Below are 72,089 nucleotides of genomic sequence, written 5' to 3' on the forward strand. Positions count from 1 at the left end.
GAAAAGTCATTGTGAATCATTCTAATTCAAGGAATGAGTGTATGGTAACTGTATGTTGGTGATCTTAGGGAGGAAAGTACCTTCTTATAAAGTACGTTGGTATGAGTACTCTTGTACCAAATGTCCACTGAATCTGTTGGTGATGGTGACCAGGTTGGAAAGACTGCCAATGTGAAAATAAATACTCTATTAGAAAAGATGGCAGAGAGGCTAGAAATGAGTAAACATGCAATAAGCTAGAGGAAGAAGGCATTTCACATTGGAATTTTTGAAAGAATTGCACTGGCAGCCCAGTTGTTCAGGTTCCCAAACCATTTTGAAATATGGGAGTGCCTACTTTATAAAATGATCCATTTCATTGCTGAACATTGTTAATTCTTACAAAGATTTTCCTTATAGTAGTCAAAATATGTCTCTTGGTACTCTTTAGTACTAGCTCTGCTTGTTAGCATAGCTGAAAGCCAGCAAGTCTTTTACATAACAGGCATCAATATTTGAAGACAGTTCTCTGAAACTCTCTATCCTCTCACTGAACTCACTTACTGCTGGAACTCTCTACCAAAGAACATAGTGTCTGAATCTTTCTCTTCCTTGGGATTTATATTTCACTTTGTCTGTTTTCCAAAGTCTAGTGCTATCCCCAGACTGGCTAGAATATTGAACCTCTTTCAATATTCTTAGCTGAACATGAGATTGATATCTTTTTCCCAAGACATATATCTATAATAATGGAACTTCCTTGTGTTCATCTCAATTAAGTCCATCATCCAAAAATGTGTGTTTTGAAAGTAAGGATGGATGAATGTTTTAATTTACTATTGTTATGTAAGTCTGGAAACCTTTAGGTGAACTGGATTAATTTGGTGAAAATTAGAAGTTTACTTGCTACTCAGATTCTTAACTTACAAAGAATAATTTACATGCAATCCAGGTCTTCAGTATATTTCTTCAAAATAGATAAATGGGAGACTTATATTGAATACAGATTCCTCTGAAATTTCAAAAATGAGAATTTTAGTAAAAAGCTTTGGGAAAAGAATTGTTAAGAAGATTTTCACTAGTTAGTCTTAGGAGTAGAAAACAACAAGAATCTTTTTGAATCATTAAAATCTCTATGAGTAACAACATAAGGAAGTAGTATAAAAATGTCCAAAGATATTGAGCACAAAATTACAATTTGTCTTAAAATTTTATCAAGGTTATAATACCCCAAAGAATTAAGACTTTCTTGAGTTACTACAAATAATAGTGAAAGTGACCTATAAGACTTTGCTTATTTACTACATATTTCAAACATCCCATGATTGTGGACTATTAGGCTTTTATTTAGCTGTATTCAGGTCCTTCTTCTTCGACCTGCATGGAGTGGGAGATTCATCGAAAGTTCTTACACCTACCAATCAATTTCCCCAAGGTCTTTTTTGTGAGTTATATCAGTGGTTACTGTCATTCTTTAGGTGTTATAATTTGATTATGAATCCATTTAAACTCAAAAGTCACAGCTTTTTCCTTTGTACAGTGAGGAAACTCAATTAATCTGTGACACCAGTGAATATGTATTGCTTCCTTTATATTTATTCTTTTGAGTCAGGGCATCTTTCTCATTACAGAGATTTGGAATGACAATGCATTATAATAATCGAATTTGTACTGCTGTCACATTTTCAAGTGCTTAGGAGTTAGAATTCAAGCACAAATAGGGTTATACCAGAAAAGAATATTAGTGGTTAAAACCTGGCAAATGAAAATGAATAATTTTTCAAACTCAGATGAAGCATTAACGTTGCAAACAGCATTACAAGGATTTTTAGCATACATCAGTGATAAACCTGAAGGGACTAAGGCCATACACCATCCTGAACAAAGGTAACCCTCCCCATTCTCAAAGATTTTAGAGAATTGGAACTATGGCAGTCCATAGGGTCGCTAAGAGTTGGATGCAACTGAAGCAACTTAGTATGCACAAAACTATGAGCTGTTATATTCTGATATTCCTGCATTGAACATAAAACCCAAAGCAAAGTCATGGAGGCTTAAGGATCCTTTGGGATGCTAGAAAACAGATTTTTCCATTAGGCCAACTCTTAATAAAAGCCACAAACTAGGGTCCCCTGTTCAAACTAGTGGTCCCCTTGCTCACATGAGTGTGTCTTTTGATGAGTTGCATTGGGATTCCAAAAAATTAATTACTTGCAAACAATAAAACATTGTAATATTTCACTTATAAATATCAGGATTCTTTAAAAAAAAAAAAAAAAGCTCTCAAACCTTAGAATACTGATTTCACATACAACTATCTTTTGGAGCAAAGTAGGAGCTAAGATGAAGCATTCAGTTAGCCATCCAGTATTCTTTATTTCTTTGTCTTACTTCCCTTTCACTGTTAGGTAGGGTGAGAAGGGAAATAGCAGAGTCAGTTATAGACTACAATGACTGTATCTGCAATGGGAAGATACTGGTCCAAAGTTTAGGGACAACAGTTTTAGACAACACAACTTTTGCATACACTGAATTTGGAGCTATAGAAAACCTGTGTGTGTGACCTAGAGCAATATACTTCCAATATGATTCATCTTGCTGCAAATGTTTCTCCTTTATCTGTATCTCTCCAGTTCTACTTGGGAGAATAGAGTGAGCCAGCTTACAGAATCTCCTACAGAAGTAGGAGGAAGAATCCCAGTGACTTTGTAAAGCCAGCAGAGCACCCCAAGTGTGGCTGAAGGCTGTGGCCATAGCACAGGGATTTTGAATTATTGTGAAATGGGAGCTGAGATTGTAAAGGAGTGGCAACAGGGTAAGACAAATGGGAAATGATGTAGCAGGTGTATTGTAGCAAGCTCAAAGACCAAGACAGAAGAGAATGAAGGAATTATGAGTTGAGCTGTTCAAGAATTTGGCTGCAAAAGAAAAACATGCTTTGGTGGCAGTTCAGGAGATGCTTGGGTTAGGTTCCAGATGCCCATCTTAATGCTAAGGGAATCTGCCGGTTGAACAGCTGCACTAACAGACTGAAACTAGACCATTCTCTTGGGTAGGCAGGAGGAAAGGTAGACAGTACAGGGAATAAACTGTGTACCTCTCATTCACAGTTGCACTTTCAATCCAATATTGAATCAATACAAAAATCAATACGAAAAAGGTCGACATGTTAAAAGGCAATTATTACTTTTTTTGGAATGGTAAAAAAGTATTCTAAGTTGTTTGTTTTTTCAAAAGAGAATAAAAGAGCATATTTTATTTGGGGAATCATTTTACTTCTGAGATTTGCAAAGATGAAAATTACCTTATGGACATGTTTTACATTTAAGTGAAGTATTTTGCCTATTTGGTTGAATTATAGTAAAGGAGAAAAACAAAATGAAATCTGAAAATAATCTTTGCTATAGCTGATAATATCAGCTATTTAAATAATTATATATTATGAATTAAGCACAAGGCATGCATTATGTTATTTCTTTCCTGAAACAAATTTGCATGGTAGATGTAGTTCTGTTTTGCAGCTAAGCTTAGAGAAGGCATTCACCTATCTTGTGAGTGGTGAAGTTGTGTAATCAAAGATGGTCTGATAATACCACACTACATACATACAGAAGGAGGATGATAAGAAAGGTAGAGCTGGTACATTGGTTTGTTTCAAAAGTTACTTTTAATTTTCATGGTTTTGTTAATAATAACACTGCATAGGCATGTGCTTGAATATTTTGTAAGAAAAGTGAATACATATCTTCACAGGTAATTCCATGCTTTAGTTATTTGTTAAATAGTAAGTACAAATGTTCCTTTTGTAAAAATATCCTAATGAGTAGCCTATAGTGATGTTGTTTTAATAATTTTGAAATTAGAATCTATAAGAAATGAGACTTTTTCTAATCTTATATCATGTATTTTTTTTCTTGCCTAACTAAGCCATCTAAGACCTCCAATAAAATTATGCATAGAAGTAGTTGAAGTATGCATCTTTGCTTCATTTCTGATTTCAGAACTATTTTTTAGCATTTTATTATTGTGGTGACCCAAGGACCAAAGAGCAGATAGCACCAAGGAGGATCTTGGAATACAAAAACTGAAAAAACAGACCTTTATCATCCTTCTCTCCCCCATGTTGTAATTATTAATGAATTTCAGGTCCTCCTGAGTAGTATAACCTGTCTCCCCTCCCATCCAACACAAGGAGAAGTTATTTGCCTTACTCTTCCCTCATCCGGTATATGTGCCTCATCTAATCAGCAAATGACCCACAAGAAGTGGTACACCATTTCTTGTACCCTGGGTATAAAAGTGGACTAAGGACTCCTGTTCAACGTCAGTTCTCCCTGGAGCTCACCTGCTGTTCTAACAGCATCTCCCGTTCTTAGTTCAGTCGCTCAATTATGATTCTTTGAGACCCCATGGATTGCAGCACACCAGATTTCCGTGTCCATCACCAATTCCAGGAGTTTACTCAAACTCATCTCCATTGAGTCGGTGATGCCATCCAACCATCTCATCCTTTGTCATCCCCTTCTCCTCCTGCCTTCAATCTTTCCCAGCATCAGGGTCTTTTCAAATGAGTCAGTTCTTTGCATCAGGTGGCCAAAGTATTAGAGTTTCAGCTTCACCATCAGTCCTTTCAATGAATATTCAGGACTGGTTTCCTTTAGGATGGACTGGTTGGATCTCCTTGCAGTCCAAGGGACTCCCAAGAGTCTTCTCCAACACCACAGCTAAAAAGCACCAATTCTTCAGTGCTCAGCTTTCTTTATAGTCCAACTCTCACATTCATACATAACTACTGGAAAAACCATAGCCTTGACTAGACAGATCTTTGTTGGCTGTGCAGCCCTGGAGCAGCTGTGAGGAGATACCCCATGTCTCCCAATCTGCTGCTACTGCTAAGTCGCTTCAGTCATGCCCATCTCTGTGCAACCCCATAGACAGAAGCCCACCAGGCTCCTCTGTCCCTAGGATTCTCCCACTCTAATAAACTTTATTTCCCTCTCATTTTGTCTCATGTCTGGAAATTCTTTTCCAACCCGCACCTGGACCATGACAATTATTAAATGTGATGTTTCCATAGGTCTTTGTAGACACCTTTAATTAGAGTAATATTGTTCACCTTTCATAAAATAGTGCTATAGATATTTCATAAACTATTTGCTATGTTCCTCAAATACTTTTACTGAATTTAATTAATAGATTAGAAACTTTTATTGACACTAATCATAAAATTAGTTTATAGATTACTGTTTTACTCAGCTAATATATTACTAAACAACTTTCACTAATAAAACAAGCTAAGTTAATGATAATAAATTATATATTTTATATATTGATGCATTCAGTTGACTAAAATTTTGTTTAGGGGATTTACATCTATACCCATAAGCAATATGGTCCTGTGGTTTTCCTTTAGAAACTTTTTTGTTGAGTTTTAATATCAAAAGTATATAAGCCTGTATTAATGAGTGTCCTATAGAAAAGCTTCCCTGGTGGTTCAGAGGATAAAGTGTCTGCCTGCAATGCAGGAGACCTGGGTTCGATCCCTGGGTTGGGAAGATCCCCTGGAGAAGGAAATGGCAACCCACTCCAGTATTCTTGCCTGGAGAATCCTGTGAACAGAGGAGCCTGGCAGGCTACAGTCCATGGGGTTACAAAGAGTCAGACACGACTGAGCGACTTCACACACACACATATAGAGAAGCAGAACCAATAGAAGCTGTGTGTGTGTGTGTGTGTGTGTATATATATATATAGAGAGAGAGAGAGAGACAGAGAGAGAGAGTTGGCCTAAAAGTTATTCAGATTTTTCCATTAAAATGTTATGGAAAAAATATGTATGGTCTTCCATGATAACTTAGTGGTAAAGATTCTGTCTGCAATGCATGAGATGCAGTTTTGATTCTTGGTTTGGGAAGATCCTCTGGAGAAGAAAATGGAAACCTACTTCAGTATTCTTGCCTGGAAAATCCCGTGAACAGAGGAGCCTGAAGGGCTATAGTCCATGGGGTCACAAAAAAGTTGTGACTAAAGGACACTTTAGTGTGACTAAAGGACACACTTAGTGACTAAAGGACAACAACAACAAATATGTGTGTGTGTGTATATGTGTGTGTATATGTGTATAAAAAGAGAGATTTATTATAACAAATTGGTTCACATGATCATGGAGGCCAAGAATTGTCACAATTTGCCTCTACCAGTTGGAGACTTAAGAATGTCAGTGATGGTTTTCAAAGTCTAGAGAGCTGAAGAGCCTAATGTAGATACCAGTTCAAATCTGAGATCCTGGGAATCAGGACACTGAAGGCAGAAGATCATGTCCCAATTCACACAGTCAAGCAGAGCTTTAATTCAACTTTCTTGAACTGTTTTATTTTATTCAGACCCTCCGTGGATTGGCTGGTGCCCATTCATGTGGAAAGTGGCCCTTTGCTTTACTCAGTTCACCAATTCAAATGCTAATCTCATCCAGAAACATCCTCACAGATACACACAGATATAATGTTTAAACAGATAGCTATCTGACCATCCTGTGACTCAACCAAGTTGACACATAAAATTACCATCACAAAATTGGAAAACAAACAAACAAACAAAAATGAGTTAATTAATATTCTCTCCTTTTAAAAGAGTTTTGTGAAAGTAGAATCTTGGGGTGAATCATTTGCCAGGATGCACTGTTCTAATATTTGGTGAATATCACCAGTAGCACCTCTCTTTGCAGCGTATGTTTTACTAATTCAACTTATTCAATTATTATAAGACAATGGCTTGTCATTTAACAGCAGTTTTACTAGTTGTATATCTTAGTTGTAACTAGTTTGTTTTTCTAACTATACAAAAATATTGACACAAAGACACATAGTCCCTTATGACATGTTTAATGTTTGTAGCATCTGTATTCATGTCTCATTTTTAATTTATTCTATTTCAAGTCTTTTTTTTTCAAGTTTCTCTTGGTATGTAAGAAGATGGACCACTCATTAATATTTGTAAAGAATCACTATAATCTTTTCAATTCTCACTGTTGTACATTTGTTTTATATTTAATGTATCCAATTGAAAATCCAATTGTTCTTGGAGCATTTTTTTAAAAGATTTGTACTGCCTAATGAACTGCCTTAGAATCTTTGTTAAATATGTAGTGGAAAACTAACACTTTAACAATACTGAAGCTTCCAGTCCATGAAACCTCCACGTCTCCTTTTATTATGACTTTTTAAATGTTTTAAAAAATCAATGTTTTATAATTTTCAACATAGAGATGTCTCATGTTGATTATATTCAACATAGAGATCTCTCAATCTTTTGTTAGATTGTATTAGTATATTTCACTTAATGCAGTGTTATTTTAAATATCTTTTTAAATGTCTAGATTGTAATTGCTTATTGCTAGGATGCTTGTATAATTGATTTTTATTAGCTTTTATTTATTAAGCTTCTTACTTATAACAGATTTGGGGGGATTTTCTACTTAGACAGCCATCTCATGTCCTCTGCAAAAAAAATAAACAATGATGTTTATTCATTTCTAATGTCTACCCTTTATTTGTCTTTCTTACTTTGGTGTGCTAAAAGTCCTGGTGTGATGTTGAATAGGAGTAGTGAGAGAGGTCAGCCTTGTCTTATTCTTGATTTGAGGGAAAAAATTTCATTTTATTAATATTATATTTTATTCCTGTAGGGTTTTTACAGACATCTTGTATCAGATTAAACATCTTGTATTCCCTGACTTCTTTCCCAGGCCTCACATGTAGTCTTTTGTAGGGGAGACAGACGAGGATATAGGAGAAGCTTCTTATTTTCTTGCAAGACTGCTATTCCCCTCTCTCATGTATGAATCACAAGTGAACTTCTTAGGGATTTTTTTTTTTTAATCTCTCTCTGAGTGTTTTGTAAAGTTCAGGTAGACAAAGTCTGCAGAAGAGAATAGACTCCCCAACACCTTTGCTTGCCTAGGAGTTTTACTTTGTCCCCTCAACCTTCATGAACTATTTCAGTCTATTTATCCATATGGTTGTCTGGTTGCATCTACTCCAGGTGAGTGCATATATTCAAATCTTTCCTACCCCTGATGTCACTGTCACTTCTGCATTTTGGTTGGTTTGGTTACTTTATGACCTCAGCTGTCCAACAAGTTTTAATAAAGTCATGATTTTGAAGTTAGTCTGATTCTCTTTAAATTGTAAGCATGAAAACAACACTCCTTCCAGCTTTCTACATCCATGGACAGAAGCAAGATTACAACACAGATTTATAATCTAGTATTTTTGACTCTTCTCAGAAGGAAAGAACGTTCAGTTCCTGAGCCCAGTTTAGCCCATTGACCCTGTCAGTTTGTGTATGATCTCCTGGTGTGGTGCTGCATCTTCATAACAAGAAAATCTCTCCTTTTGCTAATTTTGATCACTTTGTTGCTGTTGTTGCTTAGTCACTAAGTCGTGTCCAACTCTTTGCAACCCCATGGAGGGTAGCCCAGCAGGCTCCTCTGTCCATGGGATTTCCCAGGTAAGAATACTGGAGTGGGTTGCCATTTCCTTCTCCAGGGGATCTTCCCAACCCAGGGATTGAACTTGTGTCTCCTTCATTGACAGGCAGATTCTTTACCACTGTGCTTCTCGGGAAGCACAAACTTAACATATCACTGTGATGGGTCCCCATAGAAAAAGGATGGGAATTGAGATTAGAGAGGTAATCCAGGAACGAAGAAAATGTCAACCTGCATTTATGGATATCATGTAATTAAAAAGCAAATTACATGAACTTATTTACAAAACAGAAGTAGAGGTGTGGATGTGGAAAACAAACTTATGGTTACCAGGGGCTTAGGCTTATGGTTACCAAGGGGTTAGGCAGGGGGGAGGGATCAATTGAGAGAGACTGACATATATACACTGCTGCTGCTGCCGCCTAGTCACTTCAGTCGTGTCCAACTCTGTGAGATGCTATGGATGGTAGCCTGCCAATTCTCCAGGCAAGAGTACTGCAGTGGGTTGCTATGCCCTCCTCTAGGGTATCTTCCCAACCCAGGGATTGAACCCAGGTCTCCTGCATTGCAGGCAGGTTCTCTACCACTGAGCCACTAGGGAAGCCCATACACACTACTGTATATAAAATAGGTAACTAATAGGAGCCTACTGTGTGGCACAAGAAATGCCCCTCAATGCTCTATAATGGCCTATTTAAGAAAATAATAAAAGTGGGTGTGTGTAAATGTATAACTGATTCACTTTCCTGTATGCCTGAAACCAACACAACATTGTAAATCAACTATACTCCAATACCATTTTTTAAAAAAGCAAATTGCAGTCATTTCTAAACCATTAAATCATCTTAAAGTATGATTCCTAGAACAGCAGCAGAAAGATCACTGAGAACTTGTTAGAGATGTACTTCAGACCTGCTGAATCAGGGACTATGATCATGGGACCAGGTATTCTGAAGTTTAACATGTCTTTCAGCTGATTCTGATGAGTACACAATAATTTGAGAATGACTGGTCTAAATGATACCCTACAATCCATAATATATTTGATTATTTAGCAAAATAACACAGCTCATGAGGAAAGCATATTTATCAAATTAAGAGCATGTTCTCAACAGCTTTGCAATCATGTAGAAACCTTAATCAGTTTGTGCTCATAGGCTCAAGAAACCCACACATAGATATCAACCAAATCTGAGCATAAGGAATGAAGTCAGTTCCATTTCATGGAGCTCTATTTTACCTCTCTGTGTAGAGTTTAGAACTTTTTTGGGTAAACAACAGCATCGTACTCTGTAGCACAGAGAACTACATTCATCATCCTATGATAAATCATAATGGAAAAGAATATGAAAAGCTATATATATATATTATATATAATATATATATGTATAACTAAGTCACTTTGTTATATAGCAGAAATTAACATAGCATGGTAAATCAACTATGTCAATAAAAATTTTAAAAAGAAGTAGTTTGAGCAAGCAAAACAAAAAAACACTTTCTCTTGCTCTGACATCTTAAACCTATCTGTCCTTTATTAACATAGGACGTTCCTTTGTGAGTTCCTGACTTCCTTCCTGTTCTGACCTGATATTCACTCCTGTCAACAAGGTCTGTAGGTTCTGGCCTTTGGATTCTGGCAGAACATCAAAACTGCTGATGCCCAATAGCTTAGCAAGGGAGTTTTCACAATTTGTAAAAAGCAGCAAGAATACTTCTTCAAATGAAAACTTGTAGGAATTTCTACCTATGAAACTAATATATGCAGAGCCTTTTCAAACATTGCAGTCTTTGAAACTGATGGATTTAGAGCCACTTTTAGAGAATGCAGCAGCAGAGTGGCCACAGAGGGGTACCACTGAGTCTTTTTTCTGTTCGTTGTGTTTCTCTCAGATGTGCCCTGCAGAAGTTTGTACTGTATGAAAGCTACTGATGACATGATCACTCTGAACTGGAAGAGCTTGGAAAACAGAAAATCAAAATACATGGATCAAGCCCATTCTTTTCAGTCATTAAGATGTATTTTCCTTTGAAACTCATCAGTTAAATGACATTTTAAACATTAGATTAAGTGTGTTTTAAAAGGGGTGCTTAATTTATTGGGTCACAATCAATGAATACATTACCATTTTGAAGAGATCCTCCAGGTGTTCTCTTTTCTACAGGGATGAAGGTAGGGAAGCTCTGGTTCACTTGTTTCATGAGAACTTTTGCAACCATGATATCTACACACTCACATCAGATGTTCTTCATGCATATGATCTCCATGTACTACAGGAAAGAGAACTACTGGTGAATTCCTGGGGTGCATCAACCTAAGGGAAATGAACAACAGTTTTAAATTTTCACTTGTATATTTTTCCAAAGTATCATTTGGAAAGATAATGATAGCAGAACAAGTCTTAAAAGCTAACAAAAAAACAATGAATATGGCTAGGAAAATATGATGACATTAATCATAATAAATCTATAGTCCTTTGTTTAAATATTCAGTGGGAAAAGTGCACACAGTCTTCTTTCAAGCATTTTGATGAAAGCTATTTTCTTTAGTGAAGCTAAAGAGTATTTATTATAGAGAAGCTTCCTTTTGCTTTCAGTCTCTAAAAGCACTGAGTAGAAAATATGCATTTAAAAGTCATAACAAAGGGTGAATTATCAAAACAACAGACTGGCTAGCTACTGAAATTTAACTGTACTTTCAGGTATTTTAAAATAAATTCTTAATCAGTTTCCTTTGATTCACAAAAGTACTCATGTCTATCTACCTCTCCTGCATTGTCTGGGGGAAAATAACAGAGAAAACCTTACTAACTGTCTTTCTTCCATTGATGTAAACAAAAGTGCATTTAATAGTTTTGCCTACCTAAATAATTATATCCATAGATCACATTCTGCTTAAAATTATCAAAAAATTAAATCACTAGATGAAACTTCCCTTAGTATTGTCTGAGTCACCACTGTCCAAACCATGGCTCAGATAGGTACTCAGAAATCTCTATTTTAGGAGAGAGTTTATATAATGCAAAACATTTATCATCTTACTTGACTCGTGTATAACAACAGAGGGATATATTTTCTAAATGCTTAAATAATAATGAAAGAGAGCTTCTTATAGCATCTCTGCCAGGCACATGACATCTTGGTCTTAGAGTAAGGAAACAGAAGTAAAATACAAAGAAAGATCAAAGACTTTGTAAGATTCGAAAAGAAATACTTTTCCAGGCCTCCACTCAGAACTGCATCATCTGCATTCACTGAAAAAATATTGCGTTGGCCAGAAGTTCTGTTCGGGTTTTTCTGTAACACCTTATGGAAAATGTAGGAATATGAACACACTTGGTAAGAACACTGAATCAAGAATTCTTATTGCCCTTTGGAAACTGATGAATTAACTTTTTCAATCTCAGAATGGGGTTTGTTTTCTCCAGAAAACTCTACATTTATGGCATTTTCCAAGTCATGCCAGTGTCTAACCTGATAGATACGCGAAGAAAGGCATCAAACAGTGACTTGTTGAAATTCAGGGAAGCCTTATGTCAGCAAGGAGAGTTAAATGCTAAAGTTTACTTCTCACCAGCTATTTTACACGTGGTGGTGTATATATGTCAATGCTACTTTCTCCTTTCGTCCCGTCCTCTCCTTACCTCACTGTATCCACAAGTCCATTCTCTGTATCTGTGTCTCCATTGCTTCCCTGCGGATAGATTCATCAATACCTTATGGCTGATTTGCAGTCCACAGCAGAAACCATCCCAACAATGTAAAGCAACTCTCTTCCAATTAAAAAATAAATTAAAAAAAGAAGCTACATATTATTCCATCTATGAAAAAAAGCATGCAATGAACATTTCAATGAAAATAAACTTATTTCTTCTCTTTCAGGAAAGAAGAGTGGGGTCAAAAGTGCTATGAATAGATACTTTTGTAATTAGCATTTCACTTAAAATTTGCTCCACACATTTTCTTGTGAACAGGACTGATGTGGTCAATCAAAATACAACAAAATATTTTTTTTGTCAGAAAATGAACATGAGACAAAAGCAAATATGGAAAGTCTGCACTGACTGTTTTTTTAGTATATCTTTCAACCCCTGATTTTACATGGAATCTTGATTTTATTTTCATACTCAATTTCTTCTCCCATCAACTTTACTCATTCCTTGTCATTTTTATTTCATTCATGTGAACAACTCCATCTATGTAGAGAATACGAGGAGTACACAAAACCTTGAGCAGTAAACCCAAGGCTGGATCAGCTAAATAAGTCCTGAGGCAACAGGGATACTTCTGATTGAAGACAAGAAACAGCAACATGACAGGAAAAAGATGCATAAATTGAGAGATCTTCAGTTCATGTGTGATTAGATTTACATTTATCACATAGTATTGCAAAAATCTATAAATTGATTTTCCACGGGGGGAAAAAAAACAGGTCCCACATACCTATGGACATCCATCATCTTATTTGTCTAATAACAATGAAAGTAAAAGTGAAAGTCACTCAGTTGTGTCTGACTCTTTGTGACCCCGTGGACTATACAGTCCGTGGAATTCTCCAGGCCAGAATACTGGAGTGGGTAGCCTATCCCTTCTCCAGGGGATTTTTCTGAGCCAGGAATCAAACCAACTGATCTATGAGGGTAGCCCAAACTATTATAACAATAGAGAACATTGATTGAATTCTTGCTGTATGCCATCTACCAAATGGGAACAGCTATCCAAATCATAAAGGTGGCAGAATGAGAAGTGAAAAGTTGAGTGTGTGGAGAAGAAAATCTATTTTAAGAACCAGGATCGTGATCAAGCCTAGGCAGGAAACCTTTCTGTAATTAACAAAAGATGCCAAGAGAGGACAGGTGGATTATTAAGATGATGCAGGCTTTTATGGGTGGTGTTACAAGACACTGACACATGGCACAAAAACTGTCAGTACTAGCATATGATTAAAAGTAAGAGGAAGGCTGAGAGGAGAATAAAAATCAGCAGTTATAAGAACTCTATAGGTATTTCCTTAAATACTGACTTTAAAAAATCAGGAAATAATATTATGCTTCTCATTCTACAGATGAGAACTTCAAGCTAACTATGTGATGGCCAGAACTGGAATTCAAATTTAGCTGGGCTTCTCTCCAAAGCTAGTGTTTGACTTTTCGAATGATCTGCCTCTGGATGCCAACCAGAGCAGAGATGCTGCTTCAGCCAGTCCTGGATAATGTCCTCAGCCCAGTCCTAGCACAGACGGACTGTGGTAAATATTCAAAACTACACTGTAGTTACACATGTCACATTCAAATGGCAGAAGACCATGTTTCTAGTTGCTACAGACCAGGTGGTTCAGTTGTAAAGAATCCGCCTGCAAATGCAGGAGACACAGGAGATGCAGGTTGGATCCCTGTGTCAGGAAGATCCCCTGAAGGAGGAACTGGCTATCCACTCCAGTGTTCTTGCCTGGAAAGTCCCGTGGATAGAGAAGCCTGGTGGGCTACAGTCATGGGATCACAGAGTTGGACATGACTGAGCACATGTGCATGCACTGACTGACTTGTTGGATTTACCCAGATCACACAACTGCAGGGAGGAAATTCTGGAACCAGGTTTTCTGAACTGATGCAAAGTTAATTAAAAGAGTTCATGCTAATAGTCATCAAAATGCAAACTCCTAATTGGAGATGACATTAATTAGGATTCAAGTTAGAGAGAAATCTACTGTGAATAGTATCATTCCAGGCTGCTCAGGCTACAAACCTTGCAATCATCCTTATCCATTCCTTTTCTCTAAAACCCTTTATCCAATCTCTGAGGAAATCATTTTGGCTTTATCTTCAAAATACATCCACTCTATAGGTTGCCTTTTTGCTTTATTGATGGTTTTTTTTTTTCTTTACAAAAGGTTTTTAGTTTGCTTAAGTCTCATTGGTCTATTTTTGCTTTTATTTCCCTTGTCTGAGGAGACAGATGCAAGCAAAAAAAAAAAAAAAAAATGCTGCTGAGACTGGTGCCTAAGAGCTTACTGCCTATTTTTCCCTTCTAAGACTTTGTGGTTTCTGGTCTTACATTTAAGTTTTAATTCATTTTTAATTTATTTTTATATCTGGTGTGAAAAAAATGTTCTAGTTTCATTATTTTATGTGTTGTAGTCCAGTTTTTACAACGCCACTTATTGAAGAGACTGTCTTTTCCCCATTGTATATTCTTGCCTCTTTGTTGTGGATTAATTGACCATATGTGTGTGAGTTTATTTCTCGTCTCTCTATTCTGTTCCATTGATCTATGTGATACTTTTGTGCCAGTAAATACCTTAAAAAATGAAAACATTAATTTGAAAAGATATGCACATCCCAATGTTTATAGCAGCATTATTTTAAATAGCCAAGATATGGAAGCATCTAAGGGCCTCATCGATAAATTAATGGCTAAAGATATAGTATATATATACCATATATATCTATATCTATATGGAATAATGCATGCTAAGTAGCTTCAGTCGTGTCCAACTCTCTGTGACCCCATGGATTGTAGCCCTCCAGCCTCCTCTGTCCATGGGATTCTCCAGTCAAGAATACTGGAGTAGTTTGCCATGCCCTTCTCCAGGGGATATTCCAAACCCAAGGATCAAACCCACATCTCCTGTGGCTCCTGCATTGTAGGTAGATTCTTTACCACTAAGCTACTAAGGGAAGCCCTCCAATGGAATATTATTCAGCCATAAAAAGAATGAAATCTTGGTATTTGTGACAACATGGATAGATCTGGAGAGTATTATTCTTAGTGAAATAAGTCAGACAGAGAGAGACAAATACTGTGTATCTTCACTTATATATGGATTCTAAAAAACAAAACAAGTGAAATACAAACAGACTCATAGACACACAGAACAAACTAGTGGTTTCCAGAAGAGAGGGTGTGGGGAAAGAGACCAAATAAGTAAAGGGGGTTAAAAGGTACAAACTACCAGTTATAAAGTAGATAAGTCACAAGAATATCATGCACAGCACAAGTATACTCAATATTTTATAATAATTTCATATGGTGAAATATGTGCATGTGTGTGTGTATTAGTTGCTTAGTCGTGTCCAACTCTTTGTAACCCCATAGCCAGTAGCCCGGCAGGCCCCTCCTTCCATGGAATTTTTCAGGCAAGACTACTGGAGCAGGTTGCAATTTCCTTCTCCAAAATATATGTGTATATATACATATATGTATACATATATATCTCCAAATCTGACCATTTCTCACCATCTTCACAGCTCCCATTTTAAGCCGCATTACCTCTTACCTGGATGAATGCAGTAACCTGTTAACTGATCACCCAGCTTCCATTTTGCATGCTACTTTCTATTCTTCACACAATGTCCAATTGATCCTTCTAAATCTTAGTTGTTCCTCAGTTCAAAACTATTGGCATTTCATCTCACTCAGAATAAGTCAAACCCTTATAATGGCTCATAGGGTCTGACATGATCTCCACTCTCACCTCCTTTACTCTCCATTCTCATTTCTAATTATTCTCTTTTTTGCTCCCTCTGTTCCAGCCACACTGGTCTTTGCCATTCCTAATACCTGAGCCATTCTCCACTTTAGGGATTTGGGAAGAGGTGTTTCTTTTGCCTGAAATGGTTACCTCCTTTACCTTATTCTTAATTTTGTTTTACTTAATACTTTTTCTTAATATTCTTTACCTTATTCTTAATATTCAAATGTCACCTTTTGCAGTAAGATCTACCATAATTACCCTATATACAGTTGCAACATCCCTTCGTTACAAAGTTACTTGCGTGTTTTTGAATTATTATCTTGAGTCTCTGTGATAATGTTTTTCATAGTGATCCAAGATAAATCATATACTTCAGGAATTTTAAAGAGGGATTTTAACCAGATCAACTTAACTGTACTTCTTGACTATGCTTTTTGGCACTAACAGGTAAACATCCTCTTTGAAAAATGACACCCAGTGTAGAACTCTTCTTTATACTGCCATTGGGAAGCCAGTGATCCCATTTCTTATGGAATCCCATCATTCACCAAATTTATTTTTTTTCCAGAGCATTCTTGTGAATAAATGCAAAATAAGATTCTCATAACTGAATATATTAATTCATCAGTATAATAGCAGTATGATAACTTAGCTTTCAAAATAGCCTCTCAGAAACAGAGAAAAATATATTTTAATTCTTAGAAATTCTATAGGTGCTAAAAAACATTATTGCTTTATGATTTTCTTCAATCATCTTGATTGAGAGAAGATATATATGTGTGTAGTAAAGAGGCCAAAATATTTTATGATAATGGAAATGAAATAAACTCATTTTGGTTGTTTATAGGAGTTCTGTAAACTTGTAAGGCAATGCTAGGGTAAAAAGATAAAGTATTTACAAAAATTAAGAAGATCAAGTAGCTTTTATTTGACTGAACTATATTTGCATTTTGTATAACAAGAGATGAGTCTTTATTGATGGGTGCTTTCTCAACAGACCTCAGCACTGTAAGACGGTTTCACTGATTTTAGTTTTGTGATTATGTGAATAGCTCTTTAAATATTGGTTTCCTTCTTCATTGACTTAAATTTAGATTTCCCTAGATTTGAAGCTAAAAGGGAAAAAAAAAAAACCTTGTGCACTAAATATGTTTATCCAGTCCTTGAAGCTTCAGCAATGCTTTTATAGTAAAGTGTAGCACAGCAGACTACACACAACCAGAAAAGTATTTTGTTGAATGATCCATAAGTGGTCACTTCTATCTTAGAGAAATCAGAATGATCAACTATACACTCATGAATGCACTAGTACATTTCAGTCAAGTCAGTGAACTTGGTATTGATCTCTCTCAGCCTCCCATCCCTCATCACAGCCTTTGTCTCCAAACAGGGGGCTTGGCTGAGGGTCCCAGGGATAAGGCCCTTCCCACGCATCCCATCTCCCTTAGAAATCCACCCAGATGGCCCCATCAGGGCTTTTCTCTGGATACATCTTTCTCTTTTAACCTAGTTCTTATCCTTAGTTTCACCCCAATGACTTGATTTCAGATAGTCCTGTACTTGAGTGCCTTCACCTAAAACAGACTGCAGTTACTCCTTACATGAAACCTTCTGACTAAAAAATACTCCCATCTACTGTCAATAATTTTTTTGGCAACTCAGGGTCTCTTCCAGGTGGCACTAGTGCTAAAGAACCAACCTGCCAATACAGGAGACTTCAGAGGTGTGGGTCCCATCCTGGGTCTGGAAGATCCCCTGAAGAAGGGCATGGCAACCCACTCCAGTATTCTTGCCTGGAGAATCCCACGGACAGATGAGCTAGATGGGCTAGATATCATAGGATCTCAAATAGTCAGACACGATTGAAGTGACTTATCACTCATGCACCAGAAGGAATTTTTCAGAGGCTCAGGGTCTCAGCTTTCCTCAACTGGAAGGTGAGATTACCTGGATCTCTTAGACCACTCTTTTTAAGATTCCCCAAATGTGGGCGTCAGAGCAAAGGAAAAAGGATTTCTTGTCAGAATTGTCTCACCTTATTTGTGACATTAACTGATTCTATTTCACTTTAGAATTTTAGAATCAGTCTCTTTAGTGGTGATTTGGCAGAAATTTTCAATTCTTACTCATCAGTGATCCTTAACTTACTCTTGCTATTTTTATTTTATTTTATTTTTTTTTCTCTTGCTATTTTTAAGTCACAGACTCTCTGAACATTGTTGTTGTTGTTGTTGTTTAGTGGCTAAATCATGCCCAACTCTTTGCAGCCCCATGAACTGTAGCCCATCAGGCTCCTCTGTTCGTGGGATTTCCCAGGCAAGACTACCATCGTGGGTTACCATTTCCTTCTCCAGCAGATCTTCCCCACCCATGGATCAAACCCATGTCTCCAGCACTGGCAGACAGATTCTTCACTGCTGAGGCATCAGGGAAGCTGAGCATTGTTTAACAAAGTATTTTTCAACTAGTATCAATAGACTTTTATTCAATGTTATATTAGTATAGTTTCCACAGATAAATATGCTTGAGAAATGTTGGATTTAACCAAATTAATACATTTACTTCAGATTATACAGTTTTGTTTGTTTTGCTAATGTTTCAAAAATTTACGCACGATGATGTTTATAGAGCAATTGCCAAAGTTATTTGAACTAATAAGTATTTTTCAATTCATATAAGAAATAAGTTGAAAATACTCTTAGAAGATTTACTCATGCAAATATCCATCCTCATGTTGTTTTCAAGTTTATTTTTCTGGAAATCCCTTCTAAAATGATCTGATTAAAAAAAAAAAAACAAAATCAGAGTTTTGTGCAAAGTTACTTCACAAAGCCAGCAATGGTATGGTAATTGATAGCTCATCAGTAAAGAATTCTCCTACCAGTGCAGGAGATGCAAGTTTGATCTCTGGGTCGAGAAGATATCCAGGAGGAGGAAATGCAATTCACTCCAGTATTCTTGCCTGGGAAATCCCATGGACAAAGGAGACTGGTGGGCTATAGTTCATGGGGTCTTAAAGAGATGGACATGACAGAGACTAAACAACAGCAATACAACAGAATATTACTCAACCATAGAATATGATGATATTCTGTCATTTGAAGCAAGGTGGGTGGACCTAAAATTTGTATGCTTAGTAAACTATGTCAGACAGTGAATGCCAATACTGTATAATATCACTTATATGTGGACTCTAAAAAGAAAGAAAACAAAAGGAAAATATATATAGCAGAAAAGGAACAGATTCACAGAGAGGGAAAAAAAGAAGTAGTCGTTACTAGTTGAGGGGTGGAGGGATATATAAATAAGGATACAAAATAGGGATATATAAATAAGAGATACAAACTATTAAGTATAAAATGTATAAGCAGCAAGGGTATATTATACAGCATGAGAAATTATAGCTAGTTTTATGTAACAACTTTTAATGGAGTATAATCTGCAAAAATACTGAATAATTGGGCTATACACCTGAAATTGATAAAATATCATAAATCAACTATATTTCAATAAAAAACTTTTGAAAGAATATATGTGCATATAAAGTTAAGCACAAAATACTGCTGTAACTCCATCATTTATAACCCATCTTTATTTTTTAGATTCAAGTACAAAATCCTCAAAAAATTTTTTAATAACTTAACTTTTTGAGTTCATAAAAAACCCCAAAATCATTTTGCTTAACACTGTATTCACAAAGAACTTCTGTAGTTTTGCTTCCCCTATCAACAAAGCAGCTGAAGATCTAGATTTTTTTGTAACATTGATGCATGTTAGAATAGTGACACATTTGTATATTTTCCTAAAGTAGAATCACAGACAATTATATCAAAGTGTTAACAGTGAGTGTGTGAAACATTTTGTCTAATGAGAATAAGGGAAGAATCAGGAATACAGAGAAGTGAGACATGTGAAGAGAGAGTGTGTTCCATTGCTCAGATTTCCATGAAGAAGAAACAAATGACTTAATTAAAGATTCAATTCTGTACACTGTATTCTACTGCGGCCTCCAAAGTCCACCTGAAGCTTGAATGCTAACACAGGATTCTCATGAAAATGCTTGCATCTGGTAGACAGTAGAGTTAGAAAGAACCATGGCTACTTATTTAACAAGTTATTATTTGATAATTTTAGTAGTTGCAAATGAATAATACTTCTCAAATCTCAAAGAATCAGAAAAGTACTAGTGAGAATAGAATCCAATCTAACTTCCTATGCACTATCCTTTTTTAGCAACTACTAAAGACTGAAATTTTTATCTCCGTTTATATTTCTAAATTAAATATCGCATGCAAACACATACAAGATGGATTGATGGTACACTCTGAGAACTAGAGAAAGCTATGATATTGATGACTATTAGCTTATCTTCTTCTTCAGTTCAGTTCAGTTTAGTTGCTCATTCCTGTCCGACTCCTTGTGCGCCCATGAACTGCAGCACGCCAGGCCTCCCTGTCCATCACCAACTCCTGGAGTTTACCCAAACTCATGTCCATTGAGTCAGTGATGCCATCCAGTCATCTTATCCTCTGTTGTCCCCTTCTCCTCTTGCCCTCAATCTTTCCCAGCATCAGGGTCTTTTCCAAGGAGTCAGCTCTTCCCATTAGGTGGCCAAAGTATTGGAGTTTCAGCTTCAACATCAGTCCTTCCAATGAACACCCAGGATTGATCTCCTTTAAGATGGACTTGTTGGACCTCTTTGCAGTCCAAGGGACTCTCAAGAGTCTTCTCCAACACCACAGTTCAAAAGCATCAATTATTCTGGGCTCAGCTTTCTTTATAGTCCAACTCTCACATCCATACAGGACTACTGGAAAAACCGTAGCTTTGATGAGACAGAACTTTGTTGACCATCCCCAAGAAAAAGAAATGCAAAAAAGGAAAATGGCTGTCTGAGGAGGCTTATAAATAGCTGTGATAAGAAGAGAAGCTAAAAGCAAAGGAGAGAAGGAAAGATATACCCATTTGAATGCAGAGTTTCAAAGAATCACAAGGAGAGATAATAAAGCCTTCCTCAGCCATCAATGCAAAGAAATAGAGGAAAACAATAGAATGGAAAAAACTAGAGATCTCGTCAAGACAATTAGAGATACCAAGGGAAAATTTTATACAAAGAAGGGCTCAATAAAGGACAGAAATGGTATGAACCTAACAGAAGCAGAAGATATAAAGAAGAGGTGGCAGGAATACAAAGAAGAAGTGTACAAAAAAGATCTTCATGACCCAGATAATCACGATGGTGTGATCACTCACTTAGACCCAGACATCCTGAAATGTGAAGTCAAGTGGGCCTTAAGGAAGCATCACTACGAACAAAGGTAGTGGAAGTGATGGAATTCCATTTGAGCTATTTCAAATCCTGAAAGATGATGCTATGAAAGTGCTGCACTCAATATGACAACAAATTTGGAAAACTCAGCAGTGGCCACAAGACTGGAAAAGGTCAGTTTTCATTCCAATCCCAAAGAAAGGCAATGCCAAAGAATGCTCAAACTACCACACAATTGCACTCATCTCACGCACTAGTGAAGTAATGCTCAAAATTCTCCAAGCCAGGCTTCAGCAATATGTGAACCGTGAACTTCCTGATGTTCAAGCTGGTTTTAGAAAAGGCAGAGGAAGCAGAGATCAAATTACCAACATCTGTTGGATAATCAAAAAAGCAAGAGATTTCCAGAAAAACATCCATTTCTGCTTTATTGACTATGCCAAATCCTTTGACTGTGTGGATCACAATAAGCTGTGGAAAATTCTGAAAGAGATGGGAATACCAGACCACCTGACCTGCCTCTTGAGAAACCTGTATGCAGGTCAGGAAGCAACAGTTAGAACTGGACATGGAACAGACTGGTTCCAAATAGGAAAAGGAGTATGTCAAGGCTGTATATTGTCACCCTGCTTATTTAACTTCTATGCAGAGTACATCATGAGAAATGCTAGGCTGGAAGAATCACAAGCTGGAATCAAGATTGCAGGGAGAAATATCAATAACCTCAGATATGCAGATGACACCACCCTTATGGAAAAAGTGAAGAAGAACTAAAGGGCCTCTTGATGAAAATAAAAGAGGAGAGTGAAAACATTGGCTTAAAGCTCACCATTCAGAAAACAAAGATCATGGCATCCGTTCACATCACTTCATGGCAAATAGTTGGGGAAAGAGTGGAAACAGTGGCTGACTTTATATTTAGGGGCTTCAAAATCACTGCAGATGGTGATTGCAGCCATGAAATTAAAAGACACTTACTCCTTGGAAGGAAAGTTATGACCAACTGAGACAGCATATTAAAAAGTAGAGATATTACTTTGTCATCAAAGGTCTGTCTAGTCAAGTTATGGTTGGTTATTTAATTATTTCACTTTAAAGTCTACAGTGACAATTGCCAGTCCAGGTTCGATACACGATACTGGATGCTTGGGGCTAGTGCACTGGGACGACCCAGAGGGATGGTATGGGGAGGGAGGAGAGAGGAGGGTTCAGGATGGGGAACACATGTATACCTGTGGCGGATTCATTTTGATATTTGGCAAAACTAATACAATTATGTAAAGTTTAAAAATAAAATTAAAAAAAAAAAAAAGAGTCTTCAACACCATAAAGTCTACGGTGACAATTTACAGTGAGCTAGGAAACACAAAGTGTTATCAAAGTGTCTTTAAACATAGTCAATGGATAGAACATTGACATAGTCAAACAATCTGGGTTTAAGTCTCAGAAATGTCCTTTTTGATTAAGATTCTGTGTTGTCATTTAAAATTATATACAGATGTGCCAAATATTCAGTTTGTTTGAATATACCCACTTTATCCCATTTTATCCTACTCTACCCTACTGTATGATCCAGATATATGAATGCCATTAATTAGGCTTCTAGTCACAAAAATGCTATTTGATTCTGGCTAATTAAAACCATAAACATGAATATGGAAGTTAGAAAAACTAAGTTTGAGAAAACACAAGGACTTGGGACTTCCCTTTTGGTCCAGTGGTTAAGAACAGATCTTGAAATGCAGAGGATGCAGGTTCAATTCCGGGTCAGGGAACTAAGAGTCCACATGCCTTGGAGCAACTAAGCCCAGGTGCAACACTAACTTGCTCTCTCCAGAGCTTGCACCACAACTAAAGAGTCGATGTACTGCAGCAAATCATCCCACGAGATGTAACAAAGAACCCACGTGCTGCAAATTAGACCCAATGCGTGCAAATAAATAGATAAATAGATATATAAATAAATAAATATTAAAAGAAAAGATCAAGATCCTTGCTTACAGGTTTGGATTGGAAATGACTACATTTTGATAGCTTACAGTGCATGGTATTAGATTTGTGATCTCCAAAGAAGAGAATTTAGCCCCAGAGATGAGGCTTCAGTCACTCAGAGCTTCCCTGTGGCAAAGGCTTTATTGAAGTGGAAAGGGATAGAGAAAGCTTCTGACAGACATCAGAAAGGGGCAGAGTGTGCCCCCATGTGCTACTTTTATCAAGGCCTTGTATACTTTTTCAATTGGTTACTATCAATAGAAAGGTCTTACCAGATCCACTCTCACAACATACATCTTAACATAACAGGATTAGTCAGAAAGTTCTTATTAAGAAGGAGAAACATGTCCTTGAGCAAGATACATTATTGTTATATAATCATTAGCACAGAGCTTAAGAAAAAACATACCCTTGGACAAAATAAGTTGTTTTGTTGTGTCATCATTAACTCTGGGCTTAAGGAAAATTAGTCTTAAAGACTGTTGTCATAACAACTCAGAGTTTAAGAAAAAACATCTTATATGACTAAGACAAAGCAATGTAGAAAAAAAATGTTTGTTCTTTTTTCCTCCTTGAGGGCCGTGGACTTCTTATCAACCTACCCAAGAATTAGTTCTCTCAATTTCTCTGCAAAGTCTGGAAGCCAAGCTTTGATTGCTCACATATTTTTAAAATTAATTTACTTTTCAATTTATTTATTTTTCATCAAAGGATAATTGCTTTACAATATTGTTTTGGTTTCTGCCATACATCACATGAATCAGGCAGAGGTATACATAGGTTCGCTCCCTCTTGAACCTCCCTCCCAACTCCCACACCATCCCACCCCTCTAGGTTGTATAAACAGTAAATGCTGGAGAGGGTGTGGTGAAAAGGGAACCCTCTTGCATTGTTGGCAGGAATGTAAATTGACACAGCCACTATGGAGGGAAGTATGGAGATTCCTTTAAAAAACTAGAAATAAAACTACCGTATGACCCAACAATCCCACTACTGGGTATTTACCCTGAGAAAACCAAAATTGAAAAAGACATAATGGACCCCAACGTTCATTGTAGTACTATTTACAATAGCAAGGAAATGGAAGCAACCTAGATGTCCATCAGCAGATGAATGGATAAGAAACTGATTCATATATACAATGGACTATTACTCAGCCATAAAAAGAAACACATTTGAGCCAATTCTAATGAGGCAGATGAACCTAAAGCCTATTATACAGACTGAAGTAAGTTAGAAAGAGAAAAACAAGTACTGTATATTAATGCATATATATGGAATCTAGAGAAATGGTACAGATGAACCTGTTTGCAGGGCAGCAATGGAAATGCAGGCATACAGACTTGTGCACACAGTGGGGAATGAGAGAATGGGACGAATGGAGAGAGTAGCATGGAAACATATACACTACCATATGTAAAATTGATAGCCAGGGAGAATTTGCTGTATGACTCAGGGAGCTCAAACCAGTGCTCACATATTTGAGAAGCACATGAGTAACTTCCTTGCCAGGAGTAGAAAAAGGAAGTGTTAATGCAGAGCATAAAGTGCCATAATGTTTATTCAGATTATCATATGTAGTGTTATGGTATAATGTACACATGAAGGGCATGGCATTGGTAGAGCAATTTTCTGTGGCACATGTTCACTATGGTGATAGCAGCGACTAGAACAGATTGTGACAATGGATGGCTACTTCTGATGACCCTAAAAAGAATACAGGTGGAAAAGAATAAGCTGATCACCAGAATATCCGTGTTCCCAGAACCAGGTGGGAAAATAAAACTTTATGTAAGCTTTGAAGTAGTCCTTTGGGTCCTATAACCTATGGATAAATATGACTGAGGACCAAGCCCAAGATCTAATTTTAAGTGTATAATTTTAGCACCTACTATAACAATGGCAAGGCCAACACTCTTATGGTAATATAATGACACTAATGAGGAAGAAATTAAAGCCTAAAGTGAGAAAGCATCATATGAATATACCTAGAAAAGTTTGAGAATGTTGAAATCCAAAATTATTCTTTACTGTGAAAGCATCTCTTCTCTGCTTTCCCTACTCATGAGAGCCAGGATTCATTTGGTTTAATGCTTTTCAAAAATTTCTCAGTTGTTCCACAAAAGGATATTATTCTTTTACAGTACTTTATTTCTTCTAGGCCTATAATGAGAGGTAAGAGAGTTCATCATAGACCAGATGGAGAAGTACAAGGCTTGGACCAGAAACAGTTAGCTTATGAATTGTAAGACTTATAGATACTGACTTTCCTTTATTGCTCTCAACACTTCTGGTAATGTAACTGGTGAAGGGTTGATTCTGAATTCATGCTGGATCTAGCTTTGTGACTTTAACCTTGCTGCTTTTGTTATTGTAGGCATGCGTAATGGCCTGTCTCAGGGAGATAACCTGAGCCCAACCACCTGTGAAGACTATAAGTGAAACCAACACACACACCTCTGCCTGAGGCTTGCCATTCTGGGAGATATTTGTAAGGACTGAATAATCTTTTTATTTTGTTTCCTCACCTCTCCCCCATATCTGGTCCATAAAAGAACCTGGCATCCAGGCCCCCGACAAGATGGTTAGTTTGAAGCATTAGCCTGCCATCTTCTGGGTCAGCAGGCTCCCTGAATAAAATCCCTTCTTAGTCTCAAGCCTTTGTCTCCCAAATTCATTTTCCTATTATGTTGCAAGCAGAGCAAGCTTGGACCCAGTAATAGCTATACTACCATTCACTGACTTACAAAATCCCTTTGCTAGTTCCATAGGGGGAAAAAAATATGCCAATAAAACATTGCTTTTGACTAGAGAACTCATTTTATCACAAAAAGCATTCATATAGGGATCACACCCATGAAATAAAAATTTACATGTGTACCATTATCTGAAAGCAGCACCAGATAGAGTGGTGAAGTGACCCAGTGAATGTTCATTAAAGATCCAGCTGGAAGATCACACTGTGTGTAATTAGGGTACTCTGCTTATAGACCATGATATATGTCTTATATTAGCAGGGAGTATGTGGTACTGCCTTCCCCATAGACAGTAGTAGATCCCACTTAAGTGGTTTTTTTTTTTTTTTTTTTTTTTACTTACTATTTCTTTCACTTGGAGTTTAGTTGGTATGAAGGGCCTAATGTATAAAGAAGGAATTATTTCTACCGGGGAACATAGACATTGTTTCATTAGTTTGGATGTTAACACAGCCTGTTGGCAGCTTGTGGTCTTCATGTCATTGTACCAAAAGGTGGAGAAAGAGATTAATGGTCATGAGAATTTATTTGAATTTCTAAGAAAAAATAGGATGCTTTTATACAGTGGGTACAAAGGAACTGTGTCTGGAACAGAGATTCCTCTTAGTACTATCTTGCCCTATTGTCTTTTTCAGTGGAAAACTACAATGACCAAAAAAGTCGAGAGAGGAAAGACTTAGAACATATAGAAATAAAATATTGGGTTATTACAACTTGTCCAATGATGGTATAAGCAAGCAAAGTGTAAAGAGGACATGAAATGGTTACAGAAGAATTAAGCATTGCTTGTTAAAGAAGGCCTTTTGACCAATAGCAAATGTGGCATCTACAGTGGTTTTATATATATATATATGGAGAAGGCAATGGCACCCCACTCCAGTACTCTTGCCTGGAAAATCCCATGGATGGAGAAGCCTGGTAGGCTGCAGTCCATGGGGTCACTAAGAGTCGGACATGGCTGAGTGACTTCACTTTCACTTTTCACTTTCATGCATTGGAGAAGGAAATGGCAACCTACTCCAGTGTTCTTGCCTGGAGAATCCCAGGGACGGGGGAGCCTGGTGGACTGCCATCTCTGGGGTCGCACAGAGTCAGACACGACTGAAGCAACTCAGCAGCAGCAGCAGCATATATACATAAAACCAACAAAAGAAACAGACTTTGTTCTGCTCCTCCATAGCCTCTCCCACCCTCTGTGCCATACTCTGTGCTCTGAAATGCATACCTTTTCAGATGGAGTTGTAGATTATTTTGTTCTCTGGTTTCTGGTTGGATGGGCTGGTTTATGAGGCTGGTTTAAAAGATCATAGAGCTGGTGAATGAAGGATGCTTGCTGCTGCCAAGTCGCTTCAGTCGTGTCCGACTCTGCGACCCCATGGACTGCAGCCTACCAGGCTTCTCTGTCCATGGGATTCTCCAGGCAAGAACACTGGAGTGGGTTGCCATTTCCTTCTCCAGAAGGATGCTTATATCTCCAGTTTTTTTCATGATAACTGATAGGGCCCACATGGGGGCTCATTGTTAAGATGGCTCACTGCGTTGACTTCACAAACAAAGGATAAACTCACAGGGACCCTCGAGACTGACCTAATTGCCCAGACAACTTCTGTGTTCTCACTGGCGCCTACCTTCTCAAAGCTATGAGACCACCAGATTCCAGATCTCCAGCTACATGATCACAGGACTCAACTATAGGCTAAAAATTAACCATCCCTTCAGAGAAAGTTTCATTGATGGGGTATAAGAAAGACCACATCAGAAAGGGAGGGCACGAGTTCTTCTTAAGGGCCAGGCATTCTTTCATTTCCCTCTAACAAATTTCCCTTTTGCCTGACTGCCCAGTTCGCTCTCTTTTTCTCTGCACTTGTCCTACATTCTGGTGCCAAAACGCGGGAGGGAAGATCCACTGCAACTGGGTGGGCTCCTCTCCTGAACCCACCTCTGGTGGTCCCCTCCTTTGAATCTTGCCAAGAAACTGAGATGAGCTCCGGACGGCACTCTCTACTTGTCTTGCTGGACTGACATCCACACACCAGCCCACATTTCATCCATCGGTTACAAGGGTGAGTGAAATCCCATTCTCTCGGATCCCCTCTCTCTCACCTCATTTCCAAGTCTTAGTGATAGGGAGGAGGATCCCCGCAGCCCTCACGCCTTCAGCCTTGTGCGCCCTCTGACTTTGAAATAGAGGACACCCATTTCAAAGCAGACTGTTACTACTTTCTGAGAAAGTCCTGAGAACGGGGATGCTTTTTCCCTCAGACCTTTCTCCTCTCTTTCGTGCCTCTCTAACCTCCCTATTCAGCAGCAATGGGAAATTCTCAATCTCAACCCTCAAAATCTACTCCTCTAGGATACCTTCTCCAAAATCTAAAACCCTTGGGCTTCCAAGGGGAGATAAGACCGAAGAGACTTATTTACTGTTCTAACACTGTCTGGCTGCAATACAGACTTGATAACAGGCCCCAAAGGCCAGAAAACAGAACTCCCAACTATGATACTCTGCAGGACCTCAATAATTTTTGCTGCCGCAATGGCAAATGGTTAGAAATCCCTTATGTTCAGGCTTCCTTTGCTCTTTGCTCTTGAACCTCCCTCTGTAAATTCTGTTCTACTTCTCAAATACTCTTAGCCCACTCTGGCCACATCTTCCTGCTACAATGTCTCCCCTTCCTTGTTCAGACTTTTCTTCTTCCTTTGACCCTTCTGACCACAGCCTACCCACTATCTTTCCCAATCCCATTGCAGCTGCTCCAGATCCAGTTCCACAACCTCCACCTTACGCCCCCTTCTCCCTCCCTCCCTCCTTCTCAAGCCAGGCCACAGCTGCAGCTCCCAACCCACCTCTCCACCCTGTGCTGGAGGTAAGCTTTGAGACCTCAGCCCTACCCTCTACCCCAATGATCCTAAGGCTTTACTCAGACCTCCCTAGATCCCCTCTGTACCCTGTCCGGAACAACTTCCTAAAACAAGAAACTTCACTGCAGGACCCTGCTCCTTTCTCCACTCCACTCTTCCCTTTAGGGGAAGTAGTTGGAGCAGAAGGCATTGTTCAGTTCATGTTCCATTCTCCCTCACCCATCTATCTCAAATTGAAAAGCATCTGGCTCCTTCTCCTCAGACCCTGATAATTATCTAAAAGAATTCAAGTATCTTACCCAGTCTTACGACTTAACCTGGCATGATGTTTATATCATACTTTCCTCCACTTTTCTCCTTGAAGAGAAGGAATGAGTATGGCGAGCCTCTCAGGCACATGCTGATGAAATGCACAGGACTGATGACACTAAGCCCATAGGGTTCACAGCTATCCCCCAAGTAGATCCCAACTGGGATTATCAGACACGGAGATCTGGACAAGCAGCCCATAATCATGTGGTTGCTTGCTTCATTGTGGGTCTGCAAAAGGCAGGGCATAAAGCTATCAACTTGATAAGCTCCAGGAAATAACTCAAAGACTAGATGAAAACCCAGCACAATTTCTAGCCAGCTGAACGGAATCCCTACAAAAATATACAAAATTAGACCCCACTTCAGCAGAGGGCACCATTGTCCTTTGGTTCAGTTTGGTCGCTCAGTCGTGTCCAACTTTTTGCAACCCCATGGACTGCAGAATGCCAGGCTTCCCTGTCCATCCCCAACTCCTGAAGATTGCTCAAACTCATGTCCATTGAGTCAGTGATGCCATTCAACTATCTCAACCTCTGTTGTCCCCTTCTCCTCCTGCCTTCAATCTTTCCCAGCATCAGTGTCTTTTCAAGTGAGTCAGTTCTTCACATCAGGTGGCCAGAGTATTGGAGTTTCAGCTTCAACATCAGTCCTTCCAATGAATATTCAGGATTGATCTCCTTTAGGATGGACTGGTTGGATCTCCTTGCAGTCCAAGGGACTCTCAAGAGTCTTCTCCAACACCACAGTTCAAAATCATTAATTCTTCAGCACTCAGCTTTCTTTGCAGTCCAACTCTCACATCCATACATGACTACTGGAAAAACCATACCTTTGACTAGATGGAACTTTGCTGGCAAAGTAATGTCTCTGCTTTTTAAGATGCTGTCTAGATTGGTCATAACTTTTCTTCCAAGGAACAAGCGTCTTTTAATTTCGTGGCTGAAGTCATCATCTACAAAGATCTTGGAGCCCCAAAAGATAAATTCTGTCACTGTTTCCACTGTTTCCCCATCTATTTGCCATGAAGTGATGGGACCAGATGCCATGATATTAGTTTTCTGAATGGTGTGTTTTAAGCCAACTTTTTCACTCTCCTCTTTCACTTTTGTCAAGAGCTCTTTAGTTCCTCTTCTCTTTCTGCCATAAGGGTGGTATCATCTGCGTATCTGAGGTTATTGATATTTCTCCCAGCAATCTTGATTCCAGCTTGTGTTTCATCCAGCCTGGCATTTCACATGATATACTCTGCATATAAGTTAAATAAGCAGGGTGACAATATACAACCTTGATGTAGTCCTTTCCTGATTTGGAATCAGCCTGTTGTTCCATGTCCAATTCTAACTGTTGCTTCTTGACCTGCATACAGATTTCTCAAGAGGCAGGTCAGGTGGTCTGGTATTCCTATCTCTTGAAGAATTTTCCACAACTTGTTGTGATCCACACAGTCTAAGGCTTTGGTGTAGTCAATAAAGCAGAAGTAGATACACACAGTCAAAGGCTTTGGTAGTCAGTAGTAGTCAATAAAGCAGAAGTAAATATTTTTTGGAACTCTCTCACTTTTTTGATTATCCAATGGATGTTGGCAACTTGATCTCTGGTTCCTATGTCTTTTCTAAATCCAGCTTGAACATCTGGAAGTTCATGGTTCATGTAATGTTGAAGCCTGGCTTGGAGAATTTCAAGCATTTGTTTGCTAGCTTGTGAGGCGAGTGCAATTGTGCAGTATTTTGAACATTCTTTGGAACTGCCTTTCTTTGAGATTGGGAGTTAACACCCATTTTATCTCCCAATCATCCCCAGGTATCCAAAAGGAACTAAAAAAGGCAGAAGAAGGCCCTCAAACCCCTCAATGAGACCTTTAAGTTTAGCCTTTAAGATTTTCAGTAACCAGGAAAACCAGGCAAAGCTAGAGAAGGCCCTACGAGATTAGGCCTAATACCACATTTTACCCACTGCCCTACATGGCTCCAAACCTCCATCAACAAAGATAGGAAGCCACCTGGGCCCTGCTTCAAATGCAGCAAAGAAGGCCACTGGACCCACTCATGCCTATAGCCAAGGCCTCCTCCAGGTCCATGTCCCAGCTGTGGCATAAATGGATATTGGACCCCTCTGCTGCTGCTGCTAAGTCACTTCCGTCGTGTCCGACTCTGTGCGACCCCATAGACAGCAGCCCACCAGGCTCCCCTGTCCCTGGGATTCTCCAGGCAAAAACACTGGAGTGGGTTGCCATTTCCTTCTCCAATGTGTGAAAGTGAAGAGTGAACGTGAAGTCGCTCAGTCGTGTCTGACCCTCAGTGACCCCATGGACTGCAGCCTTCCAGGCTCCTCCGTCCATGGGATTTTCCAGGCAAGAGTACTGGAGTAGGGTGCCATCACCCTCTAGGGATCTGGAAATCCCTTCCTGGTCCTGAGCAGGAGTCCTCCGACCCAGCTCTGCTCAGCCTCCTCGGACTCATCACTGAAGACTGAAGATGCCCAGGGCCTCAGGTCCTAACTCTCATCACCTCTGTGGAGCCCAGGGTAACTCACAGTGGCAGGAAAGCCTATCCACTTTCTCATTGACACAGGGGCCACTTACTTTGCTATGTCTGCCTACTCCAGAAAAACCAAGGTCTCTCAGGTCTCTGTTATGGGGGTTGATGCTTTAATATCTGCTGCTAAGCTACTAAGTCGCTTCAGTCATGTCTGACTCTGAGAGACCCCATAGACGGCAGCCCACGAGGCTCCCCCATCCCTGGGATTCTCCAGGCAAGAACACTGGAGTGGGTTGCCATTTCCTTCTCCAGTGCATGAAAGTGAAAAGTGAAAGTGAAGTTGCTCAGTCGTCTCCGACTCTTAGCGGCCCCATGGACTACAGCCCAACAGGCCGTCCGTCCATGGGATTTTCCAGGCAAGAATACTGGAGTGGGATGCCATTGCCTTCTCCGCTTTAATATCTATTCCATGAATAACCAAGCCTCTACCTTACACACTTCCAGATACCCCATTTCCCCATTCTTTTCTCAAAATCTCAAAATGCCCCACTCCTATTCTTGGGAGAGACCTCTCAAAATTCAGTCTCTGTTACTATCCCAAGCCCACCTTCTGATCTAGCCTGGCTACTGTTCCTTAACCCCACCTCCTCTTCCCCCACCCTGTTGCCCTCCTCATCCATAAATCCCATAGTTTTCAATACAGACAACCCATTTGTTGCCTCTCACCATACTCTAATTCATATCTGATTCAAAGACCCCTCTAAATTCCCCAGTCAACCAAAATACCCCCTCTCCCAAATACATCAACAAGGGTTAAAGCCTATGTCACTAAACTCCTACATCAGGGCCTCTTGCACCCAACTCACTCTCCCTATAACACCCCTATCCAGCCTGTCAAAAAACCAAATGGTTCCTATCACCTGGTACAGGACCTAAGACTTACCAACATGGCTATTATCCAATAATTCCAAATTCCTATATTCTTTTCTCTCTCATTCCCTCTTTCACTACCCACTTCACTGTTCTAGACCTCAAGGATGCCTTCTTTACTATCCCTTTACACCCAGACTCTCAAGATCTCTTTGCCTTTACCTGGACTGATCCAGACAATCATTGCTGCCAACAGCTGACACGGATAGTTCTTGCACAAGGCTTTCATGATAGCCCTCATTTCTGTGGCCAAGTTCTAGCATTAGAACTAACCTCGACCTTACTCTGAGTACGGTCCTCCAACATGTGGATTATCTCCTCCTTTGTAAACCTGCACTTACACATTCTCAACAACACACTATATAACTCCTCAATTTTCTAGCTGATTGAGGCTATCGAGTATCTCCCACCAAGGTTCAGCTCTATCTTCCTAGAATCACCCTCTCAGAGTCCTTTTAGCATCAACAAATTTCTATTGTATTATCAGTGATAGAAAGTCCCTTATATCCACCGTACCACTCCCTGTATCAAAAACAGAGATCCTGTCCTTGCAGTTAGCTGAATATCTACGCCTCTGGATTCCTAATTTCACCCTCTTGGCATAACCCCTATATCAAGCCACCAGAGGAGGTCTTTCAGAACCCCTAGAGCTAAAATCAAATATCCATTCAGCCTTTAACACCCTTAAGCAAGCAATTCTCTCAGCCCCAGCTCTAATACTTCCTGACCTTTCTTGCCTCTTTTTTTTTTTTTCATAAATATATTAAATCAAACTTGGTTCACAGTTAAATATTTATTAAGCAAACCACCTTTCGATTAATTACATGATATCTGTGCATTGGAAATAAACTACTATTCACGTGTGACATAATTAAGTTCCTACTCACTGAATTATTCCACCTGGACTATGTTTTATTTACAGGTTGTTCAGGTTGAATTATATTGATGCCAAGATGATTTTTAGGTCAGCATAAGGTACCAATACAGATCTCACATTCAGGCAGCAATGACAACAGATCATCGATAAGTGCAGTTCTTAGTTGAGCTTACGCAAGCATAGCTGTGTGCTCTCATCAGTTACTGTTAGACACCATACAGCAGGTCTTGAAACTGAAGCTGAGCATGTGATGGGACCAGAGCCAGGAGGTGTACAGAGAGCTGTCTGCTGTCACCTCTGCAAAGGAGAAGTGGGCGAGGACCAGAGTCCCAGTGCACAGCATGTATTCTTTCAGGTTCTTCACAAAACCGGGTCTCCACATGAGGAACACCTGGAGGCTTTTAGAAGTACTGACACCTCAGTGCCACCCCAGACCAGTTGAATCATAATATCTAGGGGTGAGTCTGACTGTTGAGTGGAGGCTTGGCACCGGGTACCACCTAAAGCAGGAAGACAACATCGTGTGCTTCTCTGAAATCAATACAAGTCGTGTTCAGAGTTGTTGCGGGGTTGGTGTGGGTGGAAGCCATGCAAGCTTCTGTCCCCTGTGAGCCAGGGGATCAAAACGTGAACGAGTCAGCTAATGAATTCATGGATTCATTTGTAGCAGTTCTAACGAGGGGGCAGAACTTGGGCTTAACACTGGTCTGCGCTTTTGACACTTACTGTTGGCAAGGCTTGTCCAGGAGTTGGTCATTCCTTTTCTTGCCTCTTTATACTCTATACTCCTGAGACACAAAATTGCCCTAGGAGTTTTGGGACACATCAGGGCCCCTCCTTCACCCCTGTTGCTTATCTATCAAAGCAATTAGACACCACAGTTTGGGGATGGCCAGCTTGCCTATGTACTCTGGCAGAAGCTGCACCCCTCACTCAGGAAAGCAAAAAACTTACTTTTGGAGTAAGTAAGTAAGTTTTTGTTCACTGTCATTCATCCACCATGTGACTTTAAGGACTTGCTTTCTCACAAATCCATGACCCTTCTATCTTCTTCACGCATCCAACTAATTCACGTTACCCTTCTTGAATCTCCCGAGTTCTCCTTTAAATGCTGTTCTATTCTCAGCACTGCCACCCTTATCCCTAATTCTTCTGAGTCCCCCATCCATACTTGCAAAGAGGCATTAGAAGACCTGATGCCCCATTTCTCCCACATTTCCTTAACTCCTTTAAGTAACCCTGACTTTATCTGGTATATTGTTGGCAGCCCTCTATGACATCAGAAGGAAAAAAAGTAGCTGGATATGTAATTGTCTCTGACACTGAAATTATTGAATCCCAGGCAGAACTTATTGCACTAACTAGAGCCCTTATCCTCACAGCTAACAAGAGAGCAAACATATACACTGATTCTAAATATACTTTCCACATCATACACTCACATGCTGCCATCTGGAAGGAACAAGGGTCCCTATCTACTAAAGGCTCTCCCGTAACTAAAGCCCCGCTTATACTCCAACTTTTAAAAGCAGCTAACATGCCAACTGAAGTAGGCATCATTCATTGCTGAGGTCACCAGGTGTTCTCAGGCCCCATTTCACGGGGCAACAACACTGCAGACAGAGAAGCAAAACAAGCCTCACTCCGATCATCGGCTCAACAACTTTTAGTAACCCCCAACATAAAGCTCCTTTACCTCCCCAAAGAAAAAACACAATTATTACAAGAGGGAGCATAATCTCCACAAGGAGATTAGTTACAAAAACAGGGCCGCTATGTCCTTCCCCAATCTCAGGCCACACAGATGCTTACAGACATTCATCAGGCCCTACATGTAGGCACTAAACCTCTTTATCATCTCTTAAGACCTTTTATCACCCATCCTAACCTTCTTTCACTCCTACAACAAATCCCTCACTTGCATTATCTGGTCCTCAGTCTCACCACAGGGAGCCCTACAGCCTATTCCCATCATTCCCAACACATCAGACTCGAGGACATATCCTAGGAGAGGACTGGCAAATTGATTTCACTCACATGCCTCCAACACTGAGGCTTTTCCTACGAGATCAGAAACTGCCTCAGAGGTAACACAGTTTCTCATACAAAAAATCATTCCTTGGCTTTGGCCTCCCACTCCCTCTCCAATCTGATAATGGGCCAGCTTTTATCTCCCAAATCACTCAACAAGAAGTCCAATCCCTTGGCATAATCTGAAAACTTCATATATATATATATATATATATATATATATATATACACACACACACACACACACACACACACATGTAGATCCCAATCCTCAAGAAAAGTAGAAAAGGCAAATTCTAGTCTCAAAACACACCTAACCACACTCTCTCTAGAACTACAAAGGCCATGGACCAAACTCCTTCCCCTGGCTTTGGCTCACATTAGTGCTACTCCACTGGTCCCGTCTTTCCTTAGTCCTTTTGAGCTCATATATGGATGCCCTTTACTCTTAGGTAAGTTCTTTACTGCGAGCCCCTTGCTGGGAGATTATCTTCCCCCGCTTAACCTTATTAGACACCTCATAAGAGAACATGCAGATTGCTCTCTCCCAAAGCCTTATCAAACAAATTCAGCTGACTGAACACTCATACAGGGGATTGAGTCCTGCTTAAGAACTTACACAATAAGGATCTCCAGCCTCTATGGACTGGTCCATCTGAGGTCATTCTAACCACACCAACAGCTGCTAAACTAGCAGGTCATTCCTCTTGGTTTCATATATCTAGATTAAAGAGGGCCCCAGGAGACTCTCCATCTCTGCCAAGAAACACTTTCCGGTCAGATGCTCTTCGCTACACCAGCACTGTTCTGGGACCAGCTGGATCGAATTCCTGAAGAAACAGAACAGTCGAAAATCAAAATAGATGTATTGTTTTCTAATTGGACTGGGATTTCCCCTACTTACCCTATTCACAATAGGACTTTACTCTGTGTCTCCCTCTGAGTGGACTATCATTCAAAAGTTTTCCCTCTGTCTTACCTACTTCTCCATAGTTCTTATTTTTGGGAGCATGGCCCTCATCTTACTGCGATCAGCCTAGATGAGTTCATTATCCACTTTCCTTCACATAGTAACATAAGCCCTTACCTATCCTGGAAACACCACTGCTACTCATCTCCCTTCACTCCTTGACTTTATTACCGATCTTTAACTCCAGGGAGATTTCATAGAGTTCACACCAACCCAGATTTATTTCTACACCTGGATTCTTGTTTTTAATCATTTTCTACCCTTAGACATGAGACTTCACATCATGATTTTACTCTTACTTTCTCTTCTTTTACAGTTTAAACTTCACATTAATACCTTGCCTATAACTCGCCCTGTCCCAAACCTTGCCTACCTATTCAGAACTCTAAATCTGACGCATTGTTTACACAATACCTCAAACCCAACCCTGGCCAGTGATTGTTGGATTTGTTTATCTATCTCCTCACCCAGAGGATCAGCACTCCCCATTTCCACAGATCAACAGATTCACATAAACACTTCTGTTTATCACACATATAGAGGAGAATCTCTCTTTTCATCATACATACATTGCTTATATTCAGTTGATCAAATTCACAATCCTGATGAGATACTGACCTCCCTCCTTATTGATCTCACTTCTAATCATAAAGGACCACCACCACCTCTGACATTTGTCAACAACAGGCCTCTTTTGGTTTTTCCAGACAAAACTCTATAAACAATTCTTACTCCCAACTAAGAGCTATACCACCAACCTCTGTAATCACACTTCACATCTCTGCTTCCCTTCAGGAGGATCCATCTATCTGTCTCTGATCCATCTATCAAGTCTCTAGAACTGTGGGACATTCTTTTACTTTCTTATATGCAGATACTCCCTTCAGCATATGGTATAAATACTCCTCCTGTAGGGGCTACACTGGCGGGTTCACTGTCAGTTTCAGAGACTACTAACAAGTTCCCAGAAAGACTTCTATTTGCTATCAGTTTTACTTCTATTTGCTATCAGTTTCAGCTGTTGTCTTACTCCTGGGATATTTTTCTTATGTGGAACACCACCTATTTATGTCTTCCCACTAACTGGACAGGAACATGCACCCTGGTATATCTGGCCCCAGATATTTCTATTGCTCCCAATAATCAGACCCTCCTTATTCCACTAACTCATAACCAACCCGGATGGGCAATTCAATTCATTCCTCTATTAATCAGTTTAGGAATAGCAGCTGGGATTGGGACAAGGATGGCAGGACTCACAACCTCTTTAAATTACTATCAAAGCCTTTCTAAAGATCTCACTGAGAGCCTAGGAGAAATAGCTACCAGCCTTATCATTATCCCAAACCAGCTAGATTCCTTGGTAGCCATTGTCCTCCAAAACAGAAGAGGATTAGACCTCCTCACAGCAGAAAAAGTAGGCCTATGCCTATTTTTGGAGGAAGAAATGGCAACCCATTCCAATACTCTTGCCTGGAAAATCCCATGGATGGAGGAGCCTGGAGGGCTACAGTCCATGGAGTCGCAAAGAGTCAGACATAACTGAGTGACTTCACTTTAACTTGCTGCTTCTATGCCAATAAATCAGGCATTGTAAAGGAAGTAGCAAGAAATCTGACAAATAGGGCTTCAAGAATATGTCAACACCTCAATGACCTCAGTAATTCATGGGAAAACTGGTTAAGCAATTGAATTTGGATGCCCTGGGTCCTACATTTTCTAGGCCTTCTCCTTCTACTTACCCTTATTCTAACTTTTGGCTCACATTTAAATTTCTTCAGGACCACTTACAAGTGTTCAACAACCAAACTATCCATGAGCTACTTCCAACTCGCTCAAATTATCAAAAACTTTGACCCCATACAAATCCCCTTGACCCACATTCCTGTCTTTTTATATCTTACCCCCACGACGCCCCGTCCCATAGGAAGCAGTTATGAAAGACTGACCTTTGGCCGTTATCCTAAATCAAAAGTCTAGGATCATAGGGCCCACACGGGGGCTCATTGCTAAGATGGCTCATTATGTTGACCTCACAAACAAAGAATAAAATCACAGGGACCCTCAAGATTGACAAAATTGCCCAGACAACATTCTGTGTTCTCACTGGTGCCTACCTACTCAAGGCTATGAGACCACCAGATTCCAGACCTCCAGCTACATGACCACAGGACTGAACTAGGGGCTAAAAATTAACCATCCCTTCAGAGAAGTTTTCATTGGTGGGATGTAAGAAAGACCACATCAGAAACAGAGGACACTGGTTCTCCTTAAGGGACAGTCACCCCCTCATTTCCTTCTAATAAATTTCCCTTTTGCCTGACTGCCCAGCTCACTCTCTTTTTCTCTGTACTCGCCTTACAATAACCTTGTAGTTGGTCACAACATCACTTGTCTACCAAAGATCATAACTCCTGTCCCACAGCCCTATCCACAGCTACAGTCTCTCTCTCTCTGAATACTTGTAACTACTCCCCTTTCTTAACCACTCAAAGAGTAGGGCAATAATAACTTCCTACCAGTCCCACAGTAATTACCCTCTTTGGTTGATTTGCTGAAACCCTGCCAGCTTCCTTCATAAATTGTATTTTCTTTCAACTTTTCCCAACTATGTGCACTTATAATCACACTTGAATCTATTGTGTTTGTCGAGACCAGCTTGACAAGCAGTGTTTCCAAAAGCGTGATACAGCAAGAGAATGAGAAACGAGACGCAAGAATTCAGAGAAAAGTGAGGATCAAGGGACTAACACCGTTCCAAGATGGAGGTGCTGAAACTGAATCCCAGCCAGCTTTATTATACCTTCAGCCATGAATGAAAGAATATGCGGGGAGTTAAACTATAACTCGGGCTTCCCTGGTGGCTCAGATGGTAAAGCATCTGTCTACAGTGTGGGAGACCCAGGTTCGATCTCTGGGTTGGGAAGATCCCCTGGAGAAGGAAATGGCAACCCACTCCAGTACTCTTGCCTGGAAAATTCCATAGACTGAGGAGCCTGGTAGGCTACAGTCCATGGGATTGCAAAGAGTCGGACACGACTGAGCGACTTCACTTTCACTTTCAAACTATAACTCATGTGGCCTTCAGGGCCAAAGAACAAAATGATCATTAACCATTGAGTAATTAGGAAACAGTAATCAATAACAAATCAGTAACTAAGACTAATATTCTTACCTATGGATTTTCTACCGGACACGTAAAACATGTGACTCTGAGATGCCAGTTGAGAAACAGTCTGGGGTCGGTTTTCCAATCCCAAAATCAAGATTATGAACTGTTCCCTCTGGACTTGTTCCAAGAGTCTCATGCCTTATAGCATCCAGTTTATCAATAATTATAAATTTCCTTTGCAGCCCTTACTGGGGCCTACTTTTCTTTTATTCTTCCTGTCTCCTACAATGTTTTCTATTGGGAGAGTTAATTCTTTTATTTTTACTAGTAAAATTTATTTTCATAAAGAAGAAATTGCCTTCAACTAATATTCCTAATACTAAAAATTTCCATGCAGTCCTTTTATGCCAATATAGTTAATTAAACCAATTTCAGTTAGGTCAGAGTGAGCTAATTATCAGAGTTGGTAGGTAAAATTAAGCTCTTTTAGCAAAGACAGTTCACAACTTTCAGTGAACAGTTGCCTTCAACAAACATTCATACAAATGTGGATTTCTATAATGAAAAAATTCTAGTTTAAATTTACAAGTCAGTAAGCCTTGAAACTAGTAAAATATATCATTTATAGTAAAGAATAACTTTTCACTGTGCTTTTCAAACAGGCTTGGAAACTCATCTTTATGATAGTAAACATGAAGTACAACTTGAATTGAAATTTTATTATATTAAGTATATAAATATCTATTTCTTTCAAGAAAAAGGAAATGGCTAGATAAGAGCTTGTCTTCTCAGCGTTTCTAAGCATAGATCTTCTCATTTTTTTCTTTCATTTCTCATTATTGGCTGAGACCTATAATTTATGTTTCATTTTATTGCCAAAACATAAAGAAAATGGGGCTTATAATTTTCTGTTCCAATATAAACATGACCAAATTACTTATTCATTTGCATTCAGTATTTCTATCTTCAAAAAGAGATTAATAAAATCTATCTCACAGATTTAGATCAGATCAGTCACTCAGTCATGTCTGACTCTTTGCAACCCCATGAATCACAGCACGCCAGGCCTCCCTGTCCATCACCAACTCACATCCATACATGACCACAGGAAAAGCCATAGCCTTGACTAGACGAACCATTTTTGGCAAAGTAATGTATCTGCTTTTGAATATGCTATCTAGGTTGGTCATAACTTTCCTTCCAAGGAGTAAGCGTCTTTTAATTTCATGGCTGCAGTCACCATCTGCAGTGATTTAAGAAAAGGATAATTGTTTTTTTACATATAATAGTACTTAGAAAAATACGCACATAATGGATTAACAATAGAAAAAGTGTATATTTGAAGTAAAGTAACCAAAATTGAAATCAAACTGCCTCTGCACATTAATCTCTTTTATATTGAACAAGTTACTTCATGTCCTTCAGCTCATTACTCATTTGCAAAAATAGGATTCAGTTCAGTTCAGTTCAGTTCAGTCGCTCAGTCGTGTCCAACTCTTTGCGACCCCATGAATCACAGCACGCCAGGCCTCCCTGTCCGTCACCAACTCCCAGAGTGTACTCAAACTCATGTCCATTGAGTCACTGATACCATGCAACCATCTTATCCTCTGTCATCCCCTTCTCCTCCTGCCCCCAATCCCTCCCAGCATCAGAATCTTTTCCAATGAGTCAACTCTTCCCATGAGGTGGCCAAAGTACTGGAGTTTCAGCTTTAGCATCAGTCTTTCCAATGAATACCCAGGACTGATCTCCTTTAGGATGGATTGGTTGGACCTCCTTACAGTCCAAGGGACTCTCAAAAGTTTTCTCCAACATCACAGTTTAAAAGCATCAACTCTTTGGCACTCAGCTTTCTTCACAGTCCAAATCTCACATCCATTCATGACCACTGGAAAAACCATAGCCTTGACTAGATGGACTTTTGTTGGTAAAGTAACGTCTCTGCTTTTTAATATGTTATCTAGGTTGGTCATAACTTTCCTTCCAAGGAGTAAGCGTCTTTTAATTTCATGGCTGCAGTCACCATCTGCAGTGATTTTGGAGCCCATAAAAATAAAGTCTGACACTGTTTCCCCATCTATTTGCCATGAAGTGATGGGACCAGATGCCATGATCTTAGTTTTCTGAATGTAAAATAGGATTAATAATCCCTTATTCATAGAGTTAAATAATACAGCAGTTAAATGAGATTATTAATAAAAGTATTTAGTGTAGTTCTTTGTACATGGAGGATGTTTTAGTCATGAGTCTGCCCTCCCTGATAGCTCATTTCTCTATGTCAACTGAAAATATACATTCTGCATAAAAGTTGAGAGTTAGGTTTATTTGGTAGGAATAATGAGGATTTCAAAGCTATGGTTTTTCCAGTAGTCACATATGGATGTGAGAGTTGAACCATAATGAAAGCTGAGTGCCAAAGAATTGATGCTTTTGAACTGTTGGTGTTGAAGACTCTTGCAAGTCCCTAAGACTGCAAGGAGATCAAACCAGTCAATCCTAAAGGAAATCAGGCCTGAATATTCTTTGGAAGGACTGATGCTGAAGCTGAAGCTCCAATACTTTGACCACCTGATATGAATAGCCAAATCACTGGAAAAGACCCGGATGCTGGAAAAGATTGAAGGCAGGAGGAGAAGGGGACAACAAAGGATGAGATGGTTGGATGGCATCAGTGACTTGATGGACATGAGTTTGAGGAAGCTCCAGGAGTTGGTGATGGGCAGAGAAACCTGGCCTGTTGCAGTCCATGGAATCAAACAGTTGGACGCGACTGAACTGATGAGGACTTCAAGCCTGAGAGACAGTATCCCAGGTTACCCTGAGAGAACTGTTTCCAAGGAGACGGGGTGATGGGAAGGGAGAAGAGGAATTAGGTTATATAGAAGTTTGTAGCAAGGGGCAGGTAATATGAATATTAGAAGATTACTGTTAATTAAGGTTTTTTACATTTAATGGATTTGGCACTCTTCTGTGTATGGGAAGATGCAAGCGACCAGGTTTACTTAAATTATTTCTTTTATATGCATCTCAGCTATCCAAATCCTGCTTTTTGGTTGGTGGATGTGGTGGATGGCTCTCTTGTACTTTCTCCCATTCTTCCAAGTTCCTCACTGCTTGCCAGCAAGGAAGTGGCTCATGGGCAGCCTAATGGCTGATATTGTTTCGACTGCAATCAGAAATTTACATTTGCAAGTCTGGAATCCATGATGCCTGTGACATGGCTTGTTTAATATTATAGCAGGAAATATTTTATTTCACAGAAATATTTCATTTTACATCTATGCTATTCTATTGTGGCATCAAAGAAAAGTTGCACTGGGCAAAGTTAAACAAAATGAAGACTTACCTAAGACAATTGCATGGAGAAGGAAATGGCAACCCACTCCAGTGTTCTTGCCTGGAGAATCCCAGGGACAGGGGAGCCTGGTGGGCTGCCGTCTATGGGGTCACACAGAGTTGGACACGACTGAAGTGACTTAGCAGCAGCAAGACTATTGCAACAGGGCAGAGAGACTGCACTCAATTCCACATAAACAAAAAGCTCTTTAAGCCCTGGAATAAGCTAGAGGAAAAGTACTGGAGGACTTTGGAGTGGAGATTGATCAACTGGGACCACACTGAATTATTCTGGAGCTCAAACTTTGTTATCTGTGATTATCCCATCTGGGTTTGCTAATTGGTGCCATTGAAGGCTGCTTCTGCCCTTCTACAAATTGGGAAGAAGACATGCTATCTTCCTTGATGATTGTATTTCAAAGGGATGGCTTCCAGGTTCTTGAGAAAATCATCTTGGGTTGTAAAACTGGTGAGTGGGTTGGGGGAAGGTTTATCTGCATTTCAAAGAGGCAGAGAATGAATTTGCAATTACAGGTTTTCTGAAGTAACTGCCCTAAGAAAAGGGAGTCCAGGGAAAGAGAGTCAGGATAAGCCCTTCTGAAGCTTGAGCCTCTGAGGGGAGCACTGAGACCATCCTGGTCAATTGTTCCTAATTTGCACACTTGGAGAAATTTTTTCTGAAGTTCAATTTATATTGATTGAAAACAGTGTTATTTTTAGGTACATGTTTTTGAAAGGGTTCAGAGACAAAACTAGACCTGAGCAGGGCTTTATGAATGAGGTTTCACCAGAGAGAAATGTTAGGTAGTTAGAATAGGAAAAAGGAGTCCAGAATGGCGGTGGCTAAAAGACAAGGAAGGGAAAAGCCAACAAAAATAGAACAAAGGAAGGTCTGAGGACCTCAGGTAAAACAAACAGCACTCTTGGCTAGCCCAATTTACACAGGACAGGCCCGGGGGAGGAGAAAAAATCATATAAAAAGAGGAGCCAGAATTGGGCTGGGGGCCTCTTTTCCCTTCATGTCTTTTTGGGTTGGCATGCCCTCATGCCTTGAGGATGTATTTTCCTTTACTTCCTAAATAAAACTAAACTGTAACACTGGTCCATCTGAAGGCTGTAACACTGATCCATTGCTTCAAACTTTTGTTGTGACAAGACAGAACCGAGGAAATTACAAATTCCTTCAACAGAAGTAAAGGCATTTATGGCAGAGATCAGTTCAGTTCAGTTCAGTCACTCAGTTATGTCCAACTCTTTGCGATCCCACGGACTGCAGCACACCAGATCTCTGTCCATCACCAACTCCCAGAGTTCACCCAAACTCGTGTCCATTGAGTCGGTGATGTCATCCAACCATCTCATCCTCTGTCATCCCCTTCTCCTCTTGCCTTCAATCTTTCCCAGCATCAGCATCTTTTCAAATGAGTCAGAGATAACATAGCATAAAAAGTCAGAGGCCTAAAGCCCCTGGGAATGTGGATGAAGGAAGGTGGGATTTGTTTCACTTATTTCCTCATCTCTAAATGTGTCCAATGCATCCACAGAAGAGGCTTGTAAAGATATCAGAACACAGGCCCTAGAATGTAAGAGATGGACTAGAAATTTGTGTTTTCCTTTCTGCTAGTTTCTCCTTTTTCCTTTCTGTTTGGTTGTGAAGCTTCTTCTTCTGTTTTTAATCTGTTTCCTTCCTTGACTTCTACTTTATTTGCTCTATCTTTGCTATAGGACAGAACTAATTTTGTCACCCTATTTGTGATAATTAGTATCAATGTGTTTGTATTTCTACCCTACAGTTGAAGTCTTTTACTTTTCTCTGTTAATCCTAGTGGAATATTGCCTCAAACTGTAAGAAAAGGAAAACAAACAAACAAACAAAAAACCACCACCATCAAAACCCAGTTCAGACTCAGTTGCCAAAACGTTGCAGACCCTTGGTTCTTAAATCAGGGCCTGGAAGGCATCTCTATTCTCCTAACTAGGTTTGACATGGATATCCTCCCATCAGGCTTTTCCATTGCCCCTCGGGGCCTTGGGCTAAGTATGTGTTACTGTAATGAAATGACTTTCCATCACCTACACCTATTCCCCAATACTTACTCATTGTCCTTGCTTCCTCTTTGTATTTAGAGAGGTTATCGCCCCCTATTTTCCTTTATTTAATTGTTCTAGACCTCTTTATTTTCTTCCTTGAAACTCTTGCTTTTTCCTTTCTGTCCTCTTGACAAATCCAAGTTCCTTTGCTATACTTCAGACTTCTTTCTCATTCTTTTTTTAGACAGCGAAATGCTAGGCCTGTTAGGTAGTTAGAATAGGAAAAAGGAGTCCAGAATGGCAACAAAGGAAAGTCCAAGGACGGGAGTGAGGGCCTCAGGTAAAGCAAACAGCATTCTTGGCTAGCCCAGTTTACATAGCGCAGACCCAGGGGGAGGAGAAAATACATATAAAAAGAGCAGCCAAAATTGGGCTAGGGGGCCTCTCTTCCCTTGGCTTCTTTTGGGTCGGCATGCCCTCATGCCTCAAGAATGTATTTTCCTTTACTTTCTAAATAAAACTGAGCTGTAACCCATAGCTGTAACACTGGTCCATCTGAGAGCTGTAACACTGGTCTGTCTGAGGGCTATAACACTGGTCCATCTATCGCTTCAAATTTTTGTTGCGATGAGACAGAACCGAGGAAATTACAAACTCCCCAGACATCTATGGTGCCGTAAAAGACTCACACCTAAGGAAGTCCACCCATGGAAATTAAAGGAGACCTATTTTTTCTTTTTTCTTTTCCTTCTGTCATCACTGTCTTTCAGATGGGAAATAGCCAATCCACTTCCTGAAGACAACATTGAGATGCATCCTTGACAACTAGAAGCTATTTGGTCCTCTAACTCTAAGGAGAAGTCACTTAAAATTCTTTTGTGCCACTGAGTGGCCACAGTATCCTCTGGGGGACACGGAACACTGGCCTGAGGATGGGAGTTTGACTTACAATACCATCCTGCAGCTGGACTTATTCTGGAAAAGACAAGGGAAATAGACAGAGATCCCCTATGTCCAAATTTTCTTCCGACTAAGAGATATGAAGGAACTCTGTCTTAAGTATGGGATTGTTGTACGCCTTAAAAGTGAGCCTACTAAGCAAATGGTGTTAGGCACAGACAACCAGAAGAAGAGAGGCCCCCAGTCTAATTTTGGCTCCTCTTTTTATATGTTTTTTCCTCCCCCTGGGCCTGCCCTGTGTAAATTGGGCTAGCCAGGAGTGCTGTTTGTTTTACCTGAGGTCCTCACTTCAGCCCATGGACCTTCCTTTGTTCTATTTTTACATGCTTTTCCCTTCCTTATTTTTTAGCCACCACCATTCTGGACTCCTTTTTCCTATTTTAACTACCTAACAGACCTTAACCTATCAAAACAAAGATAGAAACAAAGTAAGAAAGCTCTCAAGAGGCTTTCAAAAGATTTTTTTTTCTCATATGTTCCTTCAAACAGGACATTTCTCTTCACAAAACTCTCATACTGCCTGTAAATGCACAGAAATTTTTCTCAGATTCTGGGCCTTCACTCTTTAATCTTGTCTTTAGCATATTCAGATAATCAGAGTTTCTCTGACATTACTGTTTATATTTCACTAATCAGTTTTGCCCTGGCCTACTCTTCTTCTCTCCTACTCCACTTTTTAGGGTTTCTTGATGGCCCATTCCCCAGTTCTGTTCATAATTATTTCCATTCTATTTATGAAGTCAGTCTCACTGTCTCTCATAGATTCAGTCACCAAAATCCCAAAATCATTTGGGATGGGAAGAACTCTAGAAATCTTTTTATGAAGATAAATAAATGAGTCAACATATGGAAAGAACAAATATGATTGTCAGTTTCACTCAACAAATTTTACAAAAGGGGAAAGGATATATATATATATATATATATATATATATAATGGTTTTTCCCTTTCTGAGGTGAAAATTCCTTAAGGGCAGAAATGGTTGTTCTTTTGATGTATCATATTCAACATGACACCAAGGAAGGACAGAGTGGGTGTTACACAGTAAATGCTATTTTAACAGGCATTGTGAACACTTTTGAATTATAACTTTTAAAATATAGAAACTTTTCATTTTAAGCATCCAGCCTATTATAAAATTGTGCTGCCTACATGTTTATGTATAAGGTAACTTTTCCCCATCCAAGTGAAGGTTAGCAAAGACCTGTCTCATTCACAAGTGCAAATCATCATGAGTCGTGACATCAGTTATGCTTTTATTCCTAGTTATCATAACCTGACAATAGAATATAAAATTATATTTATAATGACATACTAATGATTAACCTGGTGGAAAACAGGTTAAAATTGAATTTTAAGTTCCTCCCTATTTTGTTGTTGCTGTTTAGTTGCTAAGTTGTGTTTGAGTTTTTGCAGCCCCATGGAGTCTAACCCGACAGGCTCCTCTGTCCATGGGATTGCCCAGCCAAGAATACTGGAGTGGGTATCATTTTCTCCTCCAGGGGATCTACCTAATGTGCGTCTTCTGCATTGGAAGTCGAATTCTTTACCACTGAGCCACCAGGGAAGCTCATACCTTATTACAGACATATTGAACTGCCTTTTTGCAAGGCAGAAACTTCCTAAATATTATTTAATGTATTTTCAGAATGTTTCCAAGGCACTGAAATATACTAAATGCTTATCCGCTGAGTTACTTAGGGTCAGGAGAGATCTCCTTTACAACTCTCCCTGGTGCAGCCCACTCCATTCTTAGTTGATCTCAATTTTATCCCAAGTTACAAAAATTAAAGGGAAGTGTTTAACTGTTTTTTTCTTCAGGTGTATTTAGTCTCTGCTACAAAGGTTTGTCTAGTCAAGGCTATGGTTTTTCCTGTGGTCATGTATAGATGTGAGAGTTGGACTGTGAAGAAGGCTGAGTGCTGAAGAATTGATGCTTTTGAACTGTGGTGTTGGAGAAGACTCTTGAAAGTCCCTTGGACTGCAAGGAGGTCCAACCAGTCCATTCTGAAGATCAGCCCTGGGATTTCTTTGGAGGCAATGATGCTGAAGCTGAAACTCCAGTACTTTGGCCACCTCATGCGAAGAGCTGACTCATTGGAAAAGACTCTGACGCTGGGAGGCATTGGGGGCAGGAGGAGAAGGGGATGACAGAGGATGAGATGGCTGGATGGCATCACTGACTCGATGGACGTGAGTCTGAGTGAACTCCGGGAGTTGGTGATGGACAGGGAGGCCTGGCATGCTGCGATTCATGGGGTCGCAAAGAGTTGGACACGACTGAGTGACTGAACTGAACTGAAGTGACACTAAGCTTCTTACGGTGAAAAGCAAAAAGGAACTCAAAAGCCTCTTGATGAAAGTGAAGGAGGAGATTGAAAAATTTCGCTTAAAAGTCAACATTCAAGAAACTAAGAGCATGACATCTGGTCCCATCACTTCATGGCAAATAGATGGGGAAACAATCGAAAAAGTGACAGACTTTATTTTCTTATACTCCAAACTCACTTCAGATGGTGACTGCAGCCATGAAACTAAAAGTTTCCTCCTTGGAAGAAAACCTATGACAAACCTAGACAGCATATTAGAGAACAAAGACATTACTTTGCCAACAAAGGTCTGTCTATTCAAGGCTATGGTTTTTCCAGTAGTCATATATGGATGCGAGAGTTGGACCATAAAGAAGGCTGAGTGCTGAAAGATTGATGCTTTTGAACTGTGGTGTTGGAGAAGACTCAAGAGTCCCTTGAACTGCAAGGAGATAAAACCAGTTAATCCTAAAGGAAATCAATGCTGAATATTCATTGGAGGGACTGATGCTGAATCTGAAGCTCCAGTACTTTGGTCATGTGATGCAAAGAGCTGACTCATTAGAAAAAAAAAAAAAAAACATCGTGTTGGGAAGGATTGAAGGCAGGAGGAGGAGGGGATGACAGAGCATGAAATGGTTGGATGGCACCACAGAGTCAATGGACATGAGTTTTAGCAAGCTCTGGGCGATAGTGAAGGACAGCGAATCCTGGCATGCAGCTGTCCATGGGGTCGCAAAGAGCCAGACATGACTGAGTGAATGAACTGCAACAACACTAAGCTTCTAGAAAATGAGTATATTTCCCTCATTACTAAGTCTCCCTGTTAGCCTAAATTGTATGTTCAACACAGTATTGTGGAATTCAACCAAAAATGAGTTTATTGTCACACAGCAGTGTCTCAAATCAATTTTAGATTATCATTCATTCTAAGTCAACATAGAAAAGTCAATAATCATAAGATATTCAGAACTAGTACAATTTTAGTTATGAAAATAGATCACAGAGAAATGAAGCCAAGTCTTTGGGGGTAATCATTATGAATGTAGTTTCTAGAGCAGACAGAGATCCTTCATATCATAAAGTCAAGTCGCTCAGTCGTGTCCGACTCTTTGCAACCCCATGGACTGTAGCCTACCAGACTCTTCTGTCCATGGGATTTTCCAGGCAATAGTACTGAAATGGATTGCCATTTCCTTCTCCAGGGGGTCTTCCTGACCCAGGGATCGAAGTCGGGTCTCCCACATTGTAGAGAGATGCTTAACCATCTGAGCCACCAATTACTTAATCATCACACATCAACTGTGTGACCTGGGGGTAAAACAAACAAATTATCTTCTCACTTGAAAAATGTGAACAACAATAATGCATGCTGCATTGGGTTTTAAGAGTTAAGTGAACAACAACAAAAAAAGAGTTAAGTGAGTGATATATGAAAAGCATTAAGTATACGATTGTGGGGCTTCCCAGGTGGCACTAGTGGTAAAGAACCTGCTTGCCAGTGCAGGAGATGTAAAAGATGCAGGTTTTATCCCTGAGCCAGGAAGACCCCTAGAGGAGGGCGTGACAACCCACTCCAGTATTCTTGCCTGGAGAATCCCATGGACGAAGGAGCCTGGCAGGCTACATTCAATAGAATCACAGAGTTAGACATGATTGACATGACTTAGCTTGCATGCATGCATACAGCTGAAATAAACAGTAAGTAGTGAAAAGTGAAAGTTGTCAGATTGGTGTGATACAGAATTTTTAGCTAGGTGAAATATTAGAAACTGAGAAACTGAGTTAGCATGGTAAATCTGGGGAATAGCTGTAGAAAGAGTAGCAGTGCAATCAAAAATACTACCATAGAACAAATGGGCTAAATAAGTAAACTCGATAGGGTATATATTTTAACTTTACATAGTAAGAGCTAGGGATATATACTAAATAGTAATAAATATTAAGGTATAAATTTGGAGAAGATTAGTTAGACAATGTACTACTTGATGCACCTAAGAAAGCAATAGGATATGTTAGGATGTTCCCGCAGTAAGCCCAGAGCAAACAATGAAACTCATGAAGTTTTGAAACTGCAAAAATGAGGAAGCAATTTCATATTCAAAAACATTACTAATGAACATCCGGGATAGTTTAATAAACTTTTGCAAAGTTAGTCTGCTCAAGCACCAGATTGTATAGAGTCAGACACGACTGAAGTGACTTTACATGCATGCACATATACACACACACTCAAATACAGATACCATGAACTTTAGGGATGTAGCCTTCATGACTGAAGATGAAGATCTATTTAGGTAAAACATACTAGAGAACTGTCAATTAAGAGAATGTTGATAACTCAAGGGTATTTCCAGTAGTGTGGTGCAGATCTTTGTCTTAGGACATATGATATTTAATATTTCTATCTAGTTAGGTATTAAAACACAAGGAAGGTTTACAATGTTTGTGGAGTTACAAACATATAAACAAGAAAATATATTTGTTGAAGTATCAAAATTAATTCAATAGGCTAAAGCATAAGCTTAAATGTATCTCTATCAATCTATCAACTATCTATAATAGTAGTAATACACATGAAAATTTCCATTTAGTTTCTAGAAATTTATTGCATTAGTCCAATGTGGGAACACTGCATGTGAAGGAGACCTAGGAAACGTTTTAGTCATGCGTGATTTGTAACTAACAGAAGGCTACTGAAGTTACTTAAGGAAAATATCAATAATTATACGTACTTGATGAAACCTTAGTTATTTCATGGAAACCAAAGACATGGTTAAAACTAGCAACCAGAAAGTTATTAGAAACCCAAATAGTCATCCTTCTCCATCTCTCATCTTTTCATCTTTCCATTGTCTCATTCATTCTTTTTTTTCTTCTTTTTTTTTTTTTTTTGATTTTTCACTCTGATTCTTCATGTGCATAATAAGTCACTTCAGTCTGACTCTTTGCAGCTCTATGGACCATAGCCCACCAGGCACCTCTGTCCATGGGGTTGATTCTCCAGGCAAGAATACTGGGGTAGGTTGCCATGTCCTTCTCCAGAGGATCTTCTGAATCCAGGGACTGAACCCGTGTCTCTTATGTCTCCTTCATTGACAGGCGGGTTCTTTACCACTAATGCCACATACCAGGAATACCCAGTTCAGTTCAGTCAATGTCAAGTCTAACTCTTTGTGACCCCATGAACTGCAGCATGCCAGGCCTCCCTGTTCATCACCAACTCCTGGAGTTTACTCAAACTCATGTCCATTGAGATGCCACCCAACGAGGAACACTGGCCTTCTGAATTTTACAGTTTGCATTTAATTCATTTTCTTCATCTAAGCAAACTGACTACAAATCTCTTAGTCCCTATACCAAACTCCAGGTAGAAGAATAATAATAATTGTACCAGCCAGAAGCAAGTGTCTGCACTGGTCCAATTAACAGTAGCCAGGGCAGCAGGCAAGATGATAGAGTAGAATCATGACTGTTCGAGTATGCTGTTCTTACAGAAAAGGGATTATTGAAAACTGGACAAATGTACCATTGTTTTCTAAATCAGGGAACCAGTTGATTATATAGTCAACATGAGACAACAAATGCAGTGAAATGTTGCCCCAGTGAAAGGGCAAGAGCAGAGATTCTTTGTGGGATTTCTCCACTGATAAAACTACACCTGTGGGCTTGACTTACTTTAGGAAAGCTTAGACAAACAAGCACATGCATTGACTCAAGGATTAAAAATTACTCGACATTTTTCTTTTTTTCAATTAATTAATTTATTTATTTTAATTGGAGTTTTAAACTATTGTGCTGGTTTTCACCATACATCAACATGAATCAGCCATGGATGTACAGGTGTCCCCCCCCATCCTGAACCCGCCTCCCACCTCCCTCCCAACCCCATCCCTCTGGGCTGTTCCAGAGCACCAGTTTTGAGTGCCTTGCTTCATGTATCGAACTTGCCCTGGTCATCTATTTTATATATGGTAATATACATGGTTCAATGTTATTCTCTCATAGTATCCCACCCTTGCCTTCTCCCACATAGTCCAAAAGTCTGCTCTTTACATCTGTGTCTCTTTTGCTGTCTTGCATACAGAGTTGTTGTTACCATCTTTCTAAATTCCATATATATGTGTTAATATACTGTATTGGTGTTTCTCTTTCTGACTTATTAAACTCTGTATAATAGGCTCCAGTTTCATCCACCTCATTAGTACTGACTCAAATGCATTCTGTTTTATAGCTGGGTAATATTCCATTGTGCATATGTACAACAACTTTCTTATCCATTCATCTGCCAATGGATATCTATGTAGCTTCCATGTTTTTATGTCCTAGCTATTGTAAACAGTGCTGCAATGAACATTAGGGTACACGTGTCTCTTTCAATTCTGGTTTCCTTGGTATGTACGGCCAGCAGTGGGATTGCTGGGCCTTATGGCAGTTCTATTTCCAGTTTTTTAAGAAACCTCGACACTGTTCTCCCTCTTGGCTATACTAGTTTGATTTCCCACCAACAGTGTGGGAGGGTTCCCTTTTCTCCAAACCTTTTCCAGCATTTATTGTTTGTAGACTTTTTGACAGCAGCCGTTCTGACTGGTGTGAGATGATACCTCATTGTGGTTTTGCTTTGCATTTCTCTAATAATGAGTGATGTTGAGCATCTTTTCACGTGTTTGTTAACCATCTATATGTCTTCTTTGGAGAAATGTCTGTTTAGTTCTTTGACCCATTTTTTGATTGGGTTGTTTATTTTTCTGGTATTGAGCTGCAAGTCCCGCTTGTATATTTTGGAAATTAATTCTTGGTCATTTCTTTCATTTGTTATTCCTTTCTTCCATTCTGAAGGCTACCTTTTCACGTTGCTTATAGTTTTTTCATTGTGCAAAAGTTTTTAAGTTTAATTAGGTCCCATATGTTTATTTTTGCTTTTATTACCATTACTCTGGAAGGTGGGTCATAGAGGATCTTGCTGTGATTTATGTCAGAGAGCATTCTGCCTATGTTTTCCTCTAAGAGTTTTATAGTTTCTGGTCTTGCATTTAGATCTTTAATCTATTTTGAGTTTATATTTGTGTTAGAAAGTGTTCTAGCTTCATTCTTTTACAACTGGCTGACCAGTTTTCCCAGCACCACTTGTTAAAGAGATTGTCTTTTCTCCATTGTACATTTTTGTATCCTTTGTCAAAGATAAGGTGTCCATAGGTGCATGGATTTATCTCTGGACTTTCTATTATTTATCTATATTTCTGTCTTTGTGCCAGGACCATACTTCCCTGATGACTGGTTTTGTAGTATAGTCTGAAGTCAGGCAGGTTGATTTCTCCAGTTCCATTCTTTTTTCTCAAGATTGCTTTGGCTAGTCAAGGTTTTTTGTGTGTCCATACAAATTGTGAAATTATTTGTTCTAGTTCTGTGAAAAATACCATTGGTAGCTTGATAATAATTGCATTGAATCTATAAATTACTTTGAATATTATACTCATTTTCAGTATATTGATTCTTCCAATCCATGAACATGGTGTATTTCTCCATCTATTTGTGTCATCTTTGATTTCTTTCATCAATGTTTTATAGTTTTCTATGCATAGGTCTTTTGTTTCTTTGGACTTCCCTGGTGGCTCAGACAGTAAAGCGTCTGTCTACAATGCAGGAGACCTGGGTTCAATCCCTGGGTCAGGAAGATCCACTGGAGAAGGAAATGGCAATCCACTCCAGTACTATTGCCTGGAAAATCCCACGGACAGAGGAGCCTGGTAGGCTATAGTCCATAGGGTTGCAAAGAGTCGGACATGACTGAACGACTTCACTTTCACTTTTGTTTCTTTAAGTAAATTTATTCTGAAGTATTTTATTATTTTCTTTGCAATGTTGAATGGAATTATTTCCTTAGTTTCTCTGTTTTTTCATTGTTAGTGTATAGGAGTGCAAGGGATTTCTGTGTATTAATTTTATATCCTGCAACTTTACTATATTTACTGATTAACTCTAGTAATTTTCTGGTGGTGTCTTTAGGGTTTTCTATGTAGAGGATCAGGTCATCTGTAAACAGTAAGAGTTTTACTTTTTCTTTTCCAATCTGGATTCCTTTTATTTCTTTTTCTTCTCTGATTGCTCTGTCTAGGACTTCCAAAACTATTTTGAACAGTAGTGGTGAGACTGGGCACCGTTGTCTTGTTCCTGACTTTAGAGGAAATGCTTTAAATATTTTGCTATTGAGGATAATGTTTGCTGTGGGGTTGTTGTATATGGCTTTTATTATGTTGTGGTATGTTCCCTCTGTGCCTGCCTTCTGGTGAGTTTTTGTCATAAATGGGTGTTGAAATTTGTCAAAGGCTTTCTCTGCATCTATTGAGATAAACATATGGTTTTTATCTTTTAATTTGTAAATATGGTGTATCACATTGATCGATTTGTGAATACTGATGAATCTTTGCATCCCTGGTTAAAGCCCACTTGGTCATTATGTATGATCTTTTTAATATGTTGTTGGATTACGTTTGCTAGAATTTTGTTGAGGATTTTTGCATTGATGTTCCTCAGTGATATTGGCCAGTAGTTTTCTTTTTTTGTGGCATCTTTGTCTGGTTTTGGTTTTAGGATGATGGTGGCCTCATAGAAGGAGTTTGGTTGTTTACCTTCGTCTACAATTTTCTGGAAGAGTTTGAGTAGGATGGGTGTTATCTCACCTCTAAATTTTTGGTAGAACTCACCTGTGAAGCCATCTGGTCCTGAACTTTTGTTTGTTGGAGGAGTTTTGGTTACAGTTTCAATTTCCGTGCTTGTGATGGGTCTGTTAAGATTTTCTGTTTCTCCCTGGTTCAGTTTTGGAAAGTTATACTTTTCTAAGAATTTTCCATTTCTTCCAAGTTGTGCATTTTATTGACATATAATTTCTCATAGTAGTCTCTTGATCTTTTGTATTTCTGTGTTATCTGTTGAGATTTCTCCATTTTCATTTCTAATTTTATTAATTTGAGTCTTTTCCCTTTTTTCCTCAATGAGTCTGGCCAATGGTTTGTCTATTTTATTTATCTTCTCAGAGAAACAGCTTTTAGTTTTATTGATTTTTGCTGTGGTCTCCTTCATTTCTTTTTTATTTATTTCTGCTCTGATTTTTATGATGTCTTTGCTTCTGCTAACTTTAGGGTTCTTCTCTTCTTCTTTTTCTAGTTGATTTAGGTGTAAAGTTAGGTTGTTTATTTGATGTTTGTCTTGTTTCTTGAAGTGGGCTTGTATTTCTATGAACCTTCCCCTTAGCACTGCTTTTACTGAATGCCATAGGTTTTGGGTTGTCGTGTTTTCATTCTCATTTGTTTCTATGCATATTTTGATTTCCTTTTTGATTTCTTTCATGATATTTTATTTATTCAGAAGTGTGTTGTTTAGCCTCCATATGTTTGCATTTTTAATAGTTTTTTTCCCCTGTAGTTGACATCTAATCTTACTGCATTGTGGTCAGAAAAGATGCTTGGAATGACTTCAATTCTTTTAAATTTACCAAGGCTACATTCAAGGCCCAGGATGTGATCTACCCTTGAGACTGTTCCCTGTGCACTTGAGATAAAGGTGAATTCCACTGGTTTTGGGTGAAATGCCCTATAGATATCGATTAAGTCTAACTGGCTCATTATATCATTTAAAGCTTGCATTTCCTTACTAAATGTCTGGTTGATCTATCCATAGGTACGAGTGGGGTGTAAAAGTCCACACTATTATTGTGTTACTGTTAATTTTCCCTTTCATACTTGTTATCACTTGCCTTATGTATTGAGGTGCTCCTCTGTTGGGTGCATATATATTTATAATTGTTGTATCTTCTTCTTGGATTGATCCTTTGATCATTATGTAGTATCCATCTTTGTCCTTTATCTCAGTCTTCATTTCAAAGTCTATTTTATCTGATACGAGTATTGTTACTTCTGCTTTCTTTTGGTCTCCATTTCCATGAAATATTTCCAACCCTTCACTTTCAGTCTGTATGTGTCCCTAGGTTTGAGGTGGGTCTCTTGTAAACAGCATATATAAGGGTCTTGTTTTTGTATCCATTCAGCCAGTCTTTGTCTTTTGGTTGGAGAATTTAGCTCATTTACATTTAAGGTAATTATTGATAAGTATAATCCCATTACCATTTACTTTGCTGTTTTGGGTTAATTTTTATAACCATTTACTGTTTCCTGTCCAGAGAAGATCTTTTAGCATTTGTTGAAGAGCTGGTTTGGTGGTGCTGAATTCTCTCAGCTTTAGCTTGTCTGTAAAGCTTTTGATTTCTCCTTCATATCTGAATGAGATCCTTTCTGGGTAGAGTTATCTTGGCTGTAGGTTTTTCTCTTTCATCACTTTAAGTATTTCCTACCATTTCTTCTGGCCTGGAGAGTTTCTATTGAAAGATCAGCTGTTATCCTTATGGGGATTTCCTTGTGTGTTATTTGTTGCTTTCCCCTTCCTGCTTTTAATATTTGCTTTTTGTGTTTGACCTTTGCTAGTTTGATGAATATGTGTCTTGGGGTGTTTTGCCTTGGGTTTATCTTGTTTGTAACTCTCTGGGTTTCTTGGACTTGGGTGGCTATTTCCTTCCCCATATTAAGGAAACTTTCATCTATTATCTCCTCAAATATTTTCTCATGCCATTTCTTTCTGTCTTTTTCTTCTGGGACACCTATGATTCAAATGTTGGGGCATTTAACATTGTCCCAGAGGTCCCTGAGGTTGTCCTTATTTCTTTTAATACTTTTTTTCCTCTTTGCTTCAGTTATTTCCACTATTCTATATTCCACTTCACTTATCCTCTCTCTGCCTCAGTTTTTCTACTGTTAGTTCCCTGCAGAGTGCTTTTGATCTCAGTTACTGCATTATTAATTATTGATTGATTCTTCTTTATTTCTTCTAGGTCCTTGTTAAACATTCCTTGCATTTTCTCAATCCTTGACTCTAGTCTATTTATCAGTAGCTCCATTTTGTTTTCAAAATTTTGGATCATCTTTACTATCATTATTCTGAATTCTTTTTCAAATAGACTCCTTATCTCCTCCTCTTTTGTTTGGTTTGGTGGGTTTTTATCATGTTCCCTCACCTGCTGAATATTTCTCTGCCTTTTCATTTTGTTTAGATTGCTGTGTCTGGGGTGCCTTTCTGTAGGCTGGAAGTTTGTGGTTCCTCTTAATTGTGGAGTCTGCTCCCTGTGGGTGGGGTTGGACTAATGTCCCATCAAGGTTTCCTGGTTGGGGGAGCTTGTGACTGTGTTCTGGTGGTTGGAGCTGGATCTCTTCTCTCTGGAGTGCAATGAAGTGCCCAGTAGTGTGTTTGGAGGTGTCTATGGGTTTGGCATGGTTTTGGGTAACCCATCTTTTAACTTTCAGGGTTGTGTTCCTGTTTTGCTGGATAATTAGCATGGTGTGTCTTGCACTGGATCTTGTTGGCTCTTGGGTGGAGCTTGGTTTCAGTGTAGGTGTGGACACTTTTGGGTGAGCTCCTATCTATTAATGTTCCCTGGAGTCAGGAGTTCTCTGATGTTCTAAAAATTTTGGAGTTAAGCCTCCTGCCTCTGGATTTTAGTCCTTTTCTTACAGTAGTCTCAAGACTTCTCCATTCATACATCATAGAAGATAAAACCCCTAGATTTTTGTTGAAACAATTCTCCACATCCAGGAACATCCAGAGAGATTCACAGAGATATATTGAGAAGAGAAGAGGGAGGAGGGAGATAGAAGTGACCAGGAGGAGAAAAGGGAGATCAAAAGAGGAGAGAGCAATCTAGTCAGTAATCAGTTCCTTTAGTGCTCTCCACAGCCTGGAACACCCAGAGAGGCTCACAGAGTTATGTAGAGACGAGAAAAGGGAATAAGGAGATAGAGGTGACCTGGAGTAGAAAAGGGAATGTCAAAAGGGGAAAGAGCAATAAAGCTGGTGATCAAATCCCTAAGTGAAAATGAACACTGAAGATTAGATTCTCAGGGGTACATAATTAATAACAGATATCAAAAGCAAAGACTAAACACCTAGAAATACTCTCAAAAATACAATAAAAAAATACAAAGCATAATCAATCACAAAAATTTAATGAAAAAATATATGGAATTTGTCTATCCCTTAGTCTGTATACCAAACTCCAGGTAGAAAAATAATAATTGTACCAGCCAGAAGCAAGTGTCCGCACTGGTCCAATTAACTGTAGCCAAGGCAGCAGGCAAGATGGTAAAGTAGAATCTTGACTGTTGGAGTATGCTGTTCCTACAGAAAAGGGGTTATTGAAAACTGAACAAATGCACCATTGTTTTCTAAATCAGGGAGCCAGTTAATTGCACAGTCAATATGAGACAACAGAATGCAGTGAAATGTTGCCCCAATGAAAGGACAAGAGCAGAGATTCTTTGTAGAATTTCTCCACTTATAAAACTACACCTGGAATCCTGACTTATTTTAGGAAAGGTTAGACAAATAAGAGCACATTCATTGACTCAAGGTTAAAAATTATTCTTTAACAGTTTTCTTTAAAGGCCTAGACACATATAGTTTCATATAGTTTCAAATTCTGTTTTATTCATGCACCAGAGTAAATGTATAAACAATATAAGACAAATCTCTCAATGAAAGAATTGCTTAAAGTGCAATTCCTTTGAGTTAAATTATAAATGAACTGTATATATAAATTAGAAAATAACCAACATGTTCAACAAGAAAAATACAAAAGTTTTTCATTTGCTCTATTTTTTACATTCAGACTTTTTATTCTTCAAGACTAAGAAGCTCCCAGAGATTAAATATTTATAATTCTTTGCTTTTCTCAGGAAATAAACATAAGACATGGGGATCGATTTTTTTGCACAAAAGTCTATTTTTGTCTTGGTAGTCAAGATCGCATGTGGTATAATACTAGAAGAGGGCACTTACAGGAAAGCAATTCTTATGCAAATGTCATTTTTTCATTAGACAACTCCAAACAGAAAAAAAATATATGTAAGTAAATTCCACCACTTTGTTAACATGGAGAGGTTTAATTGATAAGCTTTCAACAGAAGCTGAGATAATCAGTCTCTCAATGTGAATATAATATGGGTTTCCACCTTTGCTTTCCTTAATAATGATATTGTTGCAACATTAAAAACATAAATTTGGAAACATATTGGTACTATTAAGAATTATCTTCTAATTAGCTATCAAGTACTTGAATCTCTGATTTCTGTGGATTGAGCTGAAATTTCTAGAACAGGAGGAAGAGACATTTTCATCCTACCATCTTACCCTATCTCTTGCCACAATTCCCAATCATTACATAGTCCACCTCTCCCAGGCATCAAAATAATCCCCTGGAAAACTGACACTTTTTATTCTTTTGCACATTCAGAAAATAGAGTTAAGAGGAGTACTTGTGTATGTGTGTATGTGTATGTGTGTGTGTATATTGTATGTTTGTGTGTTTATGTGTGTACTCACACATGACTGTTGGGGTTGGGAGGTGTTATGGATTATGTGCAAGTATTCAGTCATGTCAGACTCTTTGTGACCCTTTGGACTGTAGCCTTCCAGGCTACTCTGTCCATGGGATTTTTCAGGCAAGAATACTGAAGTGGGTTGCCATTTTTTTCCTCTAAGAGATTTCCCCCACCTAGGGCTGGAACTCACATCTCCTTTGACATTCTTTCACTCACTGAGCCATCGGGGACGCCCTGTTGGGAGTTATGAGGGAAGGTGAAAAGAGAAATGTTGAAAAATAAATGCTGATTTTATGAAAAGTTAATTTTCTACACATGGTATAATTCCTGACCACCTATTCCTGGCCACCACACATGTTCTTCCATAAAGACCAAATTACTTATTGATTGGCATTTCTCCTTGATCTAGTGGATAAATTGATCTTGTGTGAGTCTGCTTTTGTTTGACAGATACCCAAGGTTACCTCTTTGAAAGCATCCTCAATATATAGACAAAATCATCCATCTTTTCTTTTTTTTACTCAATCAGAATTTTGAACTAAATTTTAGAGCTTCTATTGTTTTAAGTTATTTACATACCAAGCAAGTATGAAATCTCTTAAAATGCATATTGTATTTATCTCCTTCTATTCCTTAAGCATGTGTCTAAAACTTGGTTGATAACACTGTATTACTTCCATATGTAACAGTATCACTTCAAATCTAACAGTTTAAAACAATGCAAGTATATAATCTTGCAACTTCTATGGATCAGGAGCACAACTTAACCGGGTCTACCACAAGGTTTCAATCATTGCATCATCAAGAGCTAGGTTCTCATCAGGAGTCTTTTCCAGGGAAGGATGTACCTCCAAGCTCATGTTGTTGGTGATATTTAATTCCTTGCAGGATTTTGGATTGAGAGCTTCAGTTTCTTTCTGGTTATCAGCAAGAGGCAGCTCTCAGTTTCTTGCTATGTGGATCTTCCCAAGGGCCACTTGCTTCCTCAACAATAAAGGACAAAGTCCAAAGGCAATTGCTATGGTCTTAAATAATGTAATCACAAAGTGCTGTCCATAAACTTTGCCATATTCTATTGGTTTGAAATAAATTATAGGTCCCTCCCACATCAAACAAGGGGTATGAATACAAAGAGGTGCTGATAACTAAAGGAATTTTATTAATAAAATGTGTTCATCACAACCACAGAAAGTTTTATTTATTTAATATTTTAATGGAGTGTGGAGGAGTGATATATTTGGATACTGATAAGAATACAAGGAAGTATCTGCAGGAGTTGAAAATTTCAGTATTACTGTCTTTCTGTTACCTTTTCTTTTGATTATTCTTTAATAAGGCTATCTTTGGTATTCTGTATGTCTGTTTCTCTGCCTCACTCTCCCAGGTATAATGGGAAAATCTAAAAGATAATATTCACATGTCTATAGATAATTTGAGGGTAAAATAGTAATTTTAAATAAAGAGTGCAAGATCTTATATACAGTGTGATTATGGCTCCTAAATATAAATAATAAGTCATAGGAAAAGATTAGAACAATATAAAAACAAAAATCTATAGTAGGTATCTTTGTAGTGTGGGGCCATGGGTGATCTTTGGCATTGTTGCTATTATTTTTCCTTTCTATTATCAGTTCAGTTCAGTTCACTCGCTCAGTCATGTCCGACTCTTTGCTACCCCATGAATCGCAGCACGCCAGGCCTCCCTGTCCATCACCAACTTCTGGAGTCCACCCAAACTCATGTTCCTTGAGTCAGTGATGCCATCCAGCCATCTCATCCTCTGTCGTCCCCTTCTCCTCCTGCCTCCAATCCCTCCCAGCATCAGGGTCTTTTCCAATGAGTCAACTTTTCACATGAGGTAGCCAAAGTATTGGAGTTTCAGCTTTAGCATCAGTCCTTCCAATGAACACCCAGGACTGGTCTCCTTCAGAATGGACTGATTGGACCTCCTTGCAGTCCAAGGGACTCTCAAGAGTCTTCTCCAACACCACAGTTCAAAAACATCAATTCTTGGGTGTTCAGCTTTCTTCACAGTCCAATTCTCACATCTATACATGACCACTGGAAAAACCATAGCCTTGTCTCTGCTTTTGAATATGCTATCTAGGTTGGTCATAACTTTCCTTCCAAGGAGTATGCGTCTTTTAATTTCATGGCTGCAGTCACCATCTTCAGTGATTTTGGAGCCCAAAAAAATAATGCCTGACACAGTTTCCACTGTTATATGTATGTATAATTCTTAATATAACAAAATAAAATATAAAATGTATTTATAAATAATTTTTTTTATATTTGCTGGATATTCCTGTTAGTTTGATGACAGTAAAGTGAAAATAAACCAGAATGTCTTTCCTAGAAGCACTTTTTGCTGGGTGTGATCACATACATCACTTCTGGTAAACAGAAGCATCTCTAATGCATTTATGATGGTCATTGTTTTTGAACATAAGGTTGTACTCTTACGGATTACTATTCCAGGGTCACTGGCTTCCTGAGGTTGCATACAATTCTTTCAAACTTCAAACAAAAAGAAATGTAACACGTAACTTGGGGCCAATGAACTATCTGATAACTCTATTTGAAAGTTAAATTTAAAAAAAATTATTCAAAACTCTCTTATTATCTTAAAAGTGGAAAGTTTTAACAGAGTTTCATTTAGAGAAATTTAGAGAAGTTTTCTAAATTTAGAGAAGTTTTCTAAATTCTCTTCAGAAGCACAGTGAGTTCTACAATTACTTCTCTGAAGTAGGGGAATTCCATCTGGTAGTGGACATGTCAATTATAAGCACACTGCCAGTCATTCTATAGAAACCTTTAAACCCTGGATATGTCTGCAGAATTTATTATGGTTTCAAGCAACAAGAAATAACGCTGTTGCTGTCATGCTCTACCTCCCTCAGAATGGTTGTAAAAAACTGATGTCACAGCAAATATATATTTTTATTTTTTTGTAGGCCTCAGAAAAGCTCAAAAGTGATGGATAAAATAAATTCCACATGTACTATATCTCACCAATTTCTTAAATTTAAATAAGATGTACTTTGTTACAATAGCAAATATTAAGTACTGCTGTATTTATTTTCTCAACTTAGTAGGTGACAGAGGACACTGAGTTCTAGTGTGTTTTCCCTAATTTTAAAAATAGTGAAAGTTACACTCAGGTTCTGTTGTCACAGTTTCGTTGCTATCAGAATGTCCTTAAAATTTTAAAGTTTTGATCTTTAATGGAAATTTTCATGTGAATTTTCTTAGTGATTCTGTACCATTTTTTATCACATTACATCACAGTATGAATTAATAAGAAATACCTAAAAATACATTTATATTTGTATATACATACACACACATATACATAATTGTATGCTGTGGTTCTTAATATAGACCTCCTACAATCCTTGTAAATATGGGTTTTAGCATAATCTTTTGTTCTAATATTTAGTCTTTGGCCCCAATTTCTGACATAGAGCTCCTAAGATATTTGTAATTTCCTGAGGATAGGACCATCTGACATCAAACTCTCAAATCCTTCAGAATTTCCTGGATGATTGGAATGTCTTTCCTTATAAGGTGGTAACTCCTGGTAGGTTCCTGGATGGAGCTGGTCATCAGAAAGACCAAGCCATGATTAGGAACTTGTAACTCCCAGTCTCACCATGAGTCCTCCACGAAGAGGAAAGGGCTTGGAGACTGAGTCAATACCTACATTGATGAAGCCTCCATAGAAATCAAAATAGTACAAGGTTGAGGAACTTCCAGGTTGGTGAACATATCCATCTGGTGGGAGAATGGTACAACCCAACAAAAGCTCCTGCATTCAGAAATGTTCCAAACTTTACCTTATGTATTTCTTCACCTGACTGCCCACTATACCCTTTACCAATCATATCCTTTACTATATAATAAACTTGTAAATATAAGTCAGTATTTTCCTGAGTTCTGTAAGCTCTTCTAGCAAATAATAAAAATAAGGAGGACATTCATGAACACATCTGATTTGTGGTCAATTTGTACAGAAGCTCTGGGTAACTTGAAGACTTAACTATTTGCAAGTGGAGTCTGAAGTGGAGGGAAGTCTTGTGGGACAGAGCTCTTAAACTGTGGGATATAAGCTAACTCTGTTAGTGTCAAAATTGAATTGTAAGACAATTATACATATACTGGTGTTGTAGAGAATTGCTTGGCTTGGGCAAGTGTCAGAAGTGAAATGTTCTGTGTGGTTAATGGAAAAGAGATATCCAGGAGTGTTCTTCCTATCATATTATTCCAATTTATAAATTTTTTCTTCATTATGTTTTATTAAACATATTCAGCACTGAATCAACCAACATTTCTCTAATTCAGAACATTTAACAAAAATCAGAACCATTTTACCATTAGGAGGAAACAGGAGGAATATCTAGAATCTTTTAGATTTTTCAGGAGCCCAGGAGAGGTAAAAAGAAAAAAAAAAATTATAACTGCTCAGTTCAGTTCAGTTCAGTAGCTCAGTCTTGTCCGACTTGACTCTTTGTGACCCCATGAATTGCAGCACACCAGGCTTCCCTGTCCATCACCAACTCCCGAAGCTCACTCAGACTCACGTCCATCGAGTCAGTGATGCCATCCAGCCATCTCATCCTCTGTTGTCCCCTTCTCCTCTTGCCCCCAATCCCTCCCAGCATCAGAGTCTTTTCCAATGAGTCAACTCTTTCCATGAGATGGCCAAAGTACTGGAATTTCAGCTTTACCATCATTCCTTCCAAAGAATACCCAGGGCTGATCTCCTTTAGAATGGACTGGTTGGATCTCCTTGCAGTCCAAGGGACTCTCAAGAGTCTTCTCCAACACCACACTTCAAAAGCATCAATTCTTTGGCGCTCAGCTTTCTTCACAGTCCAACTCTCACATCCATACATGACCACTGGAAAACCATAGCCTTGACTAGACGGAATTTGGTGGCAAAGTAATGTCTCTGCTTTTGAATATGCTATCTAGGTTGGTCATAACTTTTCTTCCAAGGAGTAAGCGTCTTTTAATTTCATGGCTGCAGTCACCATCTGCAGCGATTTTGGAGCCCAAAAAATAAAGTCTGACACTGTTTCCACTGTTTCCCCATCTATTTCCCATGAAGTGATGGGACTGGATGCCATGATCTTTGTTTTCTGAATGGTGAGCTTTAAGCCAACTTTTTCACTCTCCTCTTTCACTTTCATCAAGAGGCTTTTGAGTTCCTCTTCACTTTCTGCCATAAGGGTGGTGTCATCTGCATATCTGAGGTTATTGATATTTTTCCTGGCAATCTTGATTCCAGCTTGTGCTTCTTCCAGCCCAGCGTTTCTCATGATATACTCTGCATATAAGTTAAATAAGCAGGGTGACAATATACAGCCTTGGTATACTCATTTTCCTATTTGGAACCAGTCTGTTGTTACATGTCCAGTTCTAACTGTTGATTCCTGAACTGCATAGAGGTTTCTCGATTGGCAAGTTAGGTGGTCTGGTATTCCCATCTCTTTCAGTATTTTCCACAGTTTATTGTGATCCACACAGTCAAAGGCTTTGGCATAGTCAATAAAGCAGAAATAGATGTTTTTCTGGAACTCTCTTGCTTTTTCCATGATCCAGCAGATGTTGGCAATTTGATCTCTGGTTCCTCTGCCTTTTCTAAAACCAGCTTGAACATCTGGTAGTTCACAGTTCATGTATTGCTTAAGCCTGGCTTGGAGAATTTTGAGCATTACTTTACTAGCATGTGAGATGAGTGCAATTGTGTGGTAGTTTGAGCATTCTTTGGCATTGCCTTTCTTTGGGACTGGAATGAAAACTGACCTTTTCCAGTCCTGCTAAATGTGTATAATACATAAAATAGCTTAGCTATGTATAATATGTATATATATATATATATATATATATATATATATATATTATAAGTATAATGTAATTAGCTTACCTGGTGGCTCATCAGTAAAGAATCTGCTTGCTATGCAGAAGACTTTGGTTCTATCCTCAGGTTGGGAAGATCCCCTGAAGTAGAAAATGGCAACACACTCCAGTATTCTTGCCTGGGAAATCCCATGGACAGAGGAGGCTGGCAGGCTATAGTCCATGGGGTTGCAAAAGTGTCAGACACTACTTAACAATGAAACAGCAATAAAAAAAAATATAATCATACATATAAATATATGCAGTGAGTGCCAGTGTGTTTATATACATATATATTTAAATTCCAAAAGAAAGCTGCAACACTAAAATTAATGAATATTTAACTAAACATCTGCAAAGTAGTTAACAATTTGTCAACTACAAAAATTGATTAGTATTTATCAAAATTTAATTACACTTAGAAAAAATTCCTTTAATTACCAGGCAAACTCAATGGTGACAGGGATTTCTCTGTGTTGTTTTCTGATGTAGCTTAAGCTTCCTGAAATAGTACATGGCACAGAGTAAAATGTCAATAAAAAGGGAGGGAATATATGTACACCTTTGGCTGATTCATGTTGAGGTTTGACAGAAAACAAAATTCTGTAAAGCAATTATCCTTCAATAAAAGAATAAATTAAAAATAAAGAAAAAATTGAATGAAGGAATGAACTTGTAGCAGTAACTTTTCTTGCTTACATATTTCCCTGTCACAATGTTTTCCAAAAAATCATAGACAGCGATATTCAAAAGGGAAAATTTGGAGCCTAACAATTTCCAAAACAACATTTACAAAAATGATCTCAACATTTCTAGAAAAAATAATTGTATATTATAAAGCTACCTAAATATTGGTATGCTTAGACCTGAAGTTCCCTTTCAATGGTACCCTTTCAGGCATTATCCCTATAACAGCAGTACCCATTAGTTCTAAAAGGATCATCTTTCCAATCTTCCTCAGGATGCTAAGGAAACCAGAATATACTTATATTAGCACAGTGAAAGACAATGCTTTATAACTTATTTGTATAATACAAAACAAAATTAAATATGATCTCACTAATGTTTAGTGGGTATTTGCCATGTGTCGACACTATATAAGCCTTAAGTGTTACACAAAAATAGACTGAGGGATAACTCCTGTCTTCAGAGTGCTTTCTTTCAATTTGGGAAGATAAGAGAAGTATACACAAAAACTGCTCCCCTGTAATTTCTTTGTTTTATTTATTTGTTTTGTTTTATTTAATCTTTATCCAAAGATTATTTGGCTCTACACAGAGAAATCTTCAAAGGACATCATGATAAATTTGTAACTAATTATCACCATCTCATTCTATATTTAAAGACATGAAATTGTGTAAATCTGGCTATAATTAGTAATATCTGTCCACATTTTGATTATTGTGTGAATTTTTATTGTACATGATTGTTCGTAGCTATGTGAGCAACTTGCCTTCAGTAGGCATACAAGAACAAACGAAACAAAACAAAACAAAAAAGCAAAGTCAAAACAAACAATATTTCTTCCCCATCTTATCCAGATCTCCATTGAGATAAAAATGGCTCTTGGACAAGAAATTAATGGAGAAAGGCCATTGCAAAATTTGGATGTCTCTTTATGTAGTAGCCAGTAAGAAACATTTGGCTTAGCAATGAGCTTGTCCATTTACTCTCCACAGGACTAAGGAAGCACAGTGTACAAGTGCAAGGGGATGTGTACTTTAAAAGTAAAGGAACTACGCTTCAATGCTTCATAATGGGACAGACAAACTCCATTTTGGGAAGAGAGATGATTTCGTTAAGTATGAACTAGTTAGAAAACCAGATTGAGAGCTAGAGGTCATGAATATTGTCATGGACTCAATGGCAACCCACTCCAGTACTCTTGCCTGGAGAATCCCATGGACGGAGGAGCCTGGTAGGCTGCTGTCTATGGGGTCGCATAGAGTCAGACACGACTGAGCGACTTAACTTTCACTTTTCATGCATTGGAGAAGGAAATGGCAACCCACTCCAGTGTTCTTGCCTGGAGAATCCCAGGGAGGGTGCAGCCTGGTGGGCTGCCGTCTATGGGGTCGCACAGAGTTGAACACGACTGAAGTGACTTAGCAGCAGCTGCTTTAGTTGATCAGTCTAGTGATTTTTTAAAAATGATTCTGACACATTCTCTCTGGTGACTAGGGATTTCACCACTTTTTGTTGTTTTACATGAATTTCATTCTGAAATATACATTATTTATGTGGGCTTCAAAGTACTCTAGTGAGATGATCTGGTCTCTGAGATTTAATGTTCTAAGATGTGTGTGTATGGGATGGGGCTTGGTGGGCAATGTTTACAAATTTGATTTATGCAACTTTACCCCTTGGAAAATCTGAAAAATATTGAAATAAGTTTACGATCCTTCATGCTGATTGGTGCATGAAGTTGGGTGAGAAACCTTTGAGGGTATTTGTTTGGTGTTCCCATGTACAAGATAAACTGTACTGTGGGACCCACAGCCCCCAAATTCCTCGTTGTTCTCAGAAACTGGATTGCTAAAAGTGATTCTACTGTGGTTAGTTTCTCAGTCCTCTCTGACTCTTGTGACCCCGTGGACTGTAGCCCACCAGGCTCCTCTGCCCATGGGGATGCTCCAGGCAAAGGCCCAATTTGCATCTACATAATTGAAAACAGTATCTTTAAGGAGGTTTTGTTGTTGTTCAGTTGCTAAGTTGTGTCCCATCTTTATGAGGTCTATCAAGCAATTAAAGGTTGTAAACATTCTTCTCAGGTGATTCTTAGGTACGGACAATGGCAATCCACTCCAGCACTTTTGCCTGGAAAATCCCATGGATGGAGGAGCCTGATAGGCTACTTTACAATATTGTATTAGTTTTGCCAAACATTGAAATGAATCCGCCACAGGTATACATGTGCTCCCCATCCTGAACCCTCCTCCTTCCTCCCTCCCCATACCATCCCTCTGGGTCGTCCCAGTGCACCAGCCCCAAGCATCCAGTATCGCGCATCGAACCTGGACTGGCAACTCATTTCATACATGATATTATACATGTTTCAATGCCATTCTCCCAAATCTTCCCACCCTCTCCCTCTCCAACAGAGTCCATAAGACTGTTCTATACATCAGTGTCTCTTTTGCTGTCTCATACACAGGGTTATTGTTACCATCTTTCTAAATTCCATATATATGCGTTAGTATACTGTACTGGTGTTTTTCTTTCTGGCTTACTTCACTGTGTATAATCGGCTCCAGTTTCATCCACCTCATTAGAACTGATTCAAATGTATTCTTTTTAATGGCTGAGTAATACTCCATTGTGTATATGTACCACAGCTTTCTTATCCATTCATCTGCTGATGGACATCTAGGTTGCTTCCATGTCCTGGCTATTATAAACAGTGCTGCGATGAACATTGGGGTACACGTGTCTCTTTCCCTTCTGGTTTCCTCAGTGTGTATGCCCAGTAGTGGGATTGCTGGGTCATATGGCAGTTCTATTTCCAGTTTTTTAAGGAATCTCCACACTGTTCTCCAGAGTGGCTGTACTAGTTTGCATTCCCACCAAGAGTGTAAGAGGGTTCCCTTTTCTCCACACCCTCTCCAGTATTTATTGCTTGTAGACTTTTGGATTGCAGCCATTCTGCCTGGCATGAAATGGTACCTCATAGTGGTTTTGATTTGCATTTCTCTGATAATGAGTGATGTTGAGCATCTTTTCATGTGTTTGTTAGCCATCTGTATGTCTTCTTTGGAGAAATGTCTAATTAGTTCTTTGGCCCATTTTTTGATTGGGTCATGAATTGGAAGAATCAATATAGTGAAAATGAGTATACTACCCAAAGCAATTTATAGATTCAATGCAATCCCTATCAAGCTACCAACGGTATTCTTCACAGAGCTAGAACAAATAATTTCACAATTTGTATGGAAATACAAAAAACCTCGAATAGCCAAAGCGATCTTGAGAAAGAAGAATGGAACTGGAGGAATCAACCCACCTGACTTCAGGCTCTACTACAAAGCCACAGTCATCAAGACAGTATGGTACTGGCACAAAGACAGAAATATAGATCAATGGAACAAAATAGAAAGCCCAGAGATAAATCCACGCACATATGGACACCTTATCTTTGACAAAGGAGGCAAGAATATACAATGGATTAAAGACAATCTCTTTAACAAGTGGTGCTGGGAAAACTGGTCAACCACTTGTAAAAGAATGAAACTAGAATACTTTCTAACACCATACACAAAAATAAACTCAAAATGGATTAAAGATCTAAACATAAGACCAGAAACTATAAAACTCCTAGAGGAGAACATAGGCAAAACACTCTCTGACATACATCACAGCAGGATCCTCTATGACCCACCTCCCAGAATATTGGAAATAAAAGCAAAAATAAACAAATGGGACCTAATTAAACTTAAAAGCTTCTGCACATCAAAGGAAACTATTAGCAATGTGAAAAGGCAGCCTTCAGAATGGGAGAAAATAATAGCAAATGAAGCAACTGACAAACAACTAATCTCAAAAATATACAAGCAACTCCTACAGCTGCCTCAATTCTTGAAGCCACAGCACCCTGCCCTGACAAGCAGGTCCAGCCTTGCATGTGTTTTGGCCCTGCCCACTCCACATCATAGCCATGCAGTGGACCTGGGACAACACAGCAGGGGGGATGAGCCTCAAACACCTACTCATGTCATGCAACAGACCTCTGTGAGTGAATGGACATCACTTCTTTCAGCATGCCCCTTTCTTAGTACAGGGAACCCACTCAAGAGGTATGGAGCCTGACTGAGACTGACCCTCGTGGGTACTACTCCAACTAGGGGACAGACCCAACCCTTAACAGAAGCAGTATCCAGGGAGCAGAGAGGAAGTTTTGCCTCACACTTGCACAGGTTTTAGATACATCAGTAATAGCCACACCTCATCTAAAGGTGATGGCAATCAGCACACCCTGAAGAAAGACACGGCCCACATCAAAACCAGCCGTCACACTGATAACACTGAACATACCCAGTGTACGCAAGGACTCCTACATGAAACATCCCTTTGAGACCTCAGTAGATAACTTAGAATTGTTCCTAAATTCATAGGGACAGAGCTAAATAAAATGAAAAGGCAGAGGAACTACTCCCAATTAAAAGACAAGAGAAATCCCTTCAAAGAATAAATAATGAAGCAGAGATCACCAGTCTACTAGGCAAGTGAGTTCAAAAGAGTAGTAATAAAAATGCTAACTAAATTAAGCCATATTATCAGTCTAAATGCAGATCACTGGAAAAAGGAACTAGCAACTATAAAGATGAACAAACCAAAAATATACCATTCAATTTCTGAGATAAAAAGCAATCTAGAAGCAATGAATAGCTGATTAAATAATACAGAAGAACAAATAAATAACCTGGATAATAGAATAATGAAAATCACGAATCAAAATGGCAGAAAAAAAAAACAAGTGGGAAAAATGAAAACATATGAGATCTATTTTATAATAAAAAATGTGCCAACCTATTCACAATAGGGGTTTCAGAAAGAACAGAGAGAGAAGGAGACCTAAATTGTATTTGAAGAAATTATGGCTGAAAATTTCACAATCCTAAATAAGGAAACAGATAATGAGGCACAAAAACAGAAGATTTCCAACAAAATCAATTTGCAAATGATTTGACCAACAGGGGGTTAATATCCAAAATATACATTATACAAAATATAAATTTCATACAACTCAGAATCAAGAAAAAACAAACAACCCAGTCAAAACTTGAGGAAGATGTGAAGAAATAACTGTACAATTAGGGACATGTAAAGGGCCAACAGTCACATGAAATGATGCTTAACATTGATAATTATTAGAGAAAAGCCAGGCAAAATCAGACTGAGATATCACATCACATTTGTCAGAATGGCTATCATCAAAAACTGCAAATGATAGATGATAGAGAGGATGTCAGACACGACTGAGCTACTTCACTTTCTTTTACAGTGCCCCGGAGAAGGCAATGGCCTCCAGTTCTCTTGCCTGGAAAATCCCATGAGCAGAGGAGCCTGGTGCACTGCCATCTATGGGGTCACACAGAGTCGGACACAAATGAAATGACTTAGCAGCAGCAGCAACAGCGAGGGTGTGGTAATGTAAATTGGTGCAGTCACTATGGAAAATGGTATGGAGGTTCCTTAAAAATGTTAAAAATAGAGCTATCAAACCATATGATTCAAGAATTCCACTCGGGTATATATTTGGAAAAAACAAAAATTCTAATTCAAAAAGAGATATACCCCAATGTTCATAGCAGCACTATTTACAGTAACTAAGATGTGATAGAAAACCAAGTGCTCATCAACAGAAAAATTGGTTTAATATGTGAGATATATATATATATAATTATAAATCTATACACACTTGCATACATACACATATACACACACATACATATGTATATAATGGAATATTAGTCATAAAAAGAATGAACTATTTCCATTTGCAGCAATGTGGACGGACCTATAGAATACTTATGCTTAGTGAAACAAGTCAAACAGAGAAAGAAAACTGTTATATGATACAACTTATATGTGGAATTTAAACA

This window comes from Bos grunniens, chromosome 9 (assembly GCF_055505025.1).
Source record: "Bos grunniens cultivar Pamir isolate PY7600 chromosome 9, Bosgru_T2T1.0, whole genome shotgun sequence".
In the NCBI taxonomy this organism is placed as follows: Eukaryota; Metazoa; Chordata; class Mammalia; order Artiodactyla; family Bovidae; genus Bos; species Bos grunniens.